Raw genomic sequence first — 72,089 nt, forward strand, 5'->3', positions numbered from 1 at the left:
ATAACAGCTTGATGATGTCACTTCTTCCAAGAAATTGCTAACCAGGGTACAAATTGTTTTGGAGAGACAATTACTAGCAGATTGGCCCTAAAATTAATGATGTACAGGCAGTATTTTCTATGAGACAAGCCTTCAAGCAGAGTGAAACTCAAGTGTATGTATGGATTGAGGGAATGCAGCAATACAAGTAGAACACATCAGCAAAGTTTGAAAGGAAATAAGACATTTCATTGAACAATTATATGAATATTTAGACTCTCCACTGTTGAATGAGAAGACTACAACAGTAGGCCCTACAGTTTGTGGTTGATGCCACTGCATGACAATGATACAAAAAAAGAAAATATAAAGACAATTCCAGATCATTTTACCTTTTTAACATGAAAAGTACATATTTCCTTGACTTGTTGATGACATAATTAAGAGTAATATCATTATTCCTCCTGCTTTTTATAACAGGTAAGTGCTCTATCATCATGCTATAAAAACATAATTATGCTGAATGTTCTTCATAATTTCTTACAGTTACTTTATAAGCTTAACTGGACAGTGGTTTCGATAACATCTTTTACTGTCAATGCTAAATACGGATATAGTATATGACAGGATTTGCAGCCATTATGATATAATTTGTGTTCGGCAATAACAATGTTCAGCACCAATATCATAAAACTGGAAGCATATAAAGAGTATCAAGGCAATCCCATCCATCACTGTATTACGAGAAATATTCGCAGCATGAAATTTTTTTGTGAATTTGAAACAAAAGCCTTTTCCTCGGCATAGAATATTTGCAAATTGCCACTGGCATTCCATGTAAATAGTGTAGAAAAGAACTTTTGTGTGTACTATAATTTTGCAAATCTTGGCTTTCGCATACTCACGAAATTAATATCGATGGGAAAGTCTCTGGCTTTACAGCATATGCCAGAGATTTGTTGAGGAACATATCTGTCCTTTTCACAACTAATGTAAAACAATACATTTTATACCGGTACTACTCAAGAATTAAATACTTGTAACGCAAGTGAAAAAAAAATGTCTACGTCACACTGTCATATAGATTGGTTGAAATAATATAATGTACATTGCTCCCAAGCATGAATGAAATTCAAGCATGTTTCTTTAAGTGCCCAATATATGAGGCAGGAACATAAAGCATGACCTACAACTTGGCAAGATCTCAAGAGTTGCTATTCAAAGTCAAGTGACAATCCAATTTCCAACAATCCTGGGTAACAAAGGGCTCCCCCTACTTCAAATGCAGTCACAGGTGGGCTCCAGCATAAGCCACAAAAACAGCTCTCTGTCGATAGCAGCAAACCTCAAATGTGGTTTTTATTTCTGACTGGCTGAATTCCACACTAATGACAAAGCATGTCTTCTATAAAACAAAAGATGTTTGTCTCACTTTCTAAAGGTCATAATTGTTTAATACCTACGATCTTGGAAATCTGATAAACATGATTTCTTTTTTCTTGGTATCATAAATCATTGTGATTGATCAAAGAAAACAAATTCAGCATATGAATGCTGTAGGTGACTTTCTGTGTCCAGTGAAGTAGACACAATTTTTTTTTTTCGAATTTACTTGCAGTGGAATATTGATGAATGTTCAGTGTCTCTCTGCTTCTTTATTGTTCTATCTATTATAGCGTTGAATCAGTCACTGAGATACAGCCGCTCATTTTTATCGGCCCTAGCATTATACAGTGTGTTTACATTCTTACAGTCTCTGTCAATTCTTTCTGAGATAATGAGGGAAAATAACTCACTATTACTGTTATTATTTTCAAAGGCCATAGACAATAGAAACTATTGTGCCACAATAGTTTCTATTGTCTATGGCCTTTTGAAAATAATAACAGTAATAATATATGGGACTTATAAGGACCAAGTCCATCTAATAATTAAGTGCTCTAGGCTTAACCACGTGCAAGATGCATTTTGAACTAGTTATTGTCATTTTTAATGGATGGAGTATTTTAAGCCGAACAGCTGAAATCAACTTTGGTCTTCTTAGCCCAGGATATCAAAGCATACTGCACCAAATCCGCTCACTATATCGACCTTCTGATCATGAAATTGAGCATTCAAATGTACCATCTATTCAACATGACTTGAGAACCCTGAGAGTGATGATCATGTTTCTTGATTTGTTAGGTGTATGTTCTTCAATAGAGCAATTGAAAATACTTAAAGGGAAGATAAACCCCAAGAGCAATGTGGATTGAGTGAAAGCAGCAGCATTAGTAGAACACATCAGTGAAAGTTTGAACAAAATCGGACAATCGATGCAAAAGTTATGAATTTTTAAAGTTTTGGTGTTGGAACCGCTGGATGAGGAGACTACTAGAGGTTATGACGTATGAGTGGACAACAATACCAAGAAAATATAAAGAAAATACTACAAAAATCCATTTTTCATGAAAATTACAAATTCCATCAACTTGATATTTACATATGTTAAGGGTAGCAATTATTCCCCCTGCTTTCTGAAAGCGGTTGGTCCATTGCTCTTTCATAATTCTAGAAAAGTGAATTTTTGTTGAATTTCCTTTATATTTTCTTTGTATTGTTGTCCACTCATACGTCATATCCTCTAGTAGTCTCCTCATCCAGCGGTTCCAACACCAAAACTTTAAAATTCATAACTTTTTGCATCGATTGTCTGATTTTCCTCAAACTTTCACTGATGTGTTCTACTAATTTTGCTGCTTTCACTCAATCCACATTGCTCTTTGGGTTTACCTTCCCTTTAAAGCGTATATTAACAGTCTGAATTTATTCAAAAAAAGATATAAAATACATCCATTAAGTCAATAGTTTTTCAACTTTATATGATTTTCTAATCAAATTATCGTTATTATATTTGAGGATTGACAAATTATGCTAACTTGTTGTTTTGCCTTTTGTTTTGTATTTTGCAGTATCCTCTGTTTAAGTTTTTGTCATGTGTGTTTTGTCTTGTCCATGTATGATTGAATATATTTCTTGGGGATTAACCTTGAAAGGCTGGTCTATGCCTATGTTGACCACTTCTCTCAATGTAAGGCCTATGTTTTGTATATTTTTCACTTGCCTTTACGATGTACAGTGTATGCAGTGATGTACAATATAACTGTCTTTTTTTTAATCAGATTTGTGGAAATAAGTTGAATTGAAAAAAAAATCTGGTCAAGGTATAATCATCTCCACTAACAATATTAATGGCAAATATTTATTTGTTCTATAGAAGAGTTATCATCAAAGTTAAGTTTCTATAATGACTATAATATCACTTTAATTAACTGCAAAAGTGTAAAAATGAATGTAGAAAATCCTTCCCTCAACAGGGGAGGGAGATTTTGACATAACCTTTCGCCAACATAAAAATTGGTAATCCAGAAAATTCCTCAACATTGGAGCAATAAAGGCAGTCACACTGCCCATTTACCCATCATTGGGGAACACTTGTCCGCCGACAAAGTGATGCGGATGAGACACACAACTGTACTCTCTGTAATTGTCACAGTTAAGTCCAGTCGAACAGATGTAACCATGTGTTGACACTAACCATTCATCCACAAACCGAAACATTAAAACTGTCCATCACTGGTGAGAGAGATGCATCACCACAAAAAACAAGACACAAAATGGGGTCATGTGCTGGGATGCTGCACATGGGGCATGGTAACCATGGCAACAGACATGAGTTAGGACTCCAACTGCCTTTCTGCATCAAACTTTTGCAAAAACAACCACAAGGTCATCCACAGGGAGCAGGGAAAAGAGAGTTCACGCTGTTCCTACTTATCACTTGATTTTCACCCAGATTAGGTTGATATCTGTTCATCCATTGAGAACAACTCTTGAGTATACTTGAGTATACTATACTTGGGTATTTAATAGCTTGGCAAGAGTACATCTATCACTAAAACTCCTATTTTCAAACGAGACATTTAAAAATACAGGTGAAATATATGTTTCAGTTATTGAGAACAAAGAAAGCCCTGGGCCCAATTTCATAAAAAACTTGCTAGGATAATAACTCTACCTGCAATGTCAAATTGTCATGGTAATGACAAGAGTCATGCTGTAAGTGATTGACTGTTGCTGGGAGATGTTGCTATTCTAGCAAGAGTTGCTATCCTAACATCTTTTGTAAAATATGACCATGAAGCCTGGTGTAAAAAAAAACAACAACAGCAGCATCCAGCACACTTCAGAGACATTCAGTTGACATCATTATTTAAAACCTGTGTAATGGTAGAATCAAATAATTGTTTGAATTTGAATAGCATGGTCCACTTTGCAGATGTTCATGAATTATGAAAAAAAAAGAGAAAAACCATTATTGTCAATATTGTCTTGAAGCCTTTGAAAAATTAATGAAATTATCTTCTGCCATAAATATCACAACACTAGTATCATGGCAACTTCAAAAAGTTTTACAATTCTAGACTTGAAAGAGAATTTGTAGTACCGTAGTCTATGCATTGAAATGTATTTTTCAATGTTACCTCTTTACAGACCTTTCTCTGTGAAAACATGTTTAAATTGGCTTCTTGATCATCAAAGTTAGATTCATTGTCTTGTTCTCACTTGACACTACAAAACACTGTTATTAATCTTTCATGACGGCACAGAAACAGGACTTTCAACTTGTCTATCCCTCACTCTAGACAGTATAGCATTAAGGAAGCCCTGATCACATGCTGGAATACGTACAAAACATGAATGATTGACTTGATATTAGCACTTGTCTTTCATACAGCTCTCATGAAGTCATCACCACGCCTATCACACCCATACTGGAACAAGAACAAGATACATCAGCTATCAACTGGCCTACTCAAACCTATATAATTGTTTTATTATCACCTGAGTTTCAAGATGATTTTGATGCAGTCTCCATTTACCTGTGTAAGTTCAACTTTTGTTTTGTTTTGTTTATTGCACAGATACTACTCTTACTACACCAAGAACATCGAGACTTGTCTGTTTACCAGTCCAGTCAAGATTTTTTTCTTTTCTTTTATTATGGGAGTAGGCCTTTCTCCTCCAAACTCTTTCCATCTCATCTATCAGTCCATCTTCTTTACACCTGAAGATTACATTATCATCTGATTCAAACAGGTAGTGCTTCATGCCAAACATAGGATCAAACTACTGTAGGCACTACAAGTGAGAATTTTTGCGCATTTCATGCAACCAGAAGCCAGCGCGAAAATAAAAACAAGCGAATAATTTTGCATGCCTTGTGTTTCAGTCATTAACGTCCTGCTTACTGTAGAATTAAAAACATGCAAAATTCATCTAACCGGCCAAGTGCAAAATATCCCTCACACAAAAATATATCAACTTTTACAGTACATGGAAACTTTGGTAGCAGTAACAAATAAAATCATTAATTTTATCTCCCCGGCACGCTTAAGGCATCTGTCATACATGATACTACAGTATAACCAGGGAGGTGAGACACCTCCCTGGTATAACTTCAAATCTTTGAGAAGCACAGGGTGTGTTCCAAATTACCTGAAAGACAAAATCTGCGAAGCATTATTTGCCATAGACCCTCCCAGGAGCCAAAGTTTAATAGTTCAATTTCACTGAGAGATACTAAGCATTATTTCATCCATTACTTACTTGAAATTCAGACATTTGCATAATGTTTGATTACACAGTTCCATTCAAGACATACGTCAGGTGTTCTATACAGACATGCAGAGCAATGTTTACTCCTGATTTTCATGGCACACTGTTCTTAACCTCTGAGACTGAGCATGGTCACAATGGTTATTGTCATTATCATTTGGTACATGTAGCACACAACTCCTCGTGCTATGGTTGTATCAGTAATCTCTAAAACATGGTCATTTTGCATCTTGTTAACAAGATTTCCTGCATCTTACCATAGAATATCATGGCTGGCATGACTTCTCACTCAACACTTGAAACAAATTGTTGTCCATTTTCAAAGCACGATCATTAAATTGTCAATCATTCTTAGCCGATATATTTAAACCACAACAGCATTCTGCACCTACATAGTACAACTGTTATGTGCATGTAAGGCACTGTTACTATGGTAACAGACTTGACTCTTTATCCTAGTTGTTTTGAAGTATTCATCCATATAATATGCAAGGTCATCTTAAGAGGCGACGCCCATATCAGCGTTGTAAAATTTGCATCCTTCTAATTTATCACATCTTGTGAATGTTGAAATAATTTTGCAAAGCACCTCAGATTATTTTATCTACTTTAACTTAATTTCTGCATTGATTTTTTTTTTTATACATCGTGTCTAGCTGCTTTTCCATGGAACTTTCCTTACAAAGAAAGTTGTGTTGTCTAAATAGGTGAAAGTGTGGTAAGAGTCAGTGATTTTTAAACTGATATCGAATGAGTATCACAAATATGTACACAATTTTCATGCCTCTATGCAATATACCATGAAACCATGCAGTCAAACAAAAGGTATATTGCTCACATAACCCCAAAAGCTTGACTTATATTTCATATCAACATGTCACCTAACATGGTACTTGTGAGGAATGTTGAAATGATGTATTAGTCTGCTTGAGTGGACTTTTTGAATAGTCACATGCAGAGGCGGATCCAGGAATTCCATAAAGGGGAGGCGCCTTTGCAAAATTAAAGGTGGGTGCACGCACCCCCCCCCCCATTTTTTCTTTTTATTTCTTTTGTTTTAACCAAAAGTAAAGAGGGAATGTGCTCCCAGTGCGCCCCCTCTGGATCCACCACTGACATGTACAAACACACATAAGCAAAAAAAAAAAAAAAAAGAGAGAGAATAAACAAAACATGATAAAGAATAAAATGGAGGGGGAAAATGATATTTTAAGATCTATTTGAATGAATGCCTTTCTTTGCTGATGATCTTGAAGGTAATGGATTAAGCCAGAAAATTGACAAGACAGTTACAAAGTCATATTATTGTGTTTCTTGTGAGCATAATTATGGAATTTGCATCATTTCATTTCTACTTGGATGTCACATTCATGCATGACTGGATTTTTAAACCACTTTTCAAGAAATGGAATGGTGATCATTTACTTTAACATCCACTTTGATATGACTCGAGCTTTGTAAGCAAAACCACGACAATTCTCAGAATTTTTAAGCAAACCTTGAGGACATGCAAAGTGTTCCTCCTCATAAATATAATGATGTTCAAGAGTATACCAAGCACCTAGTTAATCTGATAATCCCTTCACAGTGGTTGCCATGGATATCTACATCCTTTTTGTTGTTGTTGTTTCATGCACAATAACAGGAAATCAGTGCACATGACCAGATTTATAACTTCAAAGCCCACTTCCTCCAAAGTAGCATTCCTGCACGCTTGATTTTACATCATCTATTTTATGTATGTCAGGATCAGCCAATTTTGATGAGATGAAATCACTCTCAAGCTCTTCTAACAGAATTTGAACCTCCGTCAAATATTCTGTCTTGTGAGTTTCATGGTTTTTGCAATCTAGGGTCACATTTGCACTTTTCCTTGGTTCTCTCTCATTGAGATCTCGTGGCTTCCAATATCATATATGCAGTACAGTAGATTGTCAACTCTGTTCATTTCATGTAGTCAATATAACTCTGTCCATTTTATCTAGCTGTTTCCTCTCCTGTCCATTTTATCCTGAGGCATTTGTGGTGAAGATACTTAATATGCAAGTGTTGAAGGTGGAAATAACCTACTAAGCAAATGTCATCTATTTCAGCAAATATGAATAAATTAATTTGGTATCATGATTTCCAGTCTCCCGAAGAACCACACTCTACATAACATCTGTAAAGTCAGACAGTTTCTGGTTTACAATATAAGCTTTAGCTCATTTGTAGTGAACTACGAAAGTTTCCAAAATCACATCCGAAAAAAACAAAACAAATCAACTTCCTATCCTGTGTTGGGGAGTAATCCATGCTTGGTTGGTGCTAATTTTGAGCACTATATAATTGTCACACCTGATTCCTTCTTTGTAAGTCAGCTTAGCACCCAATCTGACACTTCCCCCCCTTCCTCTTCTCTCAAACACAATCTCTCTGAGGTGTCTTCATCAATCCCGGCTCTGAAGACTGTCCCCTCTAAAATGAGCCGCTTTGACCGCATGCCAGGCCTAATTTCTGCGAGTCTCATCACATTATCTTCACATCCCTGTTTTTGATGCCACTTAAATCTCCCTTGTTCTCCGGCAAACTTGGCGCTTCCTTCAGGAATTATGTTCTGTTTTTCTCCCCTCCTAGCCAGCCATCAATCAGAGATTAGCACTTTCATGTACCTCGCCACGCATGCATGTGTAAGACAAAGGATTTGTATGCTTTGGTTCGTGTACACACCAAGACAAAAGGAAAGTTTAGTATCTGACCTTCATTAAATCCACAGAACATGTCACATAAAATGCATGTTGTGAATCAACATTCACAACTGTTCTTATACTATTAATTCTTTTATATAATCAACTGCTCTTTAACAAGGTGTCACACTTGCAGTATATCATAAACTTTGAAAATGCTGATCTCCAACCTTAAAAGCTACTTCATCTTCAAGATGACTGTGATGAATACTGGTAGAAGAATATCAAATAGAAGAGTAGAAGTTTCATTATAAATTAGACCATAATAAGAGAGAAAGTTACAGAAAGTTGCAGTATAATTTACATTGCAGTGTCAAGTCTTGTCATCCTCTATAGACTATTCTTTATATAGATTCATGCCTTTACTGAATTGTTGTAATTGAATATCTATACCAAGTTCAGCATCACAGAAATGTACACAGAAATCATACACAGAAATGTTGAATGTGAATGGGTATATAGTTTCAAATCTGTAACCTCTTGTTCTGTGACACTCGTGTGCATCTTCACTATGTATTTACCAAGTCTATGGAGGTAGATAACACGCACTGGCAATGACAAAATAAACTGCAGTGAATGGAATGGTGACAGATATGACAATAATGCCATATGTATTCTCACAATAGGATAATTAGAAATGAAAACAGTGAATAGAAGATAAGAAGAACTACAATTCTGGTTTGTTCAAATGCCCAATTAAATATAACCCTCCCCCCCCCCCCCCCCAGTTTATGGTCCTGCTACTATAAGATAATCAGTGAATGTTCCCACCAAATTTGCAATTCACAGTGGATTTCCGTATAACAAGCAGCAAGAGTGCTTATGTAGCATATTCAGGTCGCTTTATATTCTGCCTAATAGCACAAAATGCAGCAATATTACATGAATGGTGTGTACCTCATTCACAAGGAGGGGCCAGGATTCTACGGGTTAAGTTGCCTGCCTCTCAAATAGAGCTCAATACCATGTGAACAACAAAATTGATCACACCAGAGTGAGTCATGCTGGTCGCTTACTTGATACATTTCAGGGGGCGGGCTGATGATTCATTCACCAAAATAGCATTAGTCGAGGTAATTCATCGTGCTACATTAACTTCATTGCTCATAACATTTTACAGCCAGCCCACAGCTGGTCTAACATTTGATACACATATCAGACAAGGACACTCTAGGAATTATAGGTTGCCAAATACTGTGTACTGAAATGTTCTTTAACCTCTGATGATTCTGCAATGATCTAAAAAAAAAAAAAAAAAATCATAAACTTTTCAAAGACTTCTGTTTAAAAGAATGCTTACAGTAATTCAAGCTAGGATGAGAGATAACAAACAATATAAATTGCTCTGATAGTCATAAAGTATAAGTGGATACAAACAAGACTACATATGTGAGTACATTCTGTGTTCTGTGTTTATGAAGAATGCTTTCTGGGACATTTGTTTCTGTGTGGACAGTCCCTTGTCATCTGATCATTCTGAAGCCAGAAGATTGTTACGACTAAATAGTTGGGGAAAATTTACAACATACAGGTGTGTGTATCATCCCTTTTTGTGCTAAGAAGGGAAAGGACTGAAAAAAGTGGGACAGTTCGATTGTCAACAAAATATACTATTTAATTATACAACATAAAAAAATAACAGAAATTTGTTTTGTTTTAGGGTGTTTTTTTTTCAGCACATTGTACTTTAATCATTACAGTGAAATGAAAAGTCACATTACCAGATTAGTCGTTTTCTTTCCCCAATCAGACTTATTAGATCACAGTTTCATTGGTAATCTGAAATTGAACACTAATTCTAACCAATATCCCTCCATGTCATAGCACTGGTTTCCCTGTAAACATTTGTGAATTTGGTCATTTTTATTTTTTGTATTTTACATGCACCATCAATTCATGATAAACTCTACTCCATGATTTTTCTTCACACAACATCTGCTCCTTACCAATGCCAGCACTTATATGGGACCATCACAAATTTGTGATTACCAATGAAGCCACTAAGACTGGATGCACAATTTGTGTGAGGTGCTATGAGGCAGATAAAAGTTCAGACCAGCCTTGCCTGGGATTGCTTTGGCAGCAGCAGCAGATGCTGTAACTGTCTCCCATGGCAACCTGGTTGCCATGACATCAACTAGCCCCTCCCACACTCAGGAATGAGTACAGAGTGAAGTCAGCATCCTCTCTGTGATTCTTTTTTTTTTTTCAACACTGAACACCACAGAATCCAGGGCTGATATTATAAAGCAAGAGTGTCTCCATTCAAAGCTATCATATTGGCACATACGGCCTATGTATCAAGACCAATTATGTAATCATTGTAGTGTCCCACGCATGAAGACTATTGGCAAACATTTATGACTTATCATCGAATTTAACAGAATCTGAAATGATATGAACATAATTTTTATGTTCATATTATGAACTTACACATACTATACACAATCATACACACACACACACACACACACACACACACACAACTATAATACATAATACAAAACAAAAATTGTTGTGTAGACGAAAACAAACACCAGAAGACCACAGTACGTTCAAGTCTGATTCGTTGTGAATACAGAAATAATGTACAATGAGTTATTATGACAATGAACATAACACAGCTAGTAGTCTCCATTTAATCAGATGGCAAAACATTTCTGAGGCCCTTTTTTATCATACAGGTTAGTCATACACCAGTAAACATGATCATGTGAGTTAGCTCAGTCGGTAGCGTGTCTGCCTCACGATCCGAAGGACCCCGGTTCGATTCTCGAGTCCCACTGAGCAAATGTTGTGTGTAATCATACTATCCCCTCTATAATAAGAGGCAAAATACTCTGTCCTCTGTTTTGTCCATTGGATAGGATATAAAATGGAAGTCCCGTATGTGAGAGAGTCACAACTCATGCACGTAAAATATCCCGCGTCATAATATTCATCACAAAGAGCAGGAAGTTTAACCTGGTGAAGTGGTCCAGCCTATTAAACATCCCACTGGGCCCCATGGAAGACCAGCTATTGTAGCTGAATATGGGCTATCCAGCCATCTTCTCACATGGAAATGAAACAAACAAACAAACAAACAAACAAACAAACAAACAAACAAACAAACAATAACTAACCATTTTCACAGTTCTCCCACAGGTGGAATGTTCTTGGGGATGACCTTGTGGGGAAGTAAGTCTTTATGTCAACCTTCAGGAGGGATCCATTGTGTTTCCTCCCATGCTAGTAATCATGTAATGAAACCAGGCGCTTGCCAATTTTGTTAATTTACAGTTTATCTCCACAAAACATGACCTTTTTGGCTATTTAATCCGCTCACTCGGGGCATTCTCATACCTCAGTCCAACAAGAAGGTCTCTGTGACACAATAGGGATTAAAGGGAATTACAGAATTTCTATTCAATGGCGGATAGTGTCCAAACATCTGTGCCAGTCAATGAGGAAAGCTATCCAGCGGACGTGTCAATCAGTGAATAAAGCGTAGTAAAGGTTAAACATATAATCCCCTGTCCTGTAATATCTGAGCATGGATTCTCTATAATTCCTCACAGAAAAAGTAAATGAGACACAGAGAAAAATATAACACATTTCAAAGTTGTGCAAATAACAACCTTGTGGCATGGTTTTTGCAGAATGGATACAGATCATTCCGCCAAATACAGAATGCAAACATGTCTGACATGATTATTGTTATCATGGGCTGTATGTGGGAAACTAGTGTACAGTAACCATGCTCTTCTAATCACTGAAAAAGATATGTTACTTTCCCCTTAACTCAAGTTTAAAAATTGCTAAAACAGAGAAGTCTGGCTGGAATGATTTATCATCATATCAAATTCTTAACATACCTCTTTAGCAATGGTTGCTGCCAACAACCCCAAACCTTGCCAAAGACTTTCTTGACATAATATAGCTGTAAAACCAAACAACATTCCACAATTAAGAGTTGAAGTGTTTTCTCTGTGAATAGATGTAAGTGAATATCAAGTACCTCATTACTGCATTTCAGGGGAATATGTCAATGTACTTGAAGGCATGAGGAAACTTGCCCAATTTTTTGAAGAGAGAAAGGGGAGATGAAGGAAGTTTTTACGGAAAGACAGATATCAAGACTTCAGAGCAACTTCATCTCAGCTAGCTGGGATACCATGAAAACACAACTCTCCACTCCTCCCTTTGATATAAAAATAACACAACAACAACAACAACAACAAAACCTAACACCATCCAAAAGCCGTCCCAATAGGTAGGAAGAGACAAAAAGGTCAAGAAATTCTCTGCATCCCTCCACCAGTTCCCGGTTACTTCAGCTCCAGATGTGATCTTGATGACTACCAAATGACAAGGCTGGTCTTCATTTGGAAACATCTCAAGAACTTTGAGACAGACCTGATTCATTAGATGGCTGAAGACTGACTACCTGCATGGCTCCAGTACACATGAGTATCCACAAATTTGATGGTCACATTGTGAGATTAGCAGGTTTATCATTGTACCCCTTATTCATGATACTCCTGCCTAATACACTGAGCATTCAATCACAATAACATTAGATCAAACTAATGATGGTACACTTGCTAATTGTTCAAAATTTGGCAATGCTCCTCTCAAACTCAAACCAAATATTACAGAATTTTGTGAAAACTGAGATTACTTGCGATTTTTTTTTTCAACCTTTGACATTTCATTTTCAGAAAATAACTTTCCATTTTCTCCTTCCATCTCTCCCCCCTCATATCCCGCATTCACACTAGTCCCTGCATCACCTCAGGACTTTCCCCTAACAAAAATAATGGTGTGGAGGCTCGCTGGGACTTGTCCCCCAGTCCCCACTAAGCAAGTTGGGTCCAGGGCCAAAATTTGGAGTAGAGAGTGACCTTGGGCTCGTAATTGATAATGCCAAGCTGTATTCATTCAATGTACATGTGCACAGCAGGGTTTGCCCCAAGCCCCGATTGCCCCTGCAACTTGGGGATGGTCGAGATAGCAGTATTGATGGTCCCGTCTTAAAAAAGATAATATCGATCTTAAAAAGGATAATGTCTAATCCCTCCTGAGTATCCAGCGATGCAGTGTCCAGTGTAAACACAGGGAAATAAACAGGGCGTGGTCTGCCAGGATCCAGTCTTTCCAAGAATCAGGTCCCCTAGAGGAACCAGGGCAGTATTCACATAGTTCCAATGGCAGAGATGACCACTACCCCATCCCTTGTAGAAGCTCTGTCATATCTGTCACAACTAATGCACAGACTCCAACCCCACACACCTTTTGATCTGGAGATTCTCCCACCTGAACCCCTAGCAAACGGGAGACTCCAACTTGATGTGCACGAAGTCCCTTGGGTCATTAGGGTTCTCATTGCTCTCTTGTGCTATCTCAAGCTTATTTTTCAACATACGATAGGACTAAGTAATAATTCATATATTATGGCTTAATAAAACTTCCGTTCATACAAAGTGTATATCATATGCAGATGGTATTCATGCATCGCATAAGAAATTGATTGGCATCTACAAAACCATAGAAATGGGAGACACAGAGCCGGGGCAGGAAAAATCTAATCTCAGGGGGAAGAACGGGAGATTTTGCAAAAATGGGCTTTCAGCGATAGATCTCCCGTTGAAAGTGGGAGAGTTGGAGTCTCTGGCTAATGAATATCCCAGAGACATTATTCATAACTGCCAACCCTGCAACATAAGAAATATCAACAACTGAGGGGAATATCTTTAAAAAGAGGGTCATTCCGAACTTTCCAATACATTACTGCACACATTTTTCACAAAAATAGGGACACATTATAAAATAACTCATTTTTCTCTCTTCCTGGGGATAAAAAAAGGGACAGTCCCTATCCAATAGGGACAGTTGGCAAGGATAATTATTTCCTCATCTCAATATGAAATCAAAATAAAATCAAGGTCAAAATGACACTGTGAGAAAATTAGTAAAGAACTCTGCCAAATCAAGGGGCATGGCTTAATATTTGGCAGGAAATCATATGAGTCGAGTGGCTGTAAGGGATGCTTCAGCCAGTTAGATGTTTTCCGACAAAACACAGTACTTGGAAACATATGGTCTAGGTGCATTATCATTATAACATATATACACATATTTTCACTTCAAATTGAAAATAAGATTTCCAATTTGAATTTATTGTTGTACAATGCACAACATATTTCTGTTTACGCGATCATCCCATCTTCACTCTCACTGTATAATATTCTCCTTGTAGATCCTGATAAAGCCCGTACGTACGTCAAAAGCTTGAGGATTAAATGGAGCATTTGAGAGCAATGTAAGTCTCAAACCTAATTTCTTCCACACATACGCTTACACACACCTATATATATATATATATATATATATATCCCTCGTATCTACAAAATGTCAAATGTTCAGGAGAGCCAAAGAACATGGCGGCCAAAGCACTGTAGGGAACGAGATAGCCTTTCCTTGGACATGCCGTGGTGGCTTTATTTTTGGGGTAAGACACTAAGGATTTGGACAGGACATCACTTAACCGATTATTTGACCATTAATAAAAAAAAGTCATTTTCACCAAAATTGCAGACAAAAGGTCTTGTCACCCAGCGACGATATATATATCTACACACACACACACACACACACACACTGTGCATTTACATACTAATGCTTGTATATACACACATACATTCAAAGAATTTCCAATGAGCTCCCTCCTACTCAAAACTCACAGGAAAACTATATGCATTGAGGTTATCATATATATTTTTTTTTAATGAAGGAGCATAGCTTTTTAAAAATGGAAACATGACAAATCAATCATTCATAATTTACAATATTTTAATATGCATAATTTGTTCACATGCTGCACAACATGATTGATGTAAACTGAAACATGACAAAATAGTGTCTATATTTGTTCGGCACTCTTGCTGCTAAACACTAGAAATATACAATGTCTTCAAATTGTGGGACAATCAAAGCTGAAGTCTTAGAGTAGAAGCTCATCAGTATTGGGAATTCAACTGAAATTGGTGTTAAACTTTTGATCTCAATACAAAATATTTACCTCCGGAATTTTCAGCTGTCAATGCTACAGCCTTCATCAGCAGAATGACCCGTCTTTGCCTTCATCATGTGACAGTCAATAAGCGGGTCATAGACTTTTGGAAGCTGAAAATTCCGCAGGTAAATATCATGTATTGAGATCAAAAGTTTAACACCAATTTCAGTTCAAAAGCTGAAGTCATTTATCATGTCCCATTATGCACCACTGAAGAAAAGTGTACCTTCTGTTGTCAGAGGAACACCTGCTTACATAATGTAACTTGAGGGGGGGGGGGGGGAGATAAGCTCAATGAGATTTAGATACAAAATATGGTGGTTCATTCATTCTATTTTCATAATGGGGGTAAAACATGATTTTACTTTCTTCATCATGTTAAGTATGTTTCCTGACATGGTATAACAAATTGGACACGGCAGATACCATACTTTCACTGCACCTTGCTGAATTTGTTAGACATTTACTTTGTTCCATTATATTCCAGTACAATCATACCCCTAGTTGGCAAGCTTGATATTAGAATATAAAACTGATTGCATTATGTACAATCCATTGCCTCAAACTGTATCACAAAACAATTGCAATTTCAATGCTAGACCAACTGTGGTCTTCCTTGTAAACTAGCTGCTGTGACTTGGCCCCATAACAGCCAAAAACAAAGCAAAACAAATCAAAACATGAACAAATGCAATGATGATGGAATTTAAAAGCAATGGCCCACAAAGAAACAAAACAAAATAAAATAAAACAAAACAAAACAAAACAGTGGTTCCTGAAAAGCACACGACTCACCAACAAATCTGTACATCAGAATGCAAGTGAAGAGCAATAATTTGCCATAACAGTCCAAAAGACTTCAATTGAATACCTGAATATAAAAACGACCCAAGTCTATTCCAGGAAATTAAAAAAAAATAAAAATCATTAAATAATTTCTTATTGCTTTTAGTGTTTTCAGTAATTGGAATATTATCTACACAAATTTAAATGTAAAACATCCATTTGACTGATTATGTATCTTTGCATGACGTTGTAAAGGGTCTACAACTTTAGACGACAGCCAAATTTGGACTTGGGTAGTTTTTATATTCAGGTATTCAATTGAAGATTATAATATCCTCAGAGATAGAGTCTGCTCATCGTGTGTGTGTGTGTGTGGGTGTGTGTGTTGTCTTCAAAACACATAATTCAGTATTACAATATGATTATACAAAGTCTAAATTCAATTTACAAATTAAAACATCAGTAGCTGAGAACCAGAAAGGAACTTCTTTAACCACAGGCCTAGTTCAGCATATAATCCCTTATAGCCCTTAACCAATGTGTCACCACCATACACAAGCCTTGTAATTTCCTTCAAGCTCTGTGTCCTAAAACCCTCACTTTACTATGGTTTCATCAATACAACACTTTCTCTCTTCCTTTTGTTTTGTTTTTTCCATGAACTCTTCTGAAAATAACCTCCTCTTCTTACATAAATCTCTTAGTATGATATTTGCAGTTTCACATACTTGAAATAAAACTTCTCTGAACATGTTAACTAGGTCAGACTTGTATTATGTTGCACAAACTTTTTGTCGGTATATCAAATCCACAAGGTTTAAGAGCTCCTAAAAGAGATGTGGTAAATTGTCACACATGTATACAAGCATCATGTACGTGATTGATATAAATGTAAGTCATGCTCGTGAAACATTATGATCAATCTTGTTTAAAGGATATTTTAAAGGAGGTTTGTATATGTGTTTAAAGTGGAACAAAGTGTTGCAGCACAGCAAATCTTTTCACTCATCAGAGACTCTGTGAGTAGAAATCTTTAAAAAGTACCAACCAAAGCACAAGATCTAATTTAAAATTTTCACTCAGCAGTAGAGAATGACCACCATTGATATCTAAAGGCACAGAAATAAGGCCACTGCATACACACATGTATGCATGAGCCTCATAGAAAGACAATGATTGAAGGAAAATCCAAACCACTTGACTGGCAGGTTTCGTTTCTTCTTCCTCTTAAACAAACAAACGAACAAACAAATAAACAGTGAATGTGCTTAAAATATCCTGGATGACATGATCAGATTGTGAGGACAGCCACAACGATTGAAGGAATTTAGGTAACATGGATAAGCTGTCCAAAGTGCATGGACGGTAGTTGGAAATAATATGGTTATCAACAGCAGGGTAGACAACGTTTCATTTCTCATTATCATAACTACAAATGATAATGACAATGATAACAATACCGACATAGATGATGATGATGATGGCAATGACGATGATGATGATGATGATAACGGAGTTAACATAAATTCTCATTACCATAACTATCATCATCATTACCAAATAAAAGGGTGAGACCACCACAATGTTTTAGTTTGCTTTTGCTTTGAATGTAAGAATACTGCACTCATTTCAGTGCGAATGCAAATCCATAAAATTTGTTTTTGCACAATTCAAAGAGCATCACTTTGAGGGTCAGTTTACTTCTTTGCTTTTGTCGACTTCTTGGTCCACTTCTTGGATGCCTTCTGGTCCCGCACTGCTCTACGATGCCTTTTCCGGAAATCCTTCATGAAACAGAATAAAAACAAACAAACCTCAAATCAGGTGATTTACTCTAAAGTGCATCAAATAATACAATTTTAGCTTTGCACAAATTCTTCAATACTTTCCATCATTAGCCACTAAGGAGTGTCTGGACTCTGAAAATCAACTGGAAAAAAAAATGTGAACATGAACACTTCCTATAGAAAGTTGTTGTTAACAGTATGTATAATTTTGAAAATATCATTTCATCACTGCTGGCTAGGTAAATTACCTCCATTGTTCCATACTCAAATACTTCTACGTACAGGTGTAGATGTGCTTGCTCATATATCATATTGAGCCTGACCATATATTTCTAGAAATATCATTATGTTGTGAGTGAAAAAATGTGAAATATAACAGGGATTGCAATGTTGCATCGGTAATTTACTCTATCTCCATAATTCATTTTGAGTATGCGATAGCATAGTTGCAGTACAGGTATTATCTTTAAATGCTGATCACTCAAAGCAAAATGCTACTGTTCACTTATATGAAAAGATTTGAAGTGGGTGAGAATATACGGCTGCTCAAAGAGCACGGTCAAAACAGAATAATGTTCTTCAAAAAGCAAATATACACTTCAAAGTAAATGTCCCCTTCCTTACTCTCCATTAAATATGCAATCGCAAGGTAACTTCTTCAGACAATGCAATGACATATAAAATGAAATAACAGAAAACATGCCATTACACAGGTACTTGAATTTTCACAAAAAGGTTTACAGTGTCCAAAACAAAGCATTATTATGCTATAATGATGATGTGTGACATTCTTGAACAAAATGTATAATTTACCAAGACTTGTGCTCCCGAAGAAATGTTAGTGCACATACTCCACAATTTACAGTCATCACTAGAAACTTATAAATCTTTCATCAGAATAACTGACACATAAATAGTAACTCAAAGATACAATATACATTGCTAAGAATTTTGCCTCATGTTACAAGTTTATCATCTCAGAGAGTGAAACAAATCTCCTGCTTACATTTTGAAGTTGTGCTTTAACTTCTTCCCAGGCATTCACCATAGCAGCTTGGTCTTTGGGGCGACAAAATGTTTCGGCACCATCTGGTAGAAGAAGGAATACAAAACAGTGATAGGCTTCATCAACTTAAATCATAAACATGTTCGAAAAACCAACAAGAAAATAAAAATTCCTTAGTCTATCATTAATTTTCAGCACTGCATACACCAGTTTGTATGTTTGCTTTCACTGAAAATTAATTTTATATCATTTCAAGCTGACATGCAAGTATTTCAGTAAGAGCACATCATGCCCATCCTCATGACAGTGATTACTGTTGCCACCACATAATTTGTCAATCCTTAGAGAAGATCTAAACCTAACAGATAAATTGATCCGCTATTTTTCTGTGGATGCAAACAATTTCGAGTGATTCTACAGTGAGAGCATCATTTGGGTGGAGGTGGAAACTTGTGCACAGTGTCCAATGTATATGTGACCCGCTACAACAAAAAGGTCCTAAAGTCGCGCACGGTCGAAGCCGTGAAAATCGAGTTTGAAGTCAGAGCATTAAAATTGGTCAAAACTTACGATTTTCTGATTTTGATATATTATTGGAGTCTAACATGTCTTCTATCATCTGTCGAAATTTTGAAGCAAAATGATCAACGGAAAGATAAAAAAATAGCGTTTATCTGAGCCATGTTTTTTGGCGTTTCAAGGAAGCAGAAACTGTTTGGAAAATTTGGATTGAGCGCCACAGATAGGTTCCGCCCCTAACAACGACCAGAGTGATCTCATTGTTCAGTTTGCTGCTTGCTGCTAACCGAAGCGTGAAGCTCGCACACTGCCCAGTCGACTGGTGCATGCGGGCGGGGTGCGCTATGCTCAGCCGCTTCTCACATCCTGGTCACTGATTGGCTGGTGAGGAGACCGCCGACGCTGATGTGCTTGAATGAACTCTTCGGGGGTTGCTAGGGCTTACCTTCTATTGTCCAGAGGTGAAAACTGACTTGCGTGTCCCTTGATTGCGATTTCGTCGAAAGGAAGACTTTTAGGGCGCTTTTCTCGAAACAGTCATTTTCCAGACGTCTCGACATGCTCTCTTTTAAACATCGATATCTCCGCAGCCGATTATTATTATAAAATGTGTTATATATCAATTTAAAGCAGAAAGATGAGGGGATTATATCATGCAATTTTCAAATAATCGACCTCGCCCGACTTTAGGATCATTTTGTTGTAGCGGGTCACATATGGAGTGGACATTGATAACATCAATGACATAGGTAGATAATTGGCGATCGATTATTTCACAATAATGCAATATTATGAACTGGCTACCTTCAAGAATCAGGAGGCTAAACATAAAGTATTTAACAATAGTACAACACATATTTAACGATTGGTATATTCTGATGTACATTTGCATTCATGACTTTACAAATACTGTACACCTAAAAACATTCGAGGCATAAAACTTTCATGAATTGCCACATGCATTCAATGCATTGTGTATACAAAACGTTTCTCATGCATTTTACTTTTGCGAATCTTTGCTCCTCATGAAATTCACGAAATTTCATGAACATGAACATATCTGTTTTACAGTATTTTAGAAAGTGATTAGACGTACAACATCACCACCATCAATACAATCAATTATTCTCATGTCACTGTCTTATACAATAAGATACTGTATAAGCTGTAATTCTTGCGAGGGTTTAATTTTCGTGAATTTCACGAATCACAGTTGGACTGCGAATTTAAAAACATGCGATAACGTCACCACGCGCGAAGGTAATAGTGTGCTTATGAAGGTCTCTGTGTCAATTCGCGAAAACAACATCTCGCGAAAATGTCTGTGACCTCCTCATTCATGAAAATATCTGTAAATGCGAAAATAACAGTGTATACAGTAGCTATTTGTGATTAAGACATTACCCTCTAGTCTTTGATCCTTGGGCTGAAAGAAGAATGTACAGGTAGTGCTGTCACCCAACTCTGGCTCTTTAGTTGTGTTCCTAAGCAATGAAATAAAAGAAAACACAATTACACCATTATGAGCCTGGTTCCCATTCCAGGGAATGACGCAATAAATTCTGCACAATAGGAACAACAGATGCATACTGGAAGGTTGCAGTATAATCATAGGCCTGCAACAAAAGTTTGCAGGTTTGTGTTTTGCTTGGTAGTAAATCATCCGTTTTCATTGCACTGGGCATTTACTTTAACTGTGTTGGAAACACTGAAAAAAAATTGAAATTTCTATTTCTTCCTGCAAACTCAAATACCCATATCAAATATTATATTTGGACTTACAAAAGAAAACTGAACAATGAGAGAAAGAAGACAAATTGAATGGCAGTAGTTAAACATCAGATATTACAATTGTCTTTGGATGAAGGTCATTATTCTATACATATACTTCGTAGAAATCATTTCCTCTTTTTTACTTCAAAGTACACACAGAAAACGAAGACTTGTATGCAAGCAATACTCGTATTACCAACTAATGACCATGTCAGATATTTTACTTTATAGGATGTTGTGCGAGATGATATACAGATATCATATGGTCATCACTTCATATTTTTGATCCAATTCCACCAATTAATAATCTGCCCCTGTACTACACAATTTTGGAAGGAAAAATAATTCTGATCATAAAACAATGGACAAGACAACAAAAACAACTTACTGAGTCTTCTCATTTGAATCATCTGCTTCCATTTTCTCATCTCCTTCCTCCTCCTCCTCCTCCTCTTCCTCGGTATCGCTGCTGTCGTACTTAAATCGTTTTGATGGAAAGAGGGATGAGGCAAGGTCAAGAGGCTCAGGATCTTTTTGATCATCTTCCTCCACTCCACCTTCAAGAGACAAATGGACACAATCTATACCAGCAACACGTATACTGTATATGCCATATATTTAGCGAGTTTATATTTTCGTGAATTGGGACTTCCCAAAGATTTCATCAGTGGTTAAATTCGTGATCGTGGAGTACTGCACTGAATGGAGAAATGTATGAATGTGACGCACATTCATATCATATCGGGATCAGAGTCATTATTTTTGCATGTCTTTAATTTTTGACATGTTGTACGCATATTTGTAAGAGATAAAAGTTAAGGCACTATGTTGGAAATGTCTGATGCTAAGGGGTATTGTTTTGTTTTGTTTTGTTTTTGGAGGTGCACACAGTTAGTTATTGACTATTGTATGACATATGCATTATTTTTGTTACTGTTATTTTGGTTTGCATTGTCCTTATGTTATTGTGCTTACTAGTTTTCTCGTAAGAATAGCACCAGTGCACTTAGAAACACCTGCATGAAGTCCCATTCAAATGCAATCACTATCATCATCATCATCATCATCATCATCATTCATCATCACCATCACCATCATCATCATTCATTATCATCACCATCATCATCATCATCGTCATCACTAATCATCTTTCATCATCATCATCATTAATCATCTTTCATCATCATCATTATTCATATTTTTTATTATCATTATTATTTGGTAGTCTTACTTTGTGCATCATCTGGTCCAAAGAAGTTGAACATTCCTCCTCCTTCTCCTGTTTCCTGGTGTCCTCCGGTGCTGAATGCATCTTTCAGGTTACTGCTGACCTCAAAGAACTTCTCCTTGGAGACCTCCGGTATCTTGGCTCTCTCCTCCTCTAGTTTCCTCTTCTCCCTCTGCATCTCTCTCTCCAGTTTCTTGGCATCACTGGTTAAAGGAGCATTCCAAACGATTTTCATAATTTCACATTATGAAGTACGTAAATGAAGGACGCCATGTATAGATTTGTGGAATTTATTGTGATTCTTGAGCAGAGAAATAATACTTTGAAAAATCTTAAACAAATTACACTGAACAAGGATGATGACATAAAAGGCGTATATATATTCCAGAAATGTAGCAGTGTAATTTCTTTACAATACTGCTTGCTTTAAAGTTCACCTGTGTATAATCTATGTATGCCTTCTTCTTTTGTTCTGCTTCCTTGAGCCCCAACTCATGCATTCTAATGGTGACCCTGCCATGTCATCATCATTGCTCATTGCAATTTGTTATCAATTTCGAAAATATTCTTATTCTTCATTCCAATTATCATAAATTCTGAAACTCTGTCCTCAGTACAACTAATTTACAGTTGTTCAAATGTAAAAATCTGAAAATCATCCGGAGGTCTCCTTTAACAGATGACACAGAGACCAGAATCAATGACATTGGGGTGTGGACCATAGTGTAAAACAAGACATTTTTTCCATGCATGATACTTCCTCAAATTTTGCTAGGAGCCAAGGTTCACAAAAGTTTTTGTCTACATAGTCCATTGAATGCCAGTTACTGGCAATTTGGAAAAGTTTCATGCCTTGATAGCGGCCATCAGCTCCAATTTGCGATAGTTTCATGCTGCCAATTTTTCTGGTTTACAGTAAACCAAGTAGAAATGCCCTCACCTAGTTTGTACTAAGTGTTTCTAGTTTGCATTGATATCTACTGGGTTATCACAATGGTGCAAAGATATAACACATTTTGGTATAAAAGTTTTGCAATGCTCAAGAAAGCAAGACTGTATACACTGTTAAACATAATGCTGTTCAAGGAGCCAATCTCCTTAAAATTTCAAGTGGGGTTACCTCCAAAGGAGACAACGAACTTGAGACAAAACAGATGCAACTACAAAAACTGTTAAACTCTACTTGGGATGTGATTTTATGCTTCTAAACCATGTTGTTGTTTTTTTGCATATATGATAAAACGAAGTCCTGTCAAACACACCAAATCCCACAATAGAATTGTCATTCCTATTAAAAAATTCACCTATCATACTTTTTGAGGATTATGGTGCAGCATTGCAAATTGATACGAAATCCAGCCACAAGCCCACACATCAGCCATATTGTGAAAACTGTGGCCGATTTTCTGTCACAACCAATAAGCTAAAGAACAGTTTTTCAAGGTGACCAAAAGCATCACTAGATTTATGACATCTATTTAGTCGTATAGGAACTTTGTTGAATGAACTGGACTCAGCATGCAGCAACTTGATGTTGCTGTAAAGATAACTTGTTCAGTATCTCCTAGCAGCACTTGAGAACATGCTGCTATAAGTGTACTGATGCACATGGATTCTCTAACCAACCAGTGGCCAGAAAATATACAAAACAAGGGAACAGCACAGGACAGTTTTTTTTCCTGTTTGCCTACAAACTATAGATATATGCATTCTGTAAGCTAGTTCATAGTTGTGTAGTTCATACGCACTTTGGTATGAATGACCATTCCTTTTTTTTTCATTTGGTTAGGCACTTCACTTGTTTCAAAGCAACATGATGCATAAGCTTGCCAGACATATCAATTTATGGGATCATCATTCATGTTCTAATAACTTGCATTGACCAGGTGACTAGAACTGTCTGTCAATGAACACAGGAGGGAGCAACCATTCCATCAATTCTGCAAATTCTTCAAAAATGTCAGGCCTGACGGATGTTTCATTTACCTTTCGTCGTCTTCCCCGCCTTTGATTTCATACTTGCTGTGTTCCTCACGGCTCGGATCATAGTGAAGTAATCCTGCATCCCTGCATACAGTGCAATGAAATCAAAGTTTTGAAAATGTTAAACATGCCAAACAAAGTTGATCAATGACATCCAAAGGCCATGTGTGCTAATTTTGACCTAAAAAAAAAAAAAAAAATCAATCAATCAATCAAGAGCATTCTTATTCAAAGTCCTAAGTGCACACAAAGTTCAGCATTTCATACTGACCACTCAACATTGTGATATCCAATTGCTTTCATCTCTCATGATGAGAAGATATACATTTTTAACAAATTAATATAGACTATTTGGACAGGCAGTATCACAAAGTGCTAGATAATTGATTTTCAACACTTCCTATTTAAACACAAATTAAAACCTGGAATTTGAGAACACACATATCTCTGAGAACACACAATCTATTGCTTACATACCCTCTGAATATGGAAGGAGGTTATGATGATGCTTTGTAGAGCAAAAATTGTGAAATACAATGTATTCAAAATATACACTACCTTGGAATTCAGTGATGGAATTGCTTATCACTCTACTGTTATGCATGACAACAGTTGATCTTTTTTCTAGCACATAGTGTACTGGCATGATTTCCTGCACTTTGCAAAACCCACAGGTATGTTTTCCACACATTTCTATATAACAGACAAAAAAAAAAATGAAACAAAAAATCATGTGTATTTCCATAACACAACTTTAACCCTCCATGGGTACAAAGTTTCTACTCTTACAACAGCAGAAAACTAGAATAGGAAGATTTATGTACATTCATGGCACATACTTAAAATTTGACTCCTTGCTCTTCACTGCTTTCACCGCTTCTGTTCCCATCATGGCTTGCAAGATGGCAAGTGACCTTTGTTTCTCTTCCTGGAGGTCACGCCCAACTTCATCCTGGGTCACTGTTGAAGAGACATGACATGTTAGTGTTTTTATTTCACAGTTACTTTAACATGACCTCTCAAAGTCTAGTATCGGGCAAAGCTTATGTGTTGCAATTCCTTTGAATCAGTATGATTTGTGGCAAAGTTGAATATAATGAAATACAAATGCCTTTTCTATCGTTTTTTCTTTCTCTCTGTATGAATTCAACCATTAGGCAAAACTGACAGTGCTTGCTCTCACACTGTAGATTTGTCAGTAAATATACATGCCAAGTTTTATTACAATAACTCAAATAGCTTTTTAGTTGCACTGTCCACAAAATTGATTATGGACAGAAGGATGGACGGACACTGATTGACAGACGGACAAGCTGAAAACATAATGCCTTCGGCAATCAATTCGGGATGGAGGCATAAAAATGTACTGAACATTGCATGTAGCTACAAGGGCTGCGTTTATCTAAAAATTTTCTGAGGCAGAATCACGATTCTAAACGCGATTGAGGCATTTTCAGGGGTTAGATAAACGCAACCGTGCTTTCAAACGCATTTAGGAACGCCGTTTTGAAACGCCTCTCAAAGGGCATTTTGAATCGCGTTTGAGACCACGATCGCTGTTCTGTGCGTAGATAAACGCAATGCCGTTTTGAAATGCGTTTATATCTCAAGGTCAAATCACAGCTGTTTCTGGTTGTGCTCTCTGCCCATTATTTGTGCGTGACTGATGAGGCAGGTTTGGTGGTATGAAGTTGACCTTTACTTCCCAGGTCAGACGGCGCAAAGCAGCTGTGCAGTGACACCAATGGAATCGCAATTGTATGATGGTTAGATAAACGCAGCTCCTCCAGAATCGCGTTTCAAACCACGTTTACAAACACCGTTGCAAACGGGTTTGGAAACGTGATTCTCTCTCTCAAGTTAGATAAACGCAGCCAAGGTAACTCCGACAATGCTGGGTTTCTCTTCCCAGCTTTCAAACTGCAGATTCTTCATTCTCCCTCAAGAAATCATGACCTATCAAGTTTCTCATTGGCTTTCTGCAGGATAGCTCTTTGTACAAGGTGGGGATGCTGCCTCTACCCTCCCTGAACCAGGCTGGAGACCACCCTGGTGGGGTGTAAAAAACTGGGCGGAGTTGTGATGATTTCACTTTCTTTTGAATCTTAACCTATTGAGGATAAGCTGACTTATAGAAACACCCATCTCCCATTAAGACATCTGCATGAGAATGCTTGGGACTGGTCTTCAACACGCGGTAAATTTAAAAGTATAACCAGTCAATATCATGCAGCAGGGGCAAAAAACTTTGTGAAAAGATGAATAGTCTAGTAGAATTTTTTTTTTTTTTTTTGTCATCAACTAAGGAAACCATGAAGAAAAGTAATGCTATTCAATGCTATTCCTGACAAGTACTTGAACACTGATTTGTCATAATTCTCTGTGCTAATTCTATTTTCATACAAAATAGACAGCAGAACTGATCAATATAAAATCAAAGTCAGCTAGTGGTATGACTCTGCCATAGCTGCCTCTTAACATATAAAAGTTGATATGAAAAGCTCTCCTACCAGTCATAGCGCCATCCTTGACTGTATCAGCTTCCTCCGCCTCCTCATCATCCAAGAAGTGCTGGCTTAGCTTGAAGCGATCATCCCCTCCATATCTCTCCTCCATTTCTCTCAGCTTTATTTGTGCACAGTGGGTAAAGATAACAAACTCTTATGACTACTATAAAGGACACTGGCAGACCAAGCAGTAGTCTTAAAATCTTCCTATCTTCCATCAGTGGAATTATTAAATATTGCTGTATTTTGACACCCTCAAAGATGCTCTTTTACTTTGTTGTGGCTTGATTTAAAAAAAAAAAATTGTTGGACTTTGCTGACTGAACTCCTATGATGATGTCTAAGTGCATTTAAAGACCCTTAACACTCCAGCATACAAAAAAAGTAAGAACAAAATATGATGTCACTATCATAAGACCTATGAACCAATTTCACCACACTAATAAACTATTACCTAAATTGTTTATTCTAACACTATTGTCAATCAAATAATTGGGCAAATAATTAGAAAAATGCTTGGCCAAATGTACAATTGTAACAACGGTGTGTTCTGTTGAATGCCTATTCTTCATCTACACACAAGTTGCACAAGGTCTGTGAAGTCATTGCCGCTTGGAAAATAAAAGAGAACAAAGAAATGTAAGATTTACCAGGACAGATAATCTATGATTAAAATCACCACAATTTGAAATATTGATTATCTTGCATTGTTGGATTTTCCCACACTGCTCTGTAGTAGCCTGCAATATCCAATGAACAGACATACAGAAACTGCTTGTTGCCTACCACACTTGTAAACGGATGAAATAATCCAACACGGTTAGTAATTTTTGGTATGGTTGGCCTGTACTTACTTTCTGACCAGCTGTTCCTTCGTACTGGGGCTTTATCCTAAATCTTGGATCATCATCGTCATCATCATCGACGTCGTCGTGATGGTTGTCCCCGTCATCTTCGCCATGACTATCACTGCTTTCCCCATCACTGCCAAAGAGAGAGATTCGGCCATGTTTCTTCTGCCTGGTAGATTCCACTGGCTTTGATTCAGAAAGAGGGACTGCCACTGGTAGAACTGCTCCTGAATTATCTTCATCATCACTGTCATCATCGTCTGAATCAAATGTGATGTGTTTGCCTTGTTTCTTGTCCTTTGAGTCCTAATAATGCAGTTAATGGCACAGCAAATGTTTCCTTCATTAGAAATGTATCTACAATCAACTGGCACATTTTAATTTCATCTTTATATTAAAAAAGGGAGTTTCTCTTTTTGCTGCAACACTGAAAAAAACAAACAAACAAACAAACAAACAAATCAATCAGAAACACTTGGGCATTGTAAAGATTTTCTAGAAGTTGCAAGTTGTCACTCCAACAGCTGGAAATGATTTTAAACCTGAACAAGTAGCCTTCAAAGATGCAACCACACAGGTTGCTCAAGGTTATCTTGAGTTTCATGGCCTATCTAGCAACCGCCATTGTAAGCACTTGTTTAATACTCAATTGTGTTACACAGTATTTTGTTTATTTTTGCAGTACTAATATTCTTCACATTAACCTTTCTTTTTTTATGGACAAACTGCAATGATTGGACAAATGTATTTTAATGATGTACTTACAGGTATTTCTATCATGCTAAAACAACAACAAACCAGATATAATTTAAAAAAATCTTACCACAGCAGCAAGAGCTCCCCTAATCGCTGCCTGACGATCTAACAGCGCCCTCTGCTGCAGTTTGGCAGACTCCAAACGTCTCTCGTTGGCAAGTCTCTGCTTTTCCGCCAACTCCCTGGCAAGCTGCTTTTTGGCAGCTTTGGAGAGTTTCTTTGGTGTTTCAGTCTTAGCTCCCTCCTCTGGCAAAGCTGAGCTAACTGATGGCTCACTGCATGATGTACTTCCAATATCTAATCTCTCTGGTTTAGACGTATTTTCAGTCTGCACATTGCATTCATTTGCAGCATTTTTGTGAGGCACTTTTGAAGTTTCATTATCAGCATCATCACTTGTGAGGCTACCTGTAGCACCCTCCTCCTTTTCCTCTTCCTCTCCCTCCTCTTCCTCTTCCTCTTCCTCCTCCTCTTCAACCAGATGACTAGTCCTCTCATCATCAGTACCAGTGCCATCATCAACTCCACTGAGTGCTGGACATGTCTGCTGTGTGTCCATGGAGATGGCTTGACTACACCCTGATGCTCGGTTCCATCCATTCAGTACAGCCCTGTCAAGTATAAGCGGTTCAAAGTCAAATCTGGCCACTGGATTCATTCCAACGACTTTTCCTTCCACGTCATCATCTGGATCAGAAGACTGAGGTTCTGTGTCATCCATACAGTCTTGCTGAAGAATCGAACCCTCCGAAGTGAGACCTTCAAAGTCAAGGCTGGAGTCTGCTGTTTCTTCCCCAAATCCATCTCGTTTTGGGGCAAGCACCACATCTTGATGCATCAAATGTTCTATATCTACCTCTGAGTCATTTTCACGAGCATCTTCATCAGAGCTACCACTGTGATAGCTACTGGTGACAACAGGGCCCTCTCCGGCTTGACTGGATTTCCTAACCTTAACTTTTTTGATTTCCTCTGGAGCTGCTGAGCGCTTCTTACTCTGATTAACACTTCCTATTGTCACATCTCCTTTACTCTGCATCTTCTCGATGTCACATTCATCCTTGCCACCATCCTGCTCTGAGGAAGCTTTCATCCCTTTGGACCTACCAGGTGGCTCATCTCTGAACTCTGTGTCCGAAGGCCCAGCATCTTCCTTTCTATTGTGTATTTCTGATACATTAGGTGCTCTGGCTGATAATGTTTTAAACGAGCTGCAAATTTCATCCGTATCTACTGAGTCCCTGTCGGAGTCATCTGACATCCCCGCCGACTGGACGCTTCCTGGCAAGATTCCATGCGCATGAGACGAATGCACAGATGAACTGTTTATGGAAGAAGCATTCACACTTGGGTGGGAAGTATGGCTCTCAACAACAATTTCAAAGTCTGAAGACTGGCTATCTTCATCATGGTCACCTGCATCTTTCACAAGGTGGTCGTCACCTTGGTGACGGTGATAGGGCATCGCAAAGTTGTCGTCACTGCTGTCGTCATCATCGAAAAGATCCTCCCCACTGGAGTCTGAATTGTACTGTCTGCGAGCTCGGGCAGCGGATCTGTTCACCGGTAGTGTTCCCGCTATTAACTGCTCTCTCCTCACAGCGGCCGCATCTTTTATCCTCTTTCTGTGGATCATCAGTGGCCTTCCCTGGGGAAACACCCCTTTCCTCTTCAATGTGTTCTCCGTGTCTCCTTCTGGGAGTTGCCAAGTCAGCTTGGAGAGGGGAGGGACGTCGCCCCCCTCCTCCGTCCTGCCTTCATCTTTCAATCTCTTCACATGGTGGCTATACTTGGAAGGGTCGTAGCAAACAACTTTCTGCTTGTCCTTCCTCCTGATGTACACAATAGGGAGCACCCTCCCATATTTACCTACAACCCAGTTCTGCGAGACAGAATGAGAACAGAGATTTAGACAAGTTAACAGATAGATCACTCTTGTATGTCTGTAAATGTTGGGTAACTTTTATGACTAATACACTGCATGAAAATGAAAATAATCCCAAGGATAGAAAACAGTCCCCCAGCACTGAAGTAGCTTTCACAAGATTGAGTAAACAGATAATGATGAATAAAAAGTTTCATTGAAGGCAGGCCGTGTAAATACAAAAATGACAAACACAACAGCATTATCATGTGAATCTCTTAGATTCTCTTATTCTCATAGAATCCTGGTAACTGAGTGTAGTTGATGTTTAACACTTACCTTTTCTCCTTCAACCAATGTTCCTGGCACTTTTCCCTTCACATTGAAGTCACTTGCTCCAAACTTCTCAAGGTTTTCAGATAGCCTCTTTTCAGCCACTGCCCGGAAGGATGGTGAACTTGCCTTCTCTGGGACTTCAGATTTACTTGGGGACACCATCTCTGCCCTTTCCTGATTTAACCTGTGTATTAAGGTTTTGGGTATACAAAGCAAATGATTATCACACATGTCATTCATGACTGATTTAATGTTTTTTCAATCCTCATCACTTAGTAGATCCACAAGGAAAAAAGTTCTACTCATATATGAAAACTGTACAAAACAAGAATGTTGATGACAAACAGGTCCTAAAAATATGTGTGTCTCTGCAGTTGGCACATGAAAAAAGCCGCAGGTCCCACCATACCCTGCATTCAAGCTACATTATGTAGATCCTGTGTGGCGGGACCAGTCAGAAGAGATTTGATTTTTTTTTTCTTATAACTGACTAACCACACTGTCATTTTGACTGCCCCAAATCTGCAGGCACAACTGTGGTTTGGGTCAAGTGCTGCCATTTGACACAAGAGTTCAAGCATGTCCACACAGCTAGGTGCTATCAACTATGAGTCCAAGATCACTTCTCCCCTCAAAATTTTGTCTCCATACTTGACAAGCTTTGAGGGGATGCCCAAAGACCTCCCAGTAAGAGTCCACATTATGTTTGCTGTTGTTGTTGTTGTTGTTGTTGTTGTTGTTTGGAAAGTCCTGCAGTGCAAGGCTCTCCACACGATGCAGGACCTAGTGTGAAAGCAGGGAAATTTAAGAGCAGCCACTAAGAAATACATACAAATGTGCTTACTTAGTCAGAAAACTCTCCTTGGCCAGTTGAATTTGCATGATGTTTCCCTTCCATTTGGCATTGTTGTAGGTACTCATACCTGGAAACAAAATTATGAGGCAAGATTCAAAAACACAAAACCACAATGTACATTGAAAATAATGTGAAGAAAAAAGATATACGTAGGAATAATAAAAAAAATCCTAAGTATCATGAATAACTTAATCACAGTTAATACTAATGTATGTTTCAAAATGAATTGAACACTTGCATTGAAAATCTCAAGATCAATTGTCTTAACTGTAGTCACAGAAATCAAGAAGACTGTAAAGTCACTGCTTTTTTGGTCATGTGTGCAACTCATCATGATCATCACTACAAATAAAGATTATCAACCCTGGAAAAGTACTAACACACCATACACCTGTATGTGACCATGCAACACAATCCAATATAACACTTTATTTTCCAGTAGGCCATGCTTTTCAATCTACACTTGAACTTCAAAGTTTTGAAAATATTAAATCAAATGTGAGTAATGATTTGTACAGTTTTTGCCAAACATAACTTTTTCTCTTTTGTTAGACTAGTTTTCCTGGTTTTCTTACCATGATGTGCATGAAAGTGTGTGTGAAAATAAGACAAAACACTGTTCAAAACAGTGAGCACATCATTGATACTTTCAAATATTCATGAACAGAATTTGCTAAGTTATGCAAACTTTAAGGATAATATGAAAATTCACTCATGCTATAAAATTTAAATTCCCTCTCTGTCCTGTGCACAATAAGATTGGAGTATGGATATTTTCATCCCCTACTTAAATGTGTCAGGACAACTAGATGTAGACAAGTGATGTATAACTTCTATGATATAATGCTTCCAAAATCTGACCTAATCAGAAAAATGTTTCATGGCAATTTTTTGTTAGTTTTGTGATGTAAGGTCACACATGCTTTATTGTATACTGTTCAAATACAGGTATCATAATGATATGGGCTCCTTTGTATTCAATTCCCATAATTGCAATGTATGATAATGAAAGGGTACTTCGACAAAAATCTTGATAAAAATAAAAGTGAAACATATTGTCCATTAACACAGTGACATTCACAATATTTACAATATTTGTTCACACAAATTTTATACTATACACAATAGTTGTGAAGGTTTTATCTCAAGCCAAATCACTACTTCCAAAGTATGTTCAGTGTTTGTAATATGTCCCCATATGCTTCATATGAAGACTACTTTATGACTTCAGATAGATACTCAAATGACCCAAAACAACAAAATCAAAGTGAAGTTATCAGTCTGGATGATTAACACTTACATTTCTTTAGTTCACTTTCAGGCAGACAAATGTCCAAGTAGGCAAATGTCTTGACAGGATTACCTGCAAGAAACATAAATAAAGTGACATACGAATTGCATATTGAGAATTAAAATAATGGAATTCATATATGTGGTGCAATCAATCATCTTGTGTTTAAACTTAAAGTGTTGGACATGGGAGTGGCTCAATAATCAGATATAAAACACTCAAAAAGGAGGATACTGCATAAACTTTTATCTTTTACATCTAAAACAACCTTGTTTGTATAGATGTTCTCGGTTACCAACAGTACAAGTAGATGCAAAGCAAACATGCATGTAGTCTACAGCATCTCATACAAGTTTGTGTTAGCTTTTGATGCCCATGTCCTTTCTACAAAAGTTTTCATCATGGCTGTCAGCAGTTGAACACAATGTATCAACTCTGCAATGTGAATGGCATAAAGAGATGGGGGTAAACAAAGGGAGAATACCATCTGTTGACATCAGTATGTCAGTTTTGTCTATAAGCTGCTATAGTTCTGAAGAAATGGCTTAGTGGTAGAATGTCTGTCTTAAAATCGAGAAGAGTCTGGTTTGAGGTTCAGAGAGACTAGCTGAGCAATGTTGTGTGCTATCATACTATCCCCTCTGGTGAGAGGAAAAACAATCTTCTTTCCCCAGTTGGTCATGAAGTAGAGATCTTGTGATCTAGAGAACACAGAGAGAGTCACAATGTGCCCCATCACATTTTACTCGGACTCATGATGAATACAAGCATTCCGATGATGAAGTGTTCCTTCCAACACACAAGGAACACAAGCAAAGGACATTGGTCCCTTTTGCCCCAAGTGAGTAGATAAAGGTAATGAATTGTGACATAAAAATGAATAGACTAACTCCTCTATTGATGGTTTGAACTGCTATGTTGTTACCTCTCAGATCTTTCTTTGTCTTGATCTCTACAGATGAGATAGTCCCATGTCTGGAAAACCTGTCCCTGACTTCTTGCTCAGTGACTGACAGGTGGAGACCACCTACAAACAGCCTTTTTTGCTCCACAGCCATTTCAAACTCTGCAACAAAAACAAAAGGAGAATAAAAAAGAAGTGAACGGATGAAGGGAAAGGGGAAACTTCAATATAGATGAAATCAATAAAATATATCCTTTTCCATTAAATTACACAAATTAGACAAATAAATCAAGCAATACAATCAGTCCATGCTCTGCCCTGCTCAAGTGTACTGCTGCACAATATGTGATCTAACGTTAGAACTTAGTTAGAACTAGAGTCTACAGTGTGCAGATGATGCATTAAATCTTTTGTTTCGGTTAAGTTGGAGGCCTGAATGTGAATTGTGTATTTCAATACTGACAACATCAAAATGACGCTTATTTGATTAAGATTGCTATTATGCTTCTGTGTAACGGGTTAACGTTAGGGTAACAAACATGATGCCATGAATCCAAGGTCTGCTCAGGACGAGTAAAAAGTAAAACATCTTGCATCTAGAAGTTGAACATCTACCCTGGCAGCCCCTGGCTTTATTTATTTAATCTATTTATTTATTTATCTATTTATTTACTTATTTATTCATTCATTATTACTGTCATTATCATTATTATTTAACGATGCGATGCGATGACTGTGCAGTGGCATGGCCATGGGCATAAATTTAGCTCGCGTGAGCAGTAAATTTTTACCCGACTTACTTACATATATTTTCACATATGGGACTAACGAGATCTAGGCAAGCATAAGGACAACTTCACATCCAGCACATGTTGACGCCATGACGAGGAAGGACATGCTACCTTTCCTTGCCCCCTTGAGAAGTACGCGTAATAAATAATCATACTGACCTGTTGTTGTGGATTCAAATATTCCACATTAAATTGTAGAGCTGAATACGGTACAATGCCGTCATCACACATGTGTCCCGCGTGTGCAGTGCAGTCTGAGCGGTCTGATGATGGTCGGGCACCGCGCAGCTAGCTAGCTAGCAAGCTGTACCTTGCACACTACGCCAATGGTGATGTCACGAGCGTGGGAGAAAAAATTTCACGTGGGAATCCCACACATAACATAAACATTGTTGTGATCTTGTGAGAGATGGGTAAGAAGTGCACTGAGAATCATCAAAGATATTGAAAACTTGCGAGGAACAAAATTAAAAAAATACTTTAATTCTGAATTGTGAACAAACTTTACTACAGAAAAAGTCTGTCTTTAATTCCATTCTCTTCCTTCTTTTTCCATTTTCCTCTCTCTCTCTCCATCTCTCCCCATCTCGCCGCTCCAACTTCCCTCATTCACAGGACACGCTCACACTTCATTTGAATATAAACAGCTGCCTGTGAATTTGCTGATAAATGTCATTTTCACTCAAAATCTATTTACTTTTCAAAAGTTTACTATGTAGGTACTAATTGGTCTGCCAAGTAGCCTCTCATTATAACACACTTGATGGAATTGAATATATCATTGTTGTTTTTTTATATCCACTTTATTTTGCATCAAGGCTGGCGACTGGTCATGTTAGACTATTGAAAGGGCTCAGAAGTCTTTTGTTCTGTGAGTAAAAGTGATAGTGCTCTTTTCCTTAGCGAGAATCTACTGTACAATGAATCAAAGCAGACATTTGGTGATTAAGAGAATTTATATGTTAAGAATAAAACGTTACACACATATCAGTCAACATTTCTGATGTACCTGAGATTATAATATGTATGTTAAAAGCATGTTACAGTATTAGTATGTTATATTGCAATTGTATGGCCACATAATAATAATAATAATAGAATAAAGGACATTTATATTGCGCAGCTACTATAATAATATACTCTACTGTACATTACAAAATAACATACATACAAGAAATTCAAACAGAAAATACATTACTTCAAGATATGACTTTTTAACCTGACCTTAAACTCATTAATTGTAACTGCTTGTCTTACAAACAAAGGGAGATTATTCCATAATTTTGGTGCAGCATACAAAAATGCCCTGTCCAAGAGTAACTTTTGATTTAATTCCCCAATGGATATTTCAATAATGTTTGATCCCGTGAACTTCGAAGGTGATAAAATGTTTGAAATGATGTTTTTAACTCTACAAGTTCCTGCATGTATACTGGTGCTGTACCATGAATAGCTCTATATACAATTAGCAGAGTTTTAAATATGATTCTCTGCTTTACAGGCAACCAATGTAATGCACGTAGTAAGGGACTACAATGAGAAAAACGAGGAGAATTGCAAACTAATCTAGCACATGCATTTTGCACCCTTAGTAGTTTACCTAATTGATTATCAGGTAAGCCATAAAATAAACTGTTACAATAATCCAATCTGCTTGTGACAAACGCATGGATGATTTTTTCAGTACTTTCCCGTGTAAAATGCTTCCGAATATGTGCAATATTAAACAAATGATAAAATGAATTTTTACATACTTTAGAGATCTGTCTGTCAAAGGCTAGGCGTGAATCAAACCACACTCCCAGATTCCGTGCAGAATCAACAGGATAAATATCAACATCAATCACTTTCAGGCTTTCAGTGCATAATTTTGAAACATGCTGTTGAGTGCCACATATTACAAATTCAGTTTTCTTATATTAAGTAGAAGATTGTTGGATAATAACCATTTGTGAAGATGCACAATACATCGCTCTATAATGGACACAGAATAAATCTCATCTGCTGCAGTAGGTGAAAAAGATATGTACAGCTGTGTATCATCCGCATAGGTATGACACACTACTTCTGGGAAATTGTGTTGGATTTCATGGATACATAAATAAATTACCATGGTTGCCTGGTTCAAGGACCCCTGCTGGAATGAGCTTCCTGAATTGCATGTACATGTATTCTCTTTGGGTGACTTGTTTACATCTACAATAAGTTTGTATCCTACAGGTAAAATTATGTACTTATGCCATGCTATAAATCTACCTTATCCCCCATTTGAATTATTATAATCTGTCATTATTTTCTCAGTGTTCTTACTTGTTAGTAATGCTACTGATATTATTGCATCATGTGGCTTTTCTGTGATTTATTAAGTAACATTTAATGGACTGTTTTTTTTTTCTTTGCTTTAATCGGCTCCCCTCAATCATAGTATGTGTATGGTCTAGATAGATATCTGTATTTATAGTTCCCATATCTAATTCATCCTGGGACCTACAACTCAACAAGCTTGTTTTTATTAATATGTAGGCCCCACCATATTTCTTGTACTATGTGCATAGGATAACACTAATGTAAACAAACCTTTGTGTTCATACAACTGTATGGAGACAGACTATTATATCCACTTCAGTAAGTTTCATCTAATTTATACTATGTAATTTTGGTATTGTACTATAATTGTATTTTTCTATGCTATTTTTGTGAGAAATATGAATTAAATTGAAATAAAAGTACAGCTATCGTAGTAGTAATGATAATAATAATAATAATAATAATGATAATAATAATCATTATCATTATTAATATTATTATCATTATCATTATTATTATTATCATTATTATTAGGGGCTTATTGTTATTCACCATAATATATTTAAAAAAAAAGCAATACTCATCTCTTCTGAGCTCTCCATTAGTTTCATGCCAAATTCTAAATTTGCTAGATCATGTAAGTTGGAAAACAAGTTTTACCACCTGCTTTATGTCTGCTTTTAGTTATGTTTGCCACAATACCTTAAAAATATTCACAGAATACCTGTTCATATGCACAATATGATGGCATCCACACAATGTCAAGATACATATTTTAATGCAGTCAACGCCATTATGTGCAGAAAGTCTTTGTGTATGATCTTACCATGAAGTTATAATGCCTTATAGGTAAGATACAGTAATATCATTAACTGGCCAGATGTGGTAGAGATCAAGCTTGTGTGATAGGAGAAGTTACCAGAAGTTGTCTTAAAGTAAAGGGATGGTATAGTATTGGCCAAGATGAGGATTGAGCTTATTCTTTTTGGGAGATACACATGTACTAAGAAACCACCTATGAAATGTTACAGAGCTCACAATTCTACGAGGAATTAAAAAGTTTATTAGATGAAGGCGGTTTTGGAATGGTGGAGATATCCAAAACACAAACTAAAGCAAAGCAATACTAATAGAAGGTGGGTCTCACCTTTTATTAGGATCCCTTTGTTTTTTATACCTCAGCCATTTCACAAACCAATATTCATCAAATAAACTCTGAATCCCTCTTTGAATTACATGCTCTTTCATATTTCATAAGAGATTTTGCATTATCTTATAAAAAAGTTGGAACCTCAAGCCTCATCTCAACCAAAACTATACCACCCCTTAAGAATGTAGGAGAAATATGTATGTGATAATGATTTTAGCCATCAGTTGTATACTCCAGTACTCTTGCCTTTCAAATTTCTTTAAGCATACATGATAGAACAATCAACATATTGGAAACACAATTCAAATATGCCAGGGATATAGGCATCACAGTTTTATTTCTGTTAAGAAATGAATAAAAAGAGGTTCTCAAATGAATATTGTACAACTGCCAATGTGAGATATTGAAGCTTTCTCATGATTATATCTACTACAATAAAGCAAACACTGCATAATACATTACTACTTATTGCAGCCACAAGACTTGCTGTCAGAGCAAGCTTATTTCAGAAGGCAAAACAGCGCCCAAAATGTGAAATAAAAATGTGCTGAGACTACCATTATAGCAACAGCTGAAATCATACAACTGATTGGTTATTGCCTGCTGGCTATTGCCATACATTGCAAGTCATGGAACAGATATAGCATTGGCATTTGAAGCACACATCCTGAAATCAGTGTACACTAATGTGAATTAGTATCCAGTCCAAATACATAAGTTTGTCTGATAAGAAAGAGTAAATATTACGAGTTCAATGGTATAATTTTGATCAACATCGGATGAAAAACAAGGAAGTTATGACATTTTGAAGTTATAACCCTAACTTACAAACTTATATTTGGACTCAATTTTCCCTTTAAGTCCAATAAAAATCAAAATAGAAAATCATGAAAGAAACTGTAGCTTCACTCTTTTTTGTCAAAAACATGTTGCCAATTTCAGAATCATTTATAAAGATGGTGGCTAAAGCTTTTGAATATTCTGCAACCAAAACAAAGCTAAGGGAAATATGACAAAGATAGGGGCATTATGTGAAAGAATCTTTTTCTTTTTTACTTTTTCATGAAAGGTTAAAACAATTAAAGCTTTGAATTGGGGTTAAAAAAAAAAATGTACAACACAATGAACAGAGAAACATTGTTTTGGGAACTTCATTCAATGTTCAAGTTGACCATGACCAAAATAAGATAAAATCAACCAAAGAGAACTGAAACAGAAACAGAAGTTTCAGTAAAAATTAAACATATGACAAGAATGTGAAAGCTGATCGCATTAAAAAGTGATACAGTGCACTCCCATCATAACGAACACGGTTATAGCAAAATTCTGGTTACAACAAAGTAAAATTTAAGGCAGTAACATTATCCACTCCTTGTATTTTGTATTGTCTAGTCATTCACATAATTATTATCAAATTTCAATATAATGAAAGAAAACTGCTGGTCCAGAACACTTCGTTTCAAGGGGAGTCCACTGTTTTGGCTGTAACCACATCTTTTCTAGCAATTTCAAGATGATGTAATTACCTCACAACTCTCGCTCTGGTTTGTTACTGAACAGCTCATAAAAATATCTGGCCAGTAATTGGCAACTACATACATGTAGGCATAATACTGAGGTTATGTCAGAACTATGATGAAACGATTTAACAGTTACACATTATTACCTCCATCAAGGGAGGAGGTTATGTTTTCGTTATTGTTGGTTTGTTTGTCCGTGTGCAAAATAACTCAAAAAGTTGTGAACGGATTTGGGTGAAACTTTCAGGAGAGGTCGAGAATGACACAAGGAACAGATGATTAAATTTTGGATGTGATCCAAGAATTCTTTTGGATTTTATGAAGGATTTCTGGTCCAGGGCAAGGCGCGCTGCATAGCTGGCATTGATGATGTAACAAAAGGCTTCTATTTTGGGAAATTGGGCAATTTTCAGCATGCATACGTATGGGTAGAAATCACTGATCTCTATAGAAGAACAAGATCAGTGGTTGAAATGAGCTGCTTTTGGGGGAGGTCTGTGCTCTCAGAGTGCTTCTCTTCGATTTCATATGAAGGGAAATTTAATGAGGGTTCGTGTGCAGGCCAGTGGAAGACTGTGAGACAGTGAAACCGAAAAGTCTTCTAATTTTCATTTGTGACTGCTATGGATCACTGTTTTGTGACAATGTGCACTGTATGAAATCCCACAATTTATATAATTGTATGCCCTATTTTTATCAAACTCCACTTGTCTATTTATCTAATTTTCTCTACTTATGAAAGTCAATTTAAAAATGGACTAGAACTGCATTGTAAATAGAAACATGACATCAGTGGTGCATTATGTCACTGGAGTAGAAGAAGAAAATACACAAGTGTTACATCAGTGAGGCACAGTACCATTAAAGCTTACAACAACAATGTGTCAACTGAAGTAACATGATTGCATAGTTTTAATGACTATACAAATTGAAACTGTGTTTACACAATAATAATGAATTGTAGCATGTAGATTTCTACATGAAATGCTTCAGTAACAAATACATTAAAAGTTATTACTGTTTAAGAAGAGCGCAAAATGTACATCAGCAAGGTTGTTGTGTTTTTTCCCCATGATCCTGACACCATACAACGCAGCCATGCACTCAATGGCCCAATCAGTCTCAGCCTGGAATCATCTCAAAAGAATCACTAGGCTTCTGTACTCCATGGATTCATGCTGCAAGGTATATAATACCATGATAGATTACATAACAAACAAAATAAAAGGTAACTAAAGATATACATCTGTTTGTATACATTCAATAATTGTCTTGAATTATCTCTTCATATATTTCTTAGAGGTTTACACTTAGCAGAGAAAATTTGATTTGCTTTTTTCATTGTTAGTCTTGAATAGGGAACATATAAAAAATTGACAACTTCAAGAATAACCTTTTTTTAATCAATTACAAATACTTTTGTTGTAAATATTGTTACATAATCACTGTGATTTAAAACTACTTAAAAAAGATTGGGTGAAAGTAAAATACATAAGTATTCATTTTTCTACACAATTGCAATTTGAAAAATAAACATAGTACATTTGTAAAAATCTTCACATTATATCTGGGAAAAAGGCATAAGTTCAGTGAAAAAATGCCTAAAGTTCTTCATAGAAATACATGTAAATCTATAATCAGAGATAGATCCATGATAAATATTTCACAACTGGAGTTGTTTCCATAACAGTACTGTACCATACATATATTATGTTTATGTAAGGATACATTAGTAAATAAGTATCTATTAGTAGCTGTCATGAACAAACTAATAAGCACACAAAAGGTAGAAAAATAGTGCTGTTCATGTATACATTGCAGCAGCATTAGCAGGAGAAGTATTGAGGAAAAATTTATAGTACATTGTATAAGAATAAAACATGGCTTGGCTCTCTTTATGGCTTCCAGGCATGATTGTGTCTACATCATATCTTATGCCAGAAGCAACCTGTTGGGGGTTCAGCCCAGGTGACTAGTAATAGTCAGCAAAATATATATATAACTCAGGTACATTGTGCCATGCGAAGAAGAAGACTAAAAAATCAGACACAGGAGCTGCTGTAGAACACCAACAAAAAAGAAAATCAACTCAGAGACAAAATACTTCCTTCCTCTGACCTAGAGCTGTTTGTCTGCATTGTGCAGTCCACTGGAATGCCTTGGCTTTTTGATACTCGCACAATCACTATCAACTGCCATACACAATGCATGTACATGTAAGTTCATGGTCCTTCATTTATAGTTTAATAAAAATCCATTCATCTTGAGCACAAACTAAAGATTGATAGGTTCAAAGTTCTTACAGCTCAAATGACTTAGATCCCTACTTATGTCTATCCACTATTAAACACTAACTAACATTATCATGGATCTATCTAGTAGATGCTGTGGCTAGCTAATAATACATTCACATAAATTTTGGCCTTTCATCACTGTCTTTTCATGCAACTAATTCTTCACTCAATTCTAGCCAGCATACCAAATAATAAATTATAATGCCCAAAAGAATTCTACTATACAAATCTTTTTCCCCCTCAAATTAGAATAGCGATATCTACAACAGCAGCACTAACTTTCCGCAAGTAGTGAAATTAGACAAAGACTAGTAATTGATGTCGCTAAGGCGACTGTTATGCCTCCGCCATAATGCATGATTCTGCTAATACATGTGGATGATGTGTGATTACATTTTCACAAAATTGGAAAATATTAAAATGACAAGTTTGTCACAAATGTGTTGAATGTTCACCTTCCTTGACCTAGATTTAATTGGATGAATAGGAGAGCATGTATTTGGGGATTTAAGGACTTTAACTTGACTTTGACCCATTCATAAGTTTATGCATTGAGTAATTTTTAAGGTACAATTGTATACATGGAGAAAAAGTACAATTTCTGTATTGAAAAGTACATTGTAACCATTTTCATCTGGCCTTTGACCCTAAAATTCATGGGATAATCACTGTCAGGCAGAACATGCATAAATATGTAGTAAGTATTCAGATAACTTGAGCCACTTCCGAGATATGGAGGAAAAAGTTAGTTCAGTACTTTCCCTTGATCTTTGACCTTTTGACCTTTGAGGCAAAAAAAAAGAAGAAGAAAAAAAAAGAAAGTTACTAGAGAATCTCTTTGAGGTTATAAATGCATACACCAAGTGTAAAAAAAATAGTCCTGCTGGCAGAGCGTAAATATGAAGGAAATAGTGAAATTTTGAAGTGTTGCCGTTGACCTTTAACCCCATACCCCATGAACCCTAAATAATAACTGCCAGTCAGTACATGTATACATGTATACATGTATATACTATGTTCCATGAAGATACCTTGAACAATTTCCAAGGTACGGAGAAAAGAGTTAAGTTTTAATATATTTACCTGACCTTTTGACCTTTGACCTCATGACCCTAAACTTTCAGTAGAGAATTTTAATTGGGTAATACATGTATACACTAAGTTTCAAGAAAATATCTTCAGGCATTGCATAGATATGGGGGAAATAGTGAAATATTAGGTATTTGACCTTGACCTTTTGACCTTTGACCTTGAGCATGTGCACCCAAAAGTTGATAGGCACAACTTCACCCCCTAATTCACATACATGCCAAGTTTCATTAGGATACCTAAAAAGGTTTTTTAGTTACGCTGTCCACAAAATTCATTACGGACGGAAGGACGGACGGAAGGACGGAAGGACGGACGGAAGGATGGACGGACGGACGGACAACCCGAAAACATATTGCCTCCGGCACCACTTCGTGGCGGAGACATAATAAAAACTGAGTTTGATTTGCCATACCAGTGATAATACACAATGAGCACCAACATATTACACAAGCCATAACACAAATCCCTGTGTGAAGTACTCGAGAATGAAAAGGAATCCAACTCGCATCATACATTGGATTGAACTCCCAGCACTCCCTGAGGAACACTTCAGCCTGGTTGTCATTTATCATTGCACACACAGTAAACTCCACCTAATGAATGTTTTTAGCTTCCTACCATGTATCCATTTTACACAGTTAATTGTTATATGAGGTACACATTGACACACAAATCCATCAATCTGAGCTGAAGAGAAGAATAACAAAAAGTATGAAATTATGAAATACATGTAGCTCTAAAAATGTTAAGTATCTGTGCTAAATAAGTTTTTATTTTGTGGTGCAATATAGATATTAAAAAAATGAAATTGTTCAAAACTTTAATGCTGAAAAATGGCTAAAGGTATGAACATTCAAGGTATAATAACTGCACAGTGTCAATGGAACTATAAAATTCTCAACCAGACAAACATGATATACAGTACATGTATAATAGACCATTGATTTTATTTGATAAGTACGCATTTTAACAAGTCATACATGATACAAATGGTCAATCAAATACAAGTCAAAACACATCATAAGAAACACCAAGGCTTGTAGCCAAGATGTATTTTAGAACTCAAATTTCATGAACAAACAGACAGCTGGGGAGATCATTTGTGACCAGGCAAAAACAGAATGACATGTGCAATGGGTCATTGCATGAATACAGTTGTAGATACAAAACATGAGTTAGACCGGAAAGATCAATCTTTTGGATTAAGGTGGTAATTGAATAATGAGATAATCATATATCACCTGAAAATCTGTGCATTACAGCACAAGTCACTTTTGAATGCTTTTGAATGGATGCAAGTTTTAGGACCCATTTTGATCTTTTTCCTCAACAGCACAGCTTCTGTGGGAAAGACCCTCCAAGACATTCTATGTTACCAATCTACTCTATGGGCTGCTGTGCCAGGTTCATATTCTCTCACTCCACATGTTACAAGCCAGTTTCGTCATACTGTAAAAGTGGATATTTTCATGTGACTAATTTTTGCGCTTAGCCAGGCATTAACTTTAAAATTAATCATGGATTTAACGAAACTGATTCATGCTCTCATATTCAAATCACCTCCAACTAAATTGTACACCATTCAGCTCTTACTCGTATCAATGAGTGTTATCTGACGTATAGTTTTTGAACTATTAAGGATAAATACTGGGAATTGTTTTCTGTAACACCTAGTATGTCCGCATTCACTGATTACAATATGAAGAGTTTGTTTGCAAAAACCGATAAGTCCATATTTGCCAAATGGAGATATTTGCGATTAAAGGACAAGAAAAATAGAGAGAATGATAAGAAAATTTTTGCTTCTTTTGACGATAACTTCAAAAATATACCTTTATATGTAGCGACCAATATATCATTTAAAAGGTATCATTTTGTACTTTATGACAGAGATCATACTTCAAAATCTTCAAAAATGGACTTATTGGTTTTTGCAAACAAACCCTTCATATATACCTTTCTGGAACTTCCCTTTTAAGATCGCTCTTTCACATACATGTTGATAGATACAACAATCTTAATATGAGTAAAAATAGTGCAAATCATATGAGAAATTGCACTGAAATCTATTGCAGTTGTTGCGTAGTCCCTGAAACAGTTTTATGACAGAATTAAGTCTTAGACAGAATAATACATGCAAAGCAGGCAAGATGGTACATAGATTCTGTGTTTACATGAGATATCGTATTCATTTATTTTTGGTCACTCATAATCTGATTCACCCATATCATACAGATTAACGATATCATTATATAGGACCTCATTAAATCTTAAACTCCTCTAGTAGTTAAACTTCTTGTGCATCATCATTTGCATACAATTCTACATACAAGTTTGTTAATTATTCACTTCCTATTTGTTGATTTTGTACCCCATCTTCGATTGTTTGAATGATTTGAATTAATTCCCACTTTGTGTTCATAAGAACCAAAGACAAACATGATAGAGTTTCCATAATTATATAATAACAGTTTGTCCTTTTTTTTCATGCACAAAAATAATAAAAACACATTTACATTGTATTAATATATCGTATACATTTGCAACAAATGATGAATAACTATAATAGTAGTAATAAGAACTTAAGTGGGGGAAAATTAATCAAAAGCCCAGCTTGTATTTCTTAGGCTCCAAAGAAATAAATCACATCATAAAGAAACCATGCATTTAACATATAACAACAACAAAGTATATAAAAGAATGGTATTAACAAAAAAGAGAAAAAAACTACTTCTTCTTCTAACTATTAAACACACCCGTTATCAGTTTTTCCCTAATGCAGAAATAATAGACATATAGACAAAAAGCTAATGTGCTATGTATGGACATTTCTCATATGCATAATTTGCCAGTAATTATGATGCTTTAACTACAAGTACTTTTCCGCATCCCCTCCTCATTTTGTGATGAAATCAGTAACAATTTCTCATTATCAGTCAAGCATTTACGAGAGGTAATAGCCTGCAAGAATAAAAAATGGCAATGATTTGGCAGCCTTTCTGTTTATAAAGTGCAGATTAGATGGCCTTGTACTAAGAGTATTAATCGAGAACCATTATTTGTTTGTTCATACAGTGTACTTTTTTCCAGCATACTTGAACCATACCAAAAGAGTCAGGTTCCAAGCTTCTACTCTATAAAGTGCCTCTGACAGTCAGAATTTTTTTGAAATCCCACTAGATTATTACATTATATTACTTTTGTTAATTTGGACAAATCAAGCAGACAAATGAAACAAAGTGAAAAAGAAAATAAAACTTCATACGCATTCTATTTTGTCTTCCATGACTCCTTGACTCGAGCATTTCCTAGCAATTGTGTTTCCCTTATTCCTCTTGTTGTTCATGTATTTGTCTGTGGGCAGCTGTATGTTTCCACCTGATCATTTGCTTGCCAATATTTGTGTTAATGTGATTCTGTCATATTCATTGCTCCAGATGTAGAAATGCTTCTCATTTCCTGATAGTTCATCTCTAGTGATACCAAACTGCACTGAGCCCAGGAATGGATTATACATGTACAGTACTCTCCGCGTAATCAGGTATCGCTTAAAGGGGTATTTTAATGTCAAAATCAGTTCCAATGCACATTAAATTTACCTGATAATCGGGTTGCCTCTCCGCTTAAATGGGTAAATAATATTCTTCTAATCTAATTTCTACCCACATTTTATCGCAGATATAAACACTTTAAGAAATCATGAATGTCAAATTTTCCACGGCTAATCGCATTCTCTGCTTAATTTGCAAAGAAGACCAGTCATTTAGGGAGTGATTAAACATTAAAACACATTTGTACCAGTACCGACTTGCCACACGTAAACGAACATTACACATGTAGCTGGCACTCAGACTTGCATTGACAGACAGGACTTGAACACACTTACGCTCCTCCCTTGCTCAGCAACAACATTCACAATACGAGAAATTTGCAACGAAAATCAGGCCGTGCACCAGCTCCACAATTTTGCTTTTCCCAAGTCACTTCTCAAAAAGTAACCCGACGTTCCACGTGACGAGCGTGTTAGCGAGGAGTCTATAGTCAAACGACAAAGTTTTCTGAAGACATATAAGTCGATGAAAAAAGGGTGTAAATTATTGCTCTTGACTGAGCAAGTGTAAGGTATGTATAATGTGCCGTGCAAGCACGCGTGTTGAGCATACAGTGTAGGTGTTTGGTGCAATATACAATGCATGTTCATACACATTATGTGTGTCAAATGTGAATGAGACGTGTTCTGTTAATTGGGTACTCCGCTTAATCGGGTAAGAAACGCTCTGCTCGAGCCTACCCGATTATGCGGAGAGTACTGTATTGCCAAAGGACTTTCACTCATGCACTTCCACCTGCCACATTAAAAAGGGGGACATTCATCCCTTGTTCATAGACACATCACAAGACTGGTAATAAAATTCAAAAGATGTAAAAATCAAACAAAGCTCCTCAAATAAAAATAATAATACATGTAAATGCAAAATTGAGAATTGCATAAGATTTGCATACATGTCTCATTAAAACAATAATGTTAAATAAACTGAAGGTCTAACATGAAACTTAACAATTTTTTTTCATTGTCTGCTGTGCATTGGTAATGCCATATCTTTGCCATAACTTCTTATGCAAGGCCTCACAATCTTAACAAGGCAATCGCCGAATTGTGTCTCGCCCATTCGCGTACAAGGAATTAATATTTTTTATAACTCCCACAAGTTAATTGACCTACTTATGACCTTTGACCTTGTGGTGACCTTCAACACCCTAAGGGACATTCACCATCCAAGTTTGGTCACAAACGGACAAAGGGATCAAAAGTAATGAGCCATAATCGAAACGCGCCATAAAAACTTAACATTGGGCCCTAAAAATTTGTTGACCCCTTTCTGTGACCTTTGACCTTGTGATGACCTTTAACTCCCCAAGGGACATCTACCGTCCAAGTTTGGTCACATACGGACATAGGGATCAAAAGTTATGAGCCACAATCAAAACGTGCCCTAAAAAATAACATTGGGCCCTAAAAGTTTGTTGACCCGTCTGTGACCTTTGACCTTGTGACGACCTTCACCTCCCCAAGGGACATCTTCCATCGAAGTTTGGTCACAAACGGACAAAGGGATCAAAAGTTATGAGCCATAAACGAAATGTGCCCTAAAAACTTAACATTGGGCCCTAAAAGTTCGTTGACCCCTGTCTGTAACCTTTGACCTTGTGGTTACCTTCAACTTCCCAAGAGACATCTACCATCACCCAAGTTTGATTGCCATTGTAGCAACATGTGCTGAGTTACGTGTGATAAGAGAGTCTTGCAAGTAAACTTAAACGTATGACCTCAAATGACCTTTGACCTTATCATGTGACCTCTTACGGCACCATAACATGAAGGTACCCCTAGTGCATCCATCACCCAAGTTTGATTGCCATTGTAGCAACATGTGTCGAGTTACATGTGATAAGAGAGTCTTGCAAGTAAACTTTAACGTTTGACCTCAAATGACCTTTGACCTTATCCTGTGACCTCCAACGGCACCATAACATGAAGGTACCCCTAGTGCATCTATGACCCAAGTTAGGTTGCAATCCAAGCAACTTATGTGAAGTTATTTGTCAAAAGAGAGTCTTGCAGGTAAACTTTAACATAGAAAAGAGAGTCTTGCACATACTCTTTAATTTATGACCTCAAATGACCTTTGACATCATCACATGACCTCTGACAACACCATAACATGAAGATACCCCTAGTGCTTCTATCACCCAAGTGTGGCTGCCATTGCTGTAACAGATGCCAAGTTATGCATCATAAGAGAGTCTTGCAGGTAAACTTTAACATTTGTGACGGACGACGGACGGACGACGGACGACGGACGACGGACGGACGCCATTTGGATCCCTTAGTCTCGCCTTCACCTCCGGTGGGCGAGACAAAAATTGACTCTTTGTAATTGCACACAATGGAGAGACTTACACATTTCTTAGAAACCAACATGATTCAATGTTGATAATGCTTCATGATTTGGTGATGTATAAAAGACCCTTCAGAGGGTATGACTATTTTTCATAATTACTACAAACAACATTGTCCTCAAATAACACCTTCATTGATGTTGACTGCTGAGCAGAACTTCAAGATGCTTGAGGAATTATTTCTTTTATTTTCAAATAATTCTCAAACTACAAAGCATACAGAAATTCATACACATCTTCACCCAGCCAGTCAATTTGCTTGCATGCCTTCAAGAGTGCCGAGGTTGTTGCCGCTCTGCCATTTTTGCATTTCCACATGTGTAACATTTCGGATGTTTGGTTCAGTACCCTACCAGGATAGTTTGCCTTGCACTGAAAGATATTTGCCTTGGTGAGGCCCAGGTAGAGACCGAGGGTCTCCCAGTGCTCTCCAAGGCCCTTGGCAAGCTCCATCAATTGTATGTCATTAAGCACCAAGTTCGGGTGTCGAGGCTGGCGAGCATCACTAGGTGGGTGGACAGAAGAGCCAGCGTGGAATGTGGCACCTATTGCTTCAGAAGTTTCCATCTCCGAATCGTTCACGTACTGACATTCTGCTTAAGAAGACAATACGAATAAACAGATTTGAGAAATAACCATCAGTACTCACATACATGTTTCTAGTTGGTTAGGGGTAAAAAAATCAGAGGTAAAGATGTCACATGCAGAACTGTCAAGGGTGAAAAAGCAGCTTGTAAAGGCAAACTGAAAAAAAAAAAAACAACTAGAAATGTCACTATGACAATTGTGATCGTGCATAAAAAAAAAACAACAACAACAAAAAGTCACACCTTGATTCTATGTGAGGACTCAAAAAAGGTGAAATGGGTCAACCGAGTCAATCTTGAGTTTTATATTTTTTGAAGGAGCTATCCTTCTTCTTCATTATCTTTTAGTTTGGGATCATAACATGAATGGGAAAGTGTGTTTTCAGCAGTTTTTTTGGAGACAGTAGAATGATGAGGTAGTCTAGAGACCCCTTTTCATTTCTTGAAATCCTTTGCACACTCTTCACTTTCAAGTCTAATAACTTTTGAAAGGATAATGCTACTGCTCTGAAAGTTGGCATTGATCATAGACCAAATGTCTTGATAGAACATGCTCAATTTTAGCTTAATCTGATAATCCCTTCATTGTTGCTCCAGTGGTTTACATCCTGTGTTTTGTCCCTTTCATTGCGGAGCTAGCACGGGTGTACACAAGAACTCTTGCATGCATTTTTATTTTTCAAATCTTGGCTCTTAGAAAATTCATGAAATTAAATGCTTGCAAACATTCCTTGTTTTACAGTATTGCATAGATATGTGGGGATACTGAAATTTTAAGAATTTGACCTCGGCCTTTGACCTTGAGTCAACTTCGTCCACTCATACATATGCCAGGTTATGATACCTCAAACAGCTCTTAAGATAAGCTTGCCACAAAATTGATTCAATTCAATTCAAATTTTCTTTCATCTTTTGACAAGAAAATATAATACATATCACTTTCCTTGGTAATAGAGAATAAGCTAAGCAAAACAATGGAAAATGAAAAGGGTACATAACAATTGTAAAACCTTCTACACTGTCATGAATACTGAAGTGACCAAAGTGAAGTAAACAATATATACAAAATGCAAAAAATGGAGGGACCCATTGAAAAGATTACAGACAGAAAGGAAGAAACACCGATGGACAGATGGTCAACCCGAAAACATTATGCCCCCTTCGTGATGGAACATAAAAAATATCATAAACTTCAATCACTCTTGAGTTTCAATGATTTCATATTTATGATTTTAAGTTGCCATTAGAGTGGCTTTTACTTTACACAGAGCAAAGATATTGATCAGCACAAATTTCGGAGACAAGATAATGAAAGATTACTGAATTGACATAGAAGTGGCCTAAGTAGACGTGAAGACGGGTACCGGTAGTTATAAATGTAACATCCTTCAGGACTTTGGGCATTTCTCCCTATTGCTGCAGTTACTGCTTATGTTCTACATCAAGGTCTATCATGAGTGTAATACCGTCTTTATTTCATAACTATCATAAACCAACGCTGAGTACAAAATATTTGGAACTGATAACATCACATACCTGCTCTGAGTGGAATTCCACGATCCTCCTCATCTCTTGCACATTCAGACTCTCTGCCAGGACTACAGAAAGGAAGCAATAGAAGGATGGTTCATGAGTAAAGGGGAGGGGGGCTTGTGAAGGACACATAGAGGTGTACAGAGATCCATCCAATATATCAATTCATGCAAATTCTTCTTGAGTTGTGTTTGTGAATTTGAATAAAGGCATCCCAGTGGACTGATGATGTTTGTTTTTTTTGTCACAGAGTCGATATTGTTTCTGCTCAGTTGCATTTTTTTTTTACATTTTACATGACTGAAAAAAAAAATAAAGTCAATCTGCACCTGAACACAAACAATATAAATTCCAAGACAAGTAAAAGTCGATCATAAGTCCACTGGGATGCTTATATTTTTTTCTTGCATTCACTTCTCTAGAGTACCTGCTCTGACTCCATAGTCCTTCATCCAAATTTTGAAAAGGTATGTCATGACAACTGAGTAAAAAGAGAATTTTTTCACAAGACAGTACCCTATTGATTCGTATTCATTAGGTCCTAGTCACACACAAACACGGATCCTCAAGTAGCTACACAATGATCCGGGTAGTTCCAACATAGTTTTGCCCTGGATGAAGCGTCAACGAGCGTTGATGACTGTGCACACGGTATCAACATGGCAGCTACATGGATAAGGCCGGAACAGCACGGCATCTACACTGCGTCTCCATGGCGCTTACACGGACCAGCACGGCAGCTACACTGTGGCCACAAAGACCATCCCGGCTTCCTCTGCCAACACGGCAGTCCCAGGATGACGCCAGATGTTTTTGACATCCAAAAGTTGTCGTGTTGGCATCCCGGATGTCCCCAGACCTACAAGACCTCCATGGATGCCCAGGGTATCAACATGGATCTCTCCCTGGATCATCCCGGATCACCTCGGATCAGATCCAAGGTGATCAGGCATGTCTATGTGACTGGGGCTTTACTACAAGCAAGGATTTTATTCAGCTCATCAAGTGGATGTTACAGCTGGAAAATGTTTCAACTAAATTTTGGCAACCTTTCGTCCCTGTCATTTCAATCTTATAAGTTTTTAAAAATATTTTCTAACATTTTGCCATCACAAGATAAAGTTTGGAATAAAAATCATCTGATACTGTAAAACAGGAATGAAACTGTTGCAGCATAGTTCTATTTTTCACATTTTCTAAAACGAGAGAGTAAAAAAAACGAAATAGCTGTTTGGTTTGATTGCAGACTGTCCCTTGGCCATTCAAAGCAAGCACAAAGTCTGCTGTTATGATCTTGAGATATTTTAACAATTTTAAAGAGAAACGAGTCAGCTTTTAATTTCAATAAAAATTTACTGACCTATTTGATGTTCTGTTGTTATCGTTCATAAGTGGCTGTTGTGTACTCTGAGCTTCTGGTAGCTGCGATGTTCCGGTCTGCGTGGTATTTCCAGATTCTACATGGACTCCATTCATCTCAGGAGACTGATCATCAGGTTCTTGATGTTCACAGAAAAAGGGAGAGATCTAATGTGTCAGATCCAAATGCAGTTATGTCAACTACATGTAATAACTTGGTACCTCCAAACCTTCCAACTGTACATCCTGCATATTTTTTTTTTTCTATGAAAGCTTCAAATATCTCTATTTAGTAAGATCTTCCCAAAATACTTTGAAAATGTAGATTAGAAAATAAGCACACCCACAGCAATTTGATCATTGTGCATGATGATCTTGGATGTGTCCACAGTGACTCTTATCTGGGGGAAAAAAAGTTCTTTTGTCAAAGGAATTGTGTGCATAAAGTACCCACGAGGCGAAGCAGAGTGGGTTTAGGCTAAATTCCATAGTTACTGCATGCACATATATTCTGACTGATGCAAGAAAAGATGTGCGTCATCTGTGATATAAAATGGGTGATTTTCCTGCCAAAAATCTATTTTTTTAATCATACTATATCCGATGGCAAATTTACTAGTTGCATTTCCGTTTGGCTTGCCATAGACGAGAACCAAAAATCAGGCATCCAGTATTTGCTGGATACATGAAAAAAGTACTGGATGCATGATCTTTTAGCCATGCATTTGGTATTCAACATGTATACTTATACAGTTTCAAGAAAAATCCTGAAGGCACTGCATGAACATGAGGGAAATAGAGGCAAAAATTTGAGGAGATGATTTTGACCTTTGACCCCTTGACATTTTGGTACAAGACATTCGGACAGGACTCCATCATTGCGAATTTAAGCACTCATGAAATCGTCAGGAAGTTCCGATTCGCAAAAATTTAGACTCGCTATACATGTATATAGCGTATACAGTAAGTTATTTGATTTGATATGTGTGTATTTGAACAGTCATACACGTTATAAAAATACAAATCAAAACGTATCATAAGAAACATCAAAGCTTGTAGACAATATGGCCCGAATTCATGAAGGTGATACATTTGAAATGATGAAATGTTGTCATTTTGTTCTGAAATGATCATTTCATCGACAAAATGACTGATTTCATAATGAAATAGGCCATACGACACTTGGTGCTCGTTACATATTGTCCATGGTTTAAACAATGGTTTCAATTGTACCACCTTTGTGAATTCCAGCCTATGGATTTCATAAATACATTCCTTAACATTCATACGCAGACAAACAACTGGGGAGATCATTGGTGAACTGGCAAAAACAAAATTATCATGTGAAAGGGGTCGAATAAATAATTACAGAGCACTATAGTTAGACTGGAAAGTTCAATATCTTTTGGATTATGGCCATAATTGAATGATGAGGTGATCATATACCACCTGAAAATCTGTGCATTATGGCACAGATCACTGTTCCTGACCATGCTTTTGAATGGTTGCAAATTTGGGGACCCATTTTTATCTTTTTCCTGATCAGCAGCTCCTGTGGGGAAGAAATACCCTCCAAGACACTCTATGTTACCAATCTACTCAGTGGGCTGCTGTGCCACGTCACTATTCTCTCATTCCAAATGTTACAAGGCAGTTTCCTCATAATCAGAGTTTTATGTTACCATCATGAGCTATCTCTGTTGGTGATCCCTGCGATGTTGATGCAACTTGTTCACCAGAACCTCCAGCTTCGTGCAGAAGAGGATCATTCTCTCCACTCTGCATGTCGGCCCTCCTTGGACACAGTATATCCACAACATCTTCTCTCTCAAGTGATCTCGAAAATTCAATGAATTCTCTTCGTGTGCGCCCTTGCTGCTCCCACCTATTAAGCATCCAACGTGCTCCTTCCACTTGGGAGTTGTTTTGGTGGAATTGGATGTCGTTTTGGTCTGCACCAAGTTCTTCTGCATATGTTGTCCAGTCTTTGTCAACAAGAGATTGGCTGAGAAGTCGTGCCAAGCGTTCCTTTTCAGAGCATGTAAACACTGAAGGATTGTCCTATGTGAATTAAAAAATATTCAGTTTGATTAAACCTATAAGATTTTTCTTTGAACCGAGGCAAAACGAGTACCAGCATCAATTGTTCTTAATTGATTCTATGCCATGAAAAGAAACAAAGTTTAAAATACAGCAGAATTCTCCATCTTTGGATTGAATCCACTTTCAACACCAACACAATGATATTGTCATATAGATGGGAAGTGAACAGCTATGAAGAGATACACACTGCATATGATAACATGTTTGTCAGGTAGCCACCAAAACTTGACATTCTCAGTTAAATCTGACCAGGCTAGATGCGATCAAAGTCTAAGAATTATTCTGAGCAAACAACACAAAAAAATCAAATTATCGACAAAATGAAAGAAAAGACCCAGATATTTCATCTGTGTCTAAAAAATGAAATCACAGAACTTTGCACTGTTTCATTAGTTATGTACTCACGTTTCCTCCACCATTTTGCTGTTGTGAGCCCTGAGCACCTGGTTGCTGATATGTTACATTTCCTTGGCTTATGGGAACTCCATTCCTCCCATCAGTGTGGTGTCCACCTTGATGTTCACAAAAAAAAAAAAATACTGACATTTTAGATGCAAATGAGGTGATGTCAGCTGATGGCTCCAAATCACTCAGCTATTCAAGTAAGTAATCATTACCATTAGTATCACTGTTTGATTTTACTTAAGTTTTTAATACAATCATTTAGTAAGAACCATCTAGCACATTGAAGAATGTGGGTCAGAGAAAAAAATATACTGTTCTTTGACAAGTTAAAAAAAAATGAAACATGTTATCAAGTTCAAAGAATGAAGCTTTTCACACTGCTGCTTCCTCACCCCTTGAGGACAGGCTGATATTGATATGCAACACGTTTCGCATCGACACCTGCCCAAATATACTCGGGACTCATCTTCAACGGGTAAAGTTCTATACATAAAAATAAGAATAATGATGATAATGATAGGCCCTAATGACAAACCTCTTTTATACAGTACATTTCATACACTGATTATGTACTGACTCATGATCTTTATATACTTTATAATAATCAAATATAAGTCTAATGCACAAAGAGATTTTTGTTTTCAGTGTTTAGAGATCATGCTTAATACTGTTGTTCTGACAACTTTACATCAAGGTGTGTTATGTTCAAAGTTATGTGTAGCAATATCAGAACTAAAGATTTCAGAATGTAAGCAAAAACAGTTTGATCAAAAGGAAACTGTTTTGGAAATATTCTATCGGTGGTAATGCAATAAAAATTTTAACTAGGAGCAGAATTTTGTGTCCAGACATGATTCACTGTTATGTAACCTCCGAATGACATTTGACTATTGTGAAATAGTACCCCTGCAATATTTAATTCTTTATGTGCCATGTACATAAATGTACACACGCCCGACTCAGTCAACAGCTTGCCCAAATCGCACATTCTCCTCAAATGCACAAACCTGCCCAGACAGATCGATAAATCACCAAATGCCACAGTACAATGAAACCATTCCTCTCGTTCCATTCCTGTCACACGCAGCTTGCATTTCATGTGGTAATTTACTATCAAGCGGTGTTCCCTACTGAATTTACTGGTAATTTCTAAGTTTCTGTCACTGTTTTGTGTGTAAAAGTCATGCCTGTACAATAATGTAGCTACTGGTCATTTGAATGAAAAGTAATCATAGATTTTATAGTGCTAGAGAAGTGAAAATATTTAATTCTCTGTATATTTTCTTTTTATCGTTTTCCATAAGTGATATCATAAAACGTTGCAAAGTCTTCCCCAGCGATGGTGGCACCAAAATTTTACAAATTCATAGTACCCCCATCTCACTATGAAGGCAATTGTGGCGACCGTGGCAATCTGTGAAAAATGTATAAACTGCTGGCGGCACAATCATCCTCCATCTCCACTTTTGGCCTGCAAGACAATTACACAATGGTTTCTCTACGCTCACCCTGCGCTGAAGGCGATAGTGCCACAATGATAGTATGACTCTGCCATGTTGTTATCGCTTTTCCAGGCTGACAAGACACACCGCTTTTGTGATCGAGCGTGCTGAATAATGCAACCAGTTATAGTATGCCCTTTGCAACAGCACTATATTGTACACGCATGTACACCACCGTAACCAGGGCCGTGAGGTCTGTGCCAATAAAGCCTCAAGCCAGCAAGATGTGCCTCTACTTCCGTCTCCGAATCAAACCTTATTTCTGCGTCTCTCTGTACTTTTGTGTTATGAAACTGCCACAAAGTCCTACCCCAGAACACAACAGAGTGGATTGTTTTGCCATATTCATACTTATCAAGACCTGGGTACAACAGTGATACGATCAGAGTGACTGTGACATGTTAACGCCAGGCTCATACTGCGATTTCAAGCAATTGAGGTATACAAATTTCTTCAGTCAGATTTTAGTGTCAAATCAACACGGATTTGCAGAATATGGTGTCATTCCTGCATTTTAGCATTCTAGAACACACCAGTTAGAACCTGATGTGAAGTTGGACAGTTAGTTAAGTCATCCATTCAATTAAAAGGGTAAAACGTGTATAACATTAACCCGTTAAGGACGAGTCCCAAGTATACTCGGGCAGGTGTCTATGGGAAATGCGTGTTGTAGCAAAATCAAACCGTCCTCAACGGGTTAAAGAACCGGCTTACAAGCAAACTACAAATCATATCCTGCAATGAGCAAAGTTTATGAAGATAAAATTATATATATAGATTTGAACCTAAAACTGCCGCTACGGTGACTGGTATGCTTCTACCAAAAAGCATAGTTCCCCTAATAAGTCCATACTACAATGTCTTGACAAAGTGTGATGGCAGTTTCAAACAATTTGCAAAATATTACAATGACTGGTTTGTCACAAATGTGTTGAATGTTCACTTTCCTTGAACTAGGTTTTAATTGGATGAATGGCAAAATTGTCTAAAAGTGCAGATATTTGGGATGAGGATTTTTACTTGACTTTTGACCCTTTTATAAGTTTATGCATTGAGTATTTTTCAAGGTATGGAGAAAAAGCATAATTTCAGTATTGAATAGTAATCAAAATTTTTACATTTTATTCCAATCTTTGACCCTTGACCTTCCGCCCTACGACCATAAAATTCCCAAAAAAATCACCATCACGTAAGGTGGAACATGCATATGTACTAAGTTTCATGATAATACTTTGAGTCACTTTGGAGATATAATACAAAAGAAGAAGTGAAAGTTAGCACTATCACATGACTGTTGACATTTTGACCTTTGACCTTTTGGCAAGAAACTTCCTAGAGAATCTCTACTGGATAATAAATGTATACATTAAGTTTCAAGAAAAAACCTGCAGGCAGTGCATTATGAGGGAAGTAGTGAAATACTGAGGAGTTCACCTTGACCTTTGACCCATAACTGCCATATTCCCCAGATAATCAGTGCCAGTCAGTACATGCATATGTACTATAAAAGTTCCATGAAGAGACCTGGAACCATTCACGAGATCTGGAGAAAATTTAAGTGAAATTTTAGATAATTTTCACTTGACTAAATAATTTTCACTTGACCTCTGACCTTTGACCTCATGACCCTAAACTCTCTCTGGAGATTCTTCATTTGGTAGTACATGTTTGCATTAAGTTTCAAGAAAATACCTTCAGGCATAGCATTTGACCTTGACTTTTGACTTTGAGCATGTGCACCAAAAAGTTGATGAATCAGGCACAATTTCCCCCATTCATACATATGCAATGTACATGCCAAGTTTGATTAGGATACCTCAAAAGGTTTTTTAGTTATGTCCACAAAATTGAATATGGATGGAAGGACGGATGGACAGACAGACAGAAAACCCGAAAACATAATGCCTCCTATGACACTTCGTGATTGTAACTTAATCTACTTGCAATGGTACATGAAAACCAAACAATTCAATAAACATTTGAAGTAGATTCCAACTGCGTGTATGTGGAAAAAGGCATTTTTCATTTTTTTATGCTTTTCTCCATTTCCATCTCCCTGGTTTGGTGCATCACCTTCTTTTATTCATGGTTGTTCCTGTTACGTAATATGGTATTGGTAATTTTCATGGGAGCCGCTTTCAATGCGCTTGATTTATGTTTTACGTGTTTATCCTGCGTCAGAGTTATGAATATGCCGCTTTTAGTGCACTCGTGGGACAATTGTCATATGCTCTAAAACCATGGCGCTCTCGCTATGGAAGTTTTGGATATAATGTTCAAAACTTGGTGGAGACCATCTGCGCTTCTGAAATGCTCAAGATATGATGGAGAAGATTCAAAGCAATCAAGCCACAATATCCCCCGCTTTGTCGATTTTTGATGATCGTACTGGAATCGCCATCTGGGGCTCAAGATGGGGTAAAAAGTTTCTAATGAATTGTCCTATTTCCCTAAAACATTCACAGATGTGTTCTACTAATATTGATAAATTCACTCAGTCCACACGTATATTTCGGTTTCATCCCCCCTTTTAGTTAGAACCCATAGTACTTATAACCTTTTGTAATGACCTCAAATTTCAATCCGTTTTTATCCAAGGAGATGTTATAGGAGTGGAATTGGCTTGGCAATTGTGCAAGTTAGGTTCTATAAAATTACACTTGTACTGTACATTCAACTGGCTTTGATGTTCCATGATCCAAGTCACTCTGTCAGAGATTTGGGAATTCTGAGGAATTACAACATCAAAACATAGGTTTGTAATTTTAACAACTCTAAAACTAACCAGTATATATTGAGAGGAAATGTTGACATTCTGTAATACTGTACTAAACAAAGCCTTCTCAAGTTTTTTTTTTAATCTAATCTCTGTGTTTTTAAATAATGCCTTAACTGCTGAAATAAAGTATCTCAAGAGAAGTTAACAGTTATCAATATTGGGCATGTTTGTACATAACTGTGTTCGCCAGGTTTGAGAAATTGGCTATGTGTATCACTTTTTATTGATTTCTGTCCAGGTGTCCTGATCTCTGCACACAAAATACTAGCAATTGCTGGCAAAATTTTGAAATTGACAGTGAACTGATGCTTCTTAAGTTCTTTAATATGATTTAGGAATGATGTATGCTGAAACAGAGGTGATCTCTTTGGTTTAAAACACAGAGGTCGCTAAGATATCTACACAGCACGGAGCATGGGTACGAATGAGAGATTCTGGTTTCTTCTCATTCTATATCACCTTTCTGGTTCGTGTTATAATCACACAAGGTCTCGTTTTGTCAAGCCTAGTACCATGGTTAACCCTATTTTAACTGGGCTATTTGAGACCAAGTTTTAAATGGGGAGGGGGTCAATTTGACCCCCCTTCAGATTTTGGCCGCCGATCATGCGATCACCGCAAAAGATTGCCTGCACATAGAGCCGGATGACAACTACAAGATTGTACAGTCATACAATAGAAAAATTAGATTCTGTATATTTTTAATAAATTGATTATGCAAATCTACAAATGAAAGGATATTTTCACCTATAACTCCATTAAAAAGATTGAAGGATTGCTAAATTTTTGTGTCAGAGTTACTCAAGACACATCAAACAATTTTCTTGTAAAAAAATAGTGCAATCAAAATCAGTTTCTTTTGTTTATTGTTTTGTTAATTTTTTATGTATTCTATTTTTTTTTTACCTTTTCTTTTCTATTGTTTTTTGCCAAAATTTGTTGCAGGGCACTTTTTCAAGCTTATCTACATTAGAATTGATTAATTTCAATGGTTAAAAGTTGAAATAATCTTTATTTTATATCAATCAAGGGGGGGGGGGTCAATTTGACCCCCCCCCCCCTCCCCAGGTTTAAATAGGGTTAAAGGGGATGGCTAGTAACTGATCAGTGGGAATCAGTGGGAATGCTGTGGGATGATTGTTCCAATCCTTGTGGGATTTATTTTTAAAAAAGAGTACATTATATATCTATTGTTGTGTGAAAATTATTTGCTTCAGATTGGTCTCATACTCAAGTAATTTGCAGTTCAATGTTTCCAGGTTAGCATGCCTGTGCAGTGACAGGGCGATCATTAACGATCGCCCCGTCACTGTACAGGCATGCTAACCTGGAAACACAACAATAGATATGTAGTGTACTCTTGAATGAATCCCACATGGATAGGAACAATCATCCCCCATCATGCCCACTGATTCCCACTGATCAGGTATTAGCCATCCCCTTTAAATGAGTATCATATGTGACCCTGCATCACAAAACTAACAAAAAGCTGCAAGACAGAGATTTTTAGTTAACTCTTTAGTGCCACGTTCGCATGTCCGACTCAGTTGACGGCGTGCCAACTTTGCATATTCTGCTCAACAAACAAAGCCGACAAAACCGATCGATAAATCGCTAATCCCGCAGTACAATGAAAGCGTTTCTCGCGCTTTTGTTCCTCTCACATACGGCGTGCATTCTATGTGGTGATTGACTATCAAGCGGTGTTCCCAACTAGGTTTGCGTGTACATTCTAAGTTTCTGTCACGATTTTATGTGGAAAAGTCATGCCTTTACAGTAATGTAGCAACTGGTAATTGAAAACAAAAATTAAAATAGAATTGTCGTACATTGTATATGGAAGCAAAGTTTGGCATTCCTCTGTAACTTTGCTCACTATTATGTCCAGCTTAACAGAAATTTGTCGAAATATACAAATTGGAAAAACAGGATTCTGTCTCAAAGCATGATTACCTTCGTGTCTCAGAATATCGTGGCACACAGGGGGTTTCCACCATGAAAGAGCAGACTCTAAGCTTTAGAATTATGTATAACTAAATTCAAATGGACTCTTCTAACCTATTTAAATATTGGAAAGAAAGGACACACTCTGGAAAGTATGAACTAAGAAAACAGGCTCTGAAGTACAGGGTCTATTCAAGTGCTTCCCCTTTACCAAGCCATGCTAGCTGTATGATGAATGGAACAAAAAAAAATGAGGATGTTGACCACTAGAGCTACAACAATGAAGGGATTATGAGATTAAGCTGAAATGTAGCACGCTTCACTAACACATTCTGTAGATGATTAATTAATGCCAACTTTCAATGCAGTACTGGTACCATCATTCTTTCCAAAGTTATTGCACTTGAAAGTGAAGAATATGGACATTTTTTTTAAATGAAAAGAGGACTCTACGAGAAACACCAAATCACTGTATTCCACCAAAAAGTGTTCGAGAAAAGCTGCTGAAGTCGAAGACACAAGTTCCTGTTTGTTTCACGACCCCAAACTTAAACATTATGTAGAAGAAGATTTGCTCTTTCAGGAAATATGAAAAACTCAAGATTGATTAGGTTGACCCATTTCACCTATTTTTAGTCCTCGCACAAAATCACTGCATGCGATTTATGTTTGTTCTGTGTGATGCACAGTCACATATTTGGATGGATGGAGAGATGACAGAATAAATGGATAACTTCAGAAGATAGTTTAGTCAAATGACACTACGGTGGAAGCATCCATTCAGTTTATTGAAAAAAAATACATGTAAATACTAGCACAGTCTGTAATCATGACTAGCATTAGGATAACAATTACGTCTTTCACCATTTCAACAATGTTACTGCATTGATAGTGTATGATTCTTTTTCCATGCTTCTTACCTAAGTTACAGCAGTTAAAGTTAAGGCAACAATTGTATACAGTTGGATGTCCTTGTGCAGTGTTGCTACGTTGTCCTCCATCTGTATGTAACAACAAAAAAGAAAAAAAAAATAGTTCAGCTTTAATACAGTCCGACCTCTCTTATCCGGCCTCCCTTTATCCGAATCTCTCTGTTATCCGGACATGATTTTTTGCACATTGTATGCACATTTTACACATTTTTATGCAGTTTTCCGACACATGCAGCTACCACTGGGTCGGCAGCTACATGTAATATATATGGCATCTCCCATATCCCGCCAAATCCCTTATCCGGATGAGCCACAGTCCCGACGTGTCCGGATAAGAGAGGTTGGACTATAATTCAAGTCATGTCTATTCTGATGCATGAGTGTCAATTTACCATGATACATATCACACCATTAGATTGGATTACCGGTACTGCTCTTGAAATGAAAAGCAGTTTGCTCCTATTTTCATTCACTTCTATGCATGGAGAGATTATGCAGTCCCTTGGTATACTTAACAATACATGTATTCCCGTTTTCACTGCTTGTGTTACAGAATAACAGACAAACACTTTACCTGGACATCCAAACAGTCGTTGACACCAGCCACATAACTGCTCTTTGCAGCAGAAGTATATTGAACCACCACCTGCAGTGCAAAGGCAAATAGAGAGTCAATCTAATGACAACAATGTGTCTCATTATTTGGACAATTTAAAGGCAACATGCTGAGATATTAAGAATGTGGAAGAGATATGAATGTAAGTGTGCAAGACAAGTTTGAAGAGAAAATGAGATAGACAGTTCTCCTGCATTTGAATTATTGTTCTGTAATATGGACCAATTCTGTCATGTCAAATGCAAGAGTATTATTCCTTCAGAAGAAACTGATTCGTTCCATTAATCACAGTGATTATAATGCACATACCGGGTTTGGGGGGGGGGGGATTCACAAATTCTGTAAAGTGGGGGGGGGGGACAAACAATATTTCTGGTGCTACTTCCAGGTCTCATCTCATTTTTTTTTTTCTTTTTATTTCTTTTGGTCTAACAACAAATAAAGAGGGGGCGTGCCTGGTGCGCCCCCTCTGGATCCACCACTGCATACTTCTCCAATATTTTGCCACTTAAATCAAGATGATCACTGTAATAATTGACACTAGTACTGCTCAGTTTCTTTCTGCTGTTGGAGTTTATGGGACTTACCTCTAAGCATTCTGTTACCTTTTGCCTGACTTGTGCTGCCATTTTTAGCCAGATGAAGCATGTCAACAGTATGTTGTACGTATACATGGTAGTATATAATTCTAGGAGACTGCTATGCACTTTTTCACAAACAACTTTTTTATAACTATGCAGAGGCAGAATCTTTATGTGTCATGGTTGCATGCCCAAGTTCGCATATTTTGTTCAAACAAGCAAACCTCATTATCTAAAAAAATTATCATCAGAAAACATTGGAAAACTGGAGAACCATCTCGACTGAAACTGTACCATCCCTTTAAGTTTGGAATTCTTTCTACATCTTTGCTCATTGTCTGTCAAGCACAGCGAAGTCAAGTGCTATATTACTGTGAGAAAAATGAAAATGTATTGAAATTTATTAATATATATTTTCTATACTTATATACTGTTCAACTAGTTTCTCTCATGGTGAATGTTTTCTTTAAGAGACAGAAACAACGTTTATTGTGTTTATGGGGCAAAATTAATTTTGTTTCTCTCTGTAAAGATTTATATTTTCAAGTGCCTTAGTATACCCATGATTGGAGCTGTACACATTTATATAATGTGCTTATCATATGTATATTTCTTCTGTAATTATTGTTTTGTTATGTATATAACTACAACAAATACAATCATAACATGTAAACTTAAAGAAAGAAAGAGCCATTTCAATGAGATATTCAATAAACATACCAATAGCTGTAACAATAGCAAAAATGAGGACCACAATACCCAGAATCCCGTACCAAGTCAATCCATCTTCCTTGCCTAGTGAGAGAAACAGAGAAAGCATGATCCATCACTTCAAATCTTATATTGTACATCTAACGGAAACAAACTAAAACCTGGTATGAACACACACAAAAAAATACCCAGATATAAAGGTGTTAAAGCTTGAAATCAGGTATGTCTTAGAGGCCCCTTTTATTTTAAAGGACAAGTCCACCTTCATATACATAAGGATTGAGAGAATGCAGCAATATTAGTAGAACACATCAGTGAAAGTTTGAGGAAAATTGGACAATCCGTTCAAAAGTTACGAATATTTTAAGTATCTGCGCAGTCACTGCTGGAAGAGAAGACTACTACAGTGTATGATGTCACAGGCGTACAACTACTCAAGGAAAATAAAAAGAGAATTTCACAAAACTTTACTTTTTGAATAAAGTGCACAGTTCTTTGACTTGCTACTGATGTATGTTAAGGGTAATATCAATCCCCCTGTATTCTGAAAGAGAGAAGTCGAGTGTTCTTTTGTTATGGGAGAAAAATGGAAATATGTTGAATTTTCTTTATTCTTTCTTTATATCGTTGTACTCATGTGACATCACAAGCTAAAGCAGTCTTTTCATCCAGCCGTGACTGAGCAGAAACTTCGAAAATTCATAACTTTTTAACGGATTGTCCGATTTTGCTCAAACTCTCACTGATATGTTCTACTAATATTGCTGCATTCACTTAACCCACATGTCTTTGAAGGTGAACTTGTCCTTTTATTTATTGAAAATCCTTTGCACATTCTTCACTTTCAACTCTGATAACTTTTGAAGAGATAATGTTACTGCTTTTAAAGTTGGCATTAAAGGGATCGTACAGTTTTGGTTGAGATCTAATTTCAGGTTTCTAACATTTTTTGTGAGATGATTAGAAACCTCTTATGAAATATGAAAGAGCATGTAATTCTATGAGGAATTCAGCGTTTACAGTGCACTCCCGTTACAACAAACACAGTTATAACGAAATTTCATTATAACGAAGCAAATCTTCTGGTCCCAAAATTATCACCATTAAAGTCTATGGTACAAAATTTGCTTATAACGAACATGGTTACAGCGAGCTTTCCATTATAACAAAGTCTTTTCCGAGCGCCACAGACAAAGAAAAACAAAAGAAATGTGCTCCATTATAACGACATGCGAATTGCTTTCGAAAATACGTAGCGGAACAAGCATTAATAGCGTCTCTGCATGGGTGAACGCTTCACACCACTGTGTGTTCGCTCCTTGCGTCACGCACAGTTTCTGAGGGGAACTTGCGTTTATTATTGTAATACAGTTATCCCATCAAATTTCACATAGCTTTCCAGTGTATGATGAGTATTCAGCAAACTTAATATGATATATATCTGTGGTTTCCTTGTTTTCGTTATATAGTGTATTTGTTCGGTTATAACGAAATTTCGTTATAACGAAAGAAAACTGCCGGTCCCGAGCATTTCGTTATAACGGGAGTGCACTGTATTTGATGAAAATTGGTTTTAAAATGGCTGAGATAGTTATCCAAAAAAGAGCAATTCTTATAAAGTGTGGGACCCACACTTTATTAAGATCGCTTTGTTTTACTTTGTTTTTGGATGTTTCAGTAATTCCAAACCTGATTTTCACCAAATAAACTTTGAATTCCTCTTACAATGGTATGTTCTGTACTATATCATAAGTGTTTTCTTGATATCTCGCAAAAAGTTAAAAGCCCAATTCTCATCTCCACCAATACTGTACCATCCCTTTAATCATGAACAGATTGTGTTAAGAGAGCATACTCAATTTCAATTTTGATATTGATAATCTCCTCATTGTTGTTGCTCCAGTGGTTTACACCCTGTTTTTGTTCCATTCATCACACAGCTAGCATGGTTTGGTATGATTAATCGCTTGAATAGACCCTGTACTTCAAAGCCCGTTTTCTCGGCTCACACTTTCCAGAGTGTGTGTTTTCTTCCAAATGACTAGACAGGCTAGGAAAGTCTATTTTGATTGAGTCATACATCATTCTAAAGCTTAGAGTCTGCTCTTTCAGAATCTGCCCCTAACTAAAAAAATATATATCTGGCGACTTTTTGTTGGTTTTGTGATGCAAGGTCACATTTGATCATTTGTAAAGGACAGAAAAAAAATCTTGACCTGGAAATACTGGGTTTAATGGGAGACAATTACATATAATCATGGGTGCACTTGAACAGCGACCAGCCCAAACCACATATCTCTCGGAGGTACATTATATTTCCTACAGAAATCAGTGGTCTCAACGTGAAGAGAACTTCAATAGCACAAAGCTGTACAATAGAGCGTCCTGGGGTTAGTTGTGCACGAGCGTTTAGTGTTCTCCTATCTTCTTTGACTTTTTAAATGCAAATCCACAGTCAGCCAGTGAAATACACAACACTTGATTGTCTCTGTGGAATATAGGGGTACTACTATGTAACCCTTTAATTAATCTTTTGACTTTCATAGGGACTGGAATAAAAACTTCCTGTGATTCAATGTAAAATTGTTCACCTCCTTAATTTGCTCCTTATTTCAAACCTGTTTTCACCAACCCTGAGCAATTAGAAAGAAAGCAGTAATTTACTGTCTACTTTCTAGTCACTTCTTGTCTGTGTTTATTACTTTCACTACAGGTAATAGTACCAGGGGCATTGATCCATTTTTACAATGAGTAAGGGGAGGGTGTGGAAGGTGGGATATGAAGGAGATTTTGTATAATTTCTAAACCTAAAGTGTAAATATAAGTTCTAAACACAAAGTGTACTATTACCCACTACTACAAGGCATGTAAATCTACGACTATGGATGGGAAGCAAGTGGGAAAACAGTAAATTGAAAGGAGATATTCCCTCCCACATGGCAGAACTTTCATTGTTTTAGAACTGACTGACAAGTCTGTTGCACACTTTTGATGAAATATTTCAGAAATCTTGTCAACATAAAAGTGTATAAAGTGTATAGGATCTACTAGGAAAGGACCAAGCAAGGAGGACTCGCTCCTATGTGAAGGATATTTTCCATTTTCAGAATCGAAAGTCAACAATCTGGTGCACACTCTCTCCGAAAGATCGGTCTGTATCTGGTTGTCGGGGATATGTTCCGCGGAGACTGCATCTGGCTTCACGGATCCCCTCCTTTGTCTACTACGGAGAGCTATAATGTCAAAAAATATAAGACTCCTCCAGACAGACGGATCTTTCTGTCTAGTGCACACTTTGGGTGAAATATTTAGACAGTCAACAAAGCAAGCAAATTTTCCGCATCTCAGGAATTATTTGGGTCAAAATGATATGTTTGCACCCCCCAACCCTGGGGCAATGTAACCAGTAACAGCCCAACACGTACATGTTGGGGTCCCTAGTGCAGTTAGCGCCCCCCCCCCCATAGACACCCTTGTTTACATAGTACATTACATTACACAGCAAATCAATTGGTATAAGTTCTGAATCATCCAGCTATAACGTTCAGTAAAAAGGTACAGAATTAAATAAATTTACCTGGACTTACTATAATTTTGAGAACGGTTTCACGTTCGATCTTGGACGCTTCATCAGCTCATCTGATTTGATGGTGGGAAGGCGTCGTTGCCAAACGGTGCAGATGCACTACTGACATTATTGTCAGTCAACAAGGAATATTCTCTAGCTGGATGACAGAGCTGCACACCCAGGAGAGGTTGTGACTTTCAAACACATCTCAGTCCGGGAAACCCGCTCATGAGGACCGCTCCCGCGTACGAGGACTGCCCTGCCTCATAAGGACCGCCCCCACGCCTCATGAGGACCGCCCCCATGCCTCATGAGGCCCGGGGGGAACGCCTCATGAGGCCCCCTATTCACTTTTATTCATCTCACATCTGACGTATAAATTGTCGCAACTTTGCACGGTGATTTTTTGTTACACACACATGTCCACTATCCACGTAACCGCAGCAGCGACCCCATACGGACAAATACGTACCGTATAGGGTGTTACAGCGCCCCGCGACGGGGTTACTATCCACGATGAAAAGAAGAAAAAATCATATCTGTTTTTTTTTTCAAAAATCGAGTTTTAATCAACCGATGCAGAGCTCCCATTAAAACATGTGTGTTCTTCTAAAACCTTTCCCTCAATAATAAACAAGGGTCTGTGATGGGACTGCAACACAATCTCTCCCGGGTGTGTACACAGCTCTGTCATTGGGAGAATTCCTTGTCAACTTACTCCAAACAATAATGTCGGTAGTGCATCCACGCCGATTGGCAACGACACCTTCCTGCCATCAAATCAGACGAGTTGATGAAGCTTCCAGGATTGAATGTGCAAAACCGTTCTTGGAATTATATCAGCAAGTCACGATGAAGCAATTTATTTAATTCCGTACCTTTTAATAGTAGGGTGTCTGATCGCGCAGCTGCTAACCCTCGACCAAAACGCGCCCCTATCTTATAACACGCAAGTCCCATAGAATGCAATGGAGCCGCGCGCCTACGCTGTTTTGACCCAGCATTTTCGAGCCAAATTTCGCCTTTATTGCCAAATCCCCAGACCATGCCATTAACGAATCCTGACAAATTTGGTATCATATGAAAGAGGAAGTTTTTCTCCATATCCTATCAGAACGGCGGTAAGGTTTACATGAATCCGACGATAAATTGATGTAAAAATCGATAGAAGCACATCTATCCCCATATCTCAGCGTCTGCTTCGGTATTTGTATCGCCGTGATGAGACATACTACTAGTAGTCTATGGCGACTCTACTATTGAAGAAAGTAAATTTAGTATAACATCTAGCCCGACCAGACAGTCCAGACACGATTTATACAGCGACTGCACTGACTGCTGGGCTGTGTTTAGTTGATTTATACTCCATAAATTAATACCTTTAGTAGTCTAGATCACTGTAGATAGAACGAAGTGATGATGACGTGCTCGTACGCGGCGTCTGGTCTGTGAGCAAGGTGTCTCTTGGCCCGGTCTCTTACAAGTGCATTTGGGTAGAGTCTTACCTGCTTCTGACAAATCCGGGGATGAAGTGGTGGTGTTCAACAACATTTTGTTCGCCCACTCACACACTATAAGGAGTAAGGTTTTCAGCAGGCAGTGGTCACTTTGTATTGCGATAGTGCCGCATGCATGCAGCCTCGTGTAAATTTGTGTGTTGCTCGTCTTCCAGTTTCCTTTTCTTGCGTCCTGTGCTAAGGGAATGCTGAACAACGATATATTATCGGTATTAACCTAATCAAACATAAAAACTAGAGGGAAAATATTTCAGAATACCGGTGTCACTTCACGTGGATCAGGCAAGTGCAAGCTGACCGCTGGCCACAACAGCACTTACGTTTGTTACGGTCTTAACCCGGTCTTAAAGTGTAACTCGATGCCTAGGCTTCTGAAAATGTGTCAGAGCGATGCGTATGCAGCGGTCGAGCACACATTTCGTTATGCCAATCTCCCATGGGAGAGAGGCTCAGTGCCAGTGGTCCTGTGGTGCAGACTCATTTACGACCAACAAGGGTGTGTGCCTGCAAACTAGCGGTATATCATGATAAATAATACATTTGTCATCATCAAGCACGTTCATTTCAATTCAATTCACTTGTTCTTCAACATGATATAAATGAAATCTTTAAAGAATACAAACTTCTTAAAGGCAAAGGACCTTACCTTGTCACCAACGAAATAACAAAATTCATGTCAAACTATTACAGATTAATAACACGTACTGAAGAACGTAGGAGTTCACTAGAAAGCAATAGCTTGACATGTACTATTACTCCTCAGAGTATAACCTTTCTAAAGAAATAGATTAGAGGGCAACTGGAGAGAGGAAAAGAAAGGAAACAAACTTCTTTTTTTTTTTGCACAAAGAACTAAGGAATGAAAATAGTTACTATACAACGCAGCACACCACATCTCCAGACATACGATCACGGACAATATATTAGGACAAGATGCCTGTACTTCAGAATATAATAGGAAGGGGGATGCAGACATGAGCTATAGGTTTGATACATTAAAAGAAAAAGAACAAAATGAAGAAAAAGAGCAAAATCAACGATAAATAGAACAATTATGATTTTTTTTCATAAATGATGTATTTCTTATTTTGTTTGTAAGATTTATTAATTTTTCTTCAACATTTTGCTATTATGAATCAAAATCATTTTCAGCGTTCAGCGAAATCTCAGAAAATATCAGATTACTATGTACATGATTTAAAGGAAAAAAAAAGAATGAATGTGCACAATAATTCTATTATCAAAATATATTGCATTACCAAAATTAATGTGCAAATAATTACATAAGAAATTATGGATTTCTTTTTTTATACCTTCTTCAATAATAAGAACCAAATGATATAGTTAGGCAAATAGTATAGTTAAGTTAGAAGCTTCATGTTAGATTATGGCGGTACCCAGGCGTGTCCTTGGTAGGGGGAGGTGGAATTTTCACATTTCCATCATCTTCTTGAAAAATATAATTATGACATATACATCTCCACTAAACTTAAATTTGGGAGATAGCATCCCTGGGTAAAGGAATCCCACTTTGTTTGAAGGGGCACCAAATCCAAAGACCTCAACATACGGGACTGTTTGAACAAAATACACCCAAATCTTCTCCAGAACCAGAAGTAACAGAGCTGATGCAATGCTATATTGTAGAAGGTGAATGTATGAATGATTTCTTTTTATTTGCTATATGTCGGAAGGGGGAGAGGAGGAGGGCGGCGTAATGTTCATATTTTTTACATCTTCTTGAAAAGATTTTTACTTTACATGGCAGGTAGCATCCCCAGAGTAATTCAACACCTAACACTGTATTGTTACATAAACAATGTAACGGTTTTGCTGGCTTGTAACTCTTTTTTGTGGACTTTTATTTGCTCAATTTTTGCCTATGCTGACTGTTTTACATCCCAAGATGAGGAAGGTCCTCTGTGGTTTTTCACTTTGAAATCCCAGACGGTGGCCACCGATGCAGCGAAGGAAAGCGATTTCATCATTTTTATTGTCTTTCTTCTTTCTTTTTCTGATCGGTGAGTTATCTACTGCTTGTATGGTAAAATCCACAATTTTATCTGGAAATGCAAACTTCATTCCCCATGCTTTCACTTTTCTTTTTATTTTATCTCTGCTTTCTTTCTTGATGATTTCCTTATTTCTCATTTGCAAAGTTAGCCATGATTAATGGTGAACAAATAAGTATGTTTTCGAAGGTGTTTGTTGATACATTATACCAAACAGAAACAACAATAAATGATATGAAAAGAACTGCTCACATAGGACCTGACGTGTAAGCCTACATATTGGTATCTGCTCCACGTAATGTGCGGTTTATTGCACATGATTGTTCTCGAAAACACCCCACAAAATATCCTGCATACAGAAATGATCATCCCTATTGTGATTATTAAGTGTACAAACATTTTACAAGTCACTATGATAAGGAAAAGTTGCTTGGTATATCAAATATTATTGTAGAGGTTTTAACATCTACAAGTAGCAGCTAATCTATGTATAACTTGATATGTGAGTGTCTCGTGTCAGTGTGTTGTTAACGCGTGATGTGCGAGTGTCTTGTATGACTTTAAGCAGCAATATGATACTAAACCGTATGTAGATGTTCAAACCTCTACAATAATACCTAAATTTAAGAAGTGAAAATTGCCATCTTTTCACAATTTGGTTTGGTAGCTGCTACCAAACCAAATTGTGAAAAGATGGCAATTTTCACTTCTTAAATTTAGGTTGCCAGTATGATGGTTTGCACACATACCTGTCATTCCACCCCCCCCCCCTTTCAGTGCTATTTAATCCGTCATCTCCTCATCATTTTTATTCTGTCATCCACCTCTTCATCTATAACGCCTCTTAAAATATAAGCGCACTTCATATTATGATGGAATCTTGTAAGTAGGGAAGAAAATTATAATATTTCTTTATTTATGACATGCAAAATAAATGTACTTTTTCTATTCTAAAACC

General features: G+C 37.1%; 3 protein-coding genes across 3 annotated transcripts; all 3 read right to left on the reverse strand.

Annotated features, from left to right (window-relative positions):
• Positions 1-17,903: 17,903 nt before the first annotated feature.
• On the reverse strand, positions 17,904-34,860 carry LOC139723932 (nucleolar protein 8-like). Its single transcript, XM_071635133.1, has 16 exons — positions 34,818-34,860; positions 33,889-34,029; positions 32,973-33,035; positions 31,661-31,739; positions 30,820-31,000; positions 29,095-30,498; positions 28,684-28,944; positions 27,864-28,166; positions 27,013-27,127; positions 25,342-25,462; positions 24,506-24,586; positions 22,523-22,722; positions 21,680-21,848; positions 20,923-21,002; positions 19,000-19,082; positions 17,904-17,990 (listed from the first exon to the last, which is right to left on the reverse strand). The coding sequence occupies exons 2-16, from the start codon at positions 34,019-34,021 to the stop codon at positions 17,904-17,906; spliced, it is 3,360 nt and encodes a 1,119-aa protein (XP_071491234.1). The 5' UTR covers positions 34,022-34,029; positions 34,818-34,860.
• A 14,087-nt stretch (positions 34,861-48,947) lies between these two features.
• LOC139723950 (uncharacterized) lies at positions 48,948-52,596 on the reverse strand. Its single transcript, XM_071635149.1, has 3 exons — positions 52,463-52,596; positions 51,106-51,167; positions 48,948-49,575 (listed from the first exon to the last, which is right to left on the reverse strand). Exons 1-3 carry the CDS (start codon positions 52,576-52,578, stop codon positions 49,190-49,192), a joined length of 564 nt encoding a protein of 187 aa, XP_071491250.1. The 5' UTR covers positions 52,579-52,596; the 3' UTR covers positions 48,948-49,189.
• Positions 52,597-54,126: 1,530 nt separating this feature from the next.
• LOC139723934 (uncharacterized) lies at positions 54,127-69,190 on the reverse strand. Its single transcript, XM_071635134.1, has 6 exons — positions 69,108-69,190; positions 64,044-64,118; positions 62,701-62,772; positions 62,115-62,195; positions 54,970-55,076; positions 54,127-54,522 (listed from the first exon to the last, which is right to left on the reverse strand). The coding sequence occupies exons 1-6, from the start codon at positions 69,151-69,153 to the stop codon at positions 54,127-54,129; spliced, it is 777 nt and encodes a 258-aa protein (XP_071491235.1). The 5' UTR covers positions 69,154-69,190.
• Between the last annotated feature and the right edge of the window lie 2,899 nt (positions 69,191-72,089).

The sequence above is a fragment of the Diadema antillarum genome, unplaced genomic scaffold (genome assembly GCF_040938485.1).
Source record: "Diadema antillarum isolate AM-2024a unplaced genomic scaffold, OU_Dant_1.0 scf00000203, whole genome shotgun sequence".
Classification (NCBI taxonomy): Eukaryota; Metazoa; Echinodermata; class Echinoidea; order Diadematoida; family Diadematidae; genus Diadema; species Diadema antillarum.

Coding starts and splice junctions, on each gene's coding strand:
- LOC139723934 (XM_071635134.1), bottom strand. CDS start 69,153: ATGTTGTTGAACACCACCACTTCATCCCCGGATTTGTCAGAAGCAG. Junction 62,196..62,700: donor ACGACTGTTTGGATGTCCAG/GTAAAGTGTTTG, acceptor TGTTACATACAG/ATGGAGGACAACGTAGCAAC. Junction 55,077..62,114: donor CTTTAACTGCTGTAACTTAG/GTAAGAAGCATG, acceptor GTGAACATCAAG/GTGGACACCACACTGATGGG.
- LOC139723950 (XM_071635149.1), bottom strand. CDS start 52,578: ATGAATGGAGTCCATGTAGAATCTGGAAATACCACGCAGACCGGAACA. Junction 51,168..52,462: donor AACAACAGAACATCAAATAG/GTCAGTAAATTT, acceptor TCCTTTCTGTAG/TCCTGGCAGAGAGTCTGAAT. Junction 49,576..51,105: donor TGGAATTCCACTCAGAGCAG/GTATGTGATGTT, acceptor CTTCTTAAGCAG/AATGTCAGTACGTGAACGAT.
- LOC139723932 (XM_071635133.1), bottom strand. CDS start 34,021: ATGGCTGTGGAGCAAAAAAGGCTGTTTGTAGGTGGTCTCCACCTGTCA. Junction 28,945..29,094: donor ATGAGAGGACTAGTCATCTG/GTTGAAGAGGAG, acceptor TGCAATGTGCAG/ACTGAAAATACGTCTAAACC. Junction 19,083..20,922: donor CAAGGATCAAAGACTAGAGG/GTAATGTCTTAA, acceptor TTCTTCTACCAG/ATGGTGCCGAAACATTTTGT.